This window comes from Cryptomeria japonica, chromosome 3 (genome assembly GCF_030272615.1).
Source record: "Cryptomeria japonica chromosome 3, Sugi_1.0, whole genome shotgun sequence".
NCBI lineage: Eukaryota > Viridiplantae > Streptophyta > Pinopsida > Cupressales > Cupressaceae > Cryptomeria > Cryptomeria japonica.
The window spans coordinates 31419898-31491986 of NC_081407.1; the positions used below are offsets into that span (position 1 = coordinate 31419898).

The 72089-nt window shown below is 37.1% G+C and overlaps 1 protein-coding gene across 6 annotated transcripts; it reads left to right on the forward strand.

Moving 5' to 3' along the window:
* The first annotated feature begins 7587 nt into the window (after window positions 1-7587).
* Window positions 7588-29766, forward strand: LOC131066001 (probable amidase At4g34880). Of its 6 annotated transcripts, none has more exons than XM_058000661.2 (5): window positions 7588-8211; window positions 8314-8528; window positions 9062-9298; window positions 9508-9697; window positions 9790-10889. In XM_058000661.2, the coding sequence occupies exons 1-5, from the start codon at window positions 7600-7602 to the stop codon at window positions 10186-10188; spliced, it is 1653 nt and encodes a 550-aa protein (XP_057856644.2). In that variant the 5' UTR covers window positions 7588-7599; the 3' UTR covers window positions 10189-10889. The 6 variants fall into 6 exon arrangements, with proteins under 6 accessions (XP_057856644.2, XP_057856650.2, XP_057856648.2 ...); XM_058000667.2 differs by lacking the exon at window positions 9790-10889 and adding an exon at window positions 29361-29766 and having other exon boundaries at window positions 7589-8211; XM_058000665.2 differs by lacking the exon at window positions 9790-10889 and adding an exon at window positions 29375-29766 and having other exon boundaries at window positions 7589-8211.
* Window positions 29767-72089: the final 42323 nt, after the last annotated feature.

The following is a 72089-nucleotide window of genomic DNA, read 5'->3' on the forward strand; positions in this document are numbered from 1 at the left end:
ACATGTTAGTAATTGGGTTCTTTGAAGGCCTTCGGGGCATTTTCAGCCCTTGAAACTTTGTTTGGTCATTTAGAGCATTGCCATAGGCAGCTCTTTCACAACGTCTTCTTCAACTCTTGGAGACATTTCTAACAATTTAAATGGCTCGCAATTTGAAGTCCTGAGTAGAAAGTTAGGTCTAGTCAAAGTTAGGACAAAATCTGATATAGTTTTTTTTTTTTTTTAAATCGTAGTTTTTTATTTTATTATGTAATAAACAAATATGGTTGTTGGGTTTCGATTCTCAAGGGGTTTTGGTGACCCTTGGAATCTCATGAATTTCTATATGTTGGATTTTCGAATAGAATGAATTACTTTTTGGCTTGCTTCAATTCTGTGTTTACCTTGTTTGTGTAAGCAAATCCACAATACTGCAGGTTCTCACTCAGGTGTTGTCATCCGAATCCATAATTTAGATCAGTGGTATCAGAGAAAGTTCGCTCCTATATGTCATATCATACACGATCAACATATCAAACATTGGGGTTGGAAACAAGAAATCCTTCAGTCTACCTTCCTTTGAGATGCACACAATCGCAGATGGCTAAGTTACAAACTGACAATGAAATTAAAGTGTTGGTTGCAGATGCATTAACAAAACAACGTGAAGAAATGATGGAGCAGTTCAAGCAAATGCTGGAAAGTTGTGGGTCACAAGAAAACCCACCATTCACAGGGTATATACCATTCAAGGTGCAAGTGAATTTTGATATACCCATGTTTCAAGGAAAGATTGATGGAGATGTTGTTGATGATTGGGTTTCAAAATTGGAAATGTATTTCTCTATCAACCAGTTCTCAGATGAAGAGAAAATTACCTTTTCTCTTCTCAAAGCTGAAAATCACATGAAAGATTCGTGGGAAGCAAAGTTAGCATCCAAGGCAGTAGAAACTAGCAGTACTTTTATTTTTTATCAAAAACCCACATGGGGAGAATTCATGGAGCACACAAAGGAAGAATATTTTCCTGTAGATACATATGAACATAAATATATGCAGTGGAAATTGCTTCGACAGAAAAAGGACCAAACTGTTCAGGAATATACTAATATGTTTCATGCTTTAGCAGCAAAGCTTGGCATCAAAGATTGTGAGAAGCACCGAGTTCTGAAATATCAAAGTGGGCTCCATAGGTATATCCAAACCAAAATGGAATTCTTGAACATAGAGACTTTACCTAGTGCATATAAATTTACTACAAAAATTGAGGAGAAATTCAAACAGAAAGGAAGGAGGGAAAACTTCGCAAACAACAAATGGAAGGGTGAAGGTGGCAAAACTGCATGGAAACAAACTTCCAAGGAATCTTCTACCAATTCACCTCCAAAAAAGGCATGGGGTATGAAGAAGGCACAAGAGAACGGTATGTGGTGTGAATTCCATAAAAGCCCCTCTCATAACACAAAATATTGCAGAACTATAAAAAGTTTAATGATGGAGATGCATGAGGACAAGGTAGAACCTAAGGTGGTAGAATCTTGCACAAAAGAAAGTCATGAACAGGTCATTGAGGCCTATCCATATGCAACAGTAGCTACTACAAAGATATTGCCTCAGGGGGATGAGGAAAGATTGTTCCATTCACAAATGTGGGTCGGAGGAAAAGCCCTGTACTTTATTGTTGATAGTGGAAGTCAAAAGTACCTAATATTAGTAGAGACTGTGAAGAGATTGAATTTGAAAACAACAGCACACCCACAACCCTACTCAATGGGATGGGTAAGTCAAGGGAGAGATATTCAAGTGGACCAGCAGTGTCGTCTTTCATACTCTATAAAGCCTTTCAAAGATGAGGTAATATGTGGTGTAGCTCCTCTAGATGTTTGTGATGTTATGTTGGAACAACCACATATGTACTTGCACCATGGTGTTTATGAGTCCAGACCTCGCAGCATGACAATCAGATTAGGTGAGCAGAAATACCGAATACCAAAGGTAAGCCCTGCATACTCTACATCTTTGATTAGTGCTAAGCATGTAGGAGGTTGGTTGCCAGAATGAGAACATTCATATTATTGATGATTCTTTCTGAAGAAGAAAAGAAAACAATATATAATTCCCATGCCATTGCAAACACCACAACACTGTAGAAAAGATCAATGGACCAGATTTTGATAAAATATGAGAATCTGTTTTAAGTTACCAACTGGGGTACCTTCACACTGCCAAGTGAGACACGCAATTGATTTGATACCGGGAAATCCATTGCCTAATGAACCAGTCTACCATAGATCGGTATTAGAAAATAATGAAATTAAGAGGTAAATACAAGAATTGATTGAGAAGGGACATATTCATCCAAGTGCATCACCCTGTGGCAGTCCCATTGTTTTGGCAAAGAAAAAGGATGGAACTTGGAGAGTTTATATTGACTATAGGGCTTTGAACAAAATTTCAGTCAAAAATAGGTATCCACTTCCCCGGATATATGACCTTTTGGACTAGCTTAGAGGAGCCTGATTCTTCACAAAAATTGATTTGAAATCGAGATACCATCAAGTACCAATTGACTTAGCTGATGTATGGAAGACAAATTTCAAATCTAAAGAGGGATTGTTTGAATGGCTAGTGATGCCTTTCGATCTAACAAATACCCCAACGAAATTCATGAGAATGATGAATGATGTACTCAAACCATTCACTGATTCCTTTGTGGTGGTATATCTGGATGACATACTCATCTTCAACAAAACTTGGGAGGAACATTTGCAACATGTGGAAAAAATTCTCTCAACTTTACAAGATCATGGGCTTTATGCAAACAATGAAAAGTGCTCCTTTGGTATGTAGAGTATTAGATACTTAGGGTATGTTATTGACAATGAGGGTGTCCATGTTGATCCTGAGAAGATACAAGTGATTAAGGACTAGCCATCTCCTAGAGATCTCACAGAGTTACGAAGTTTCCTCGGGTTGGCAAAATTTTATCATAGATTTGTGTTGGGGTTTTCCCATTTATCTTAGTCTTTAAATCAGTCATTGCAGGGGCAAACACAAGCAAAGTTCAAATGGATAGGTGCTCAACAAGAAGCATTCGAGGAGTTAAAATGATGGTTATGTTCTTCACCATTTTTATCTCTTCCTGACCTACAACAGTCATTTGAAATACAAACCGATGCTTCAGAATATGCCCTAGGAGCAGTCCTCATGCAACACGGTCACCCAACTGCATATCATAGTGAGACTTTTTCTGATATAGTGCACCGGTATGCCACTTACAACAAGGAATTGTATGCTATCGTTCAATCTTGTAAGCAATGGAAACATTATATTTTGGGTAAGGAGACTATCATCCATACAGACCACAAACCTCTTCAATTTTTGCAAACACAAGGGAAGTTGCAGAACGATCGACATCAACGATCGTTAGCCTATCTTCAACAATTATATCTCAATATTCACCACAAGAAGGGAAGCACTAACAAAGTAGCAAACTGTTTGAGCATACCTCCGATTGCAACTATAAGTATGGTATTGGACTCATGTGGTCATCAAACTAAAGCCTAGGCTCACTTGTATGAGAATGATGTTGAGTTTGCATATGTTTATAATAAATTGGTCAAGGGAAATCAAGTGAATGACTTCTTTTTGCAGGATGTAATGCTTTATCACCTTGGCCAAATCTGTGTGCCCAATGCAAAACACAAAAAGTTGATATGAGAAGCTCACTATAGTAAGGTTGTTGGTCATTTTGGCATAGGTAAAACTACTGATATACTTCAGAGGTATTTTTATCGGCCAAAGTTGAGAAATGATGTCATTTCATATATTCAAGGGTCAGTGCAAGAAGATGAGTCCACTTTTTGGCCAAAAAGTGGAAGTGTTTTCCCTAATTTTTAGGTTTTGTCTCATTTGAGCTTAAATTTTGAAACACTTGGAGATTGAATCTTGGAAAAAGTTAGTAATATAAAAGATAGCCCTCTGAGTCTACTTTCCAAATATGTAATTTATTTTAATACCCACATAATAAAAAATAACTTTTTGAATGGAGTTCTAAAAACTATGTTTTAAAAATGTTTGTTTCAGGACCATACCATGCATGTGTACGACCCACACTTTTTGACACAATTAAAATTATTTTCTCAAACCGTTTTGGGAAATGTTTTGTAACACACTGAAGATTGATGAGCATATTTTTCTGTATATTTTTTTTTAATTAATCTTTTAATGACTGTAATTATCTTTTTAAAAATTTGACGTGCACGACCCACATAATTTGATGTAAACTTAACATTTATTTATTTATTTATTTAAATAGAAAATAATTTTGTGTAGATTGATGACATAATTATTTTTTCAAAATTCATTAAAATTAAAAAGTTATTAAATTAACAAAATTAGTTAATATTTCAAGTTTATGGACCCGATTTAGTATAAATTAAATGAAAAATAGTTAAAATAATCATTTTTTTTAAAATTACATATTTAGAATCTAGACAGTATAATCTGAAATGGGTTTTAGTTTTGTATAAAAAATCTCTAATTAGAGGCACGTAAACTATTTCAGAAGTTCATATTTGTGCTTTCGTTCATGGAGATTTGAATTTGTAGGTCCATGTCTCAAGCGTGGCCATCCCAGGCCTATCTCGGACGTAATCTCGAGACAAGTGGTGGGTTGTGGAATCAACTTCCATAGAACGGGCCCCCGTTTACGAAATGGGGCCCGTTATATAAATAACTAGCCCCCATTTTGAAAATGAGGGTCCGTTCCTAAAATTACCATTACTATTCAAATCTGACAAAATGCGCCCGAAAAAATGGGTAAAATCGGATTTAAAAATGGGGGCCCATTTTTTAAAAATGGGACCTTGTTTCATTTTCAAGCGGGCCCTTGTTTGAGAACAAAACAGGGGCTTGTTTAGTTTCGCCTCAGGCCCCCATTACTTTTTGCCTCGGGGGCCCGAAGCAAAAACAGGCCCCCGTTTCTAAGAGCACATTTTCCAATGCGGGGACTTCTACCAATTTGTGACCCATTACCTTGCACTTACCCTCAAGCTTGTTGCTAAGCCTGCCAATCGTAAACTTGGACTATATTCACCATTTCCTATTCCTAAAAAACCTTGGCATTCAATTTCTATGGACTTTATGTTTGGTCTTCCTGCCACCAAAAGAGGCCACGATTGTGTGTATGTTGTGGTAGATAGGTTCTCAAAAATGGCAATAATATTGGCTTGTAAAAAGACAATTTCTGCAGAGGACACAACAAAGCTTTTCTTTGAACACATTTGGGTTCATTTTGGTCTACCGAATACCATTATTTCAAATAGGGACAATAGGTTTCTTAGTAAGTTATGGTCTACATTAAATGGGACATGATGGACACAAAATTAACAAAGTCTACTACTTTCTGTCCTCAAACATATGGCCAAATAGAGGTAGTGAATCAGATGATCATTCACATCCTACGCATGTATCACTCAAAACATCCCTGCACATGGGATGAAAGTCTTCCATATGTTCAGCATAGCTACAACAAGGCAATTCACAGTTCAACTAGTCACACCCATTTGAGGTTTGTCTTGGTTATCAACCACTTGCACCCATGGATGTTGCCATACCACTTATTCAACCTGATCCGGTTCCACGTGTTGATAAGGAGGAAGATAAGGCAACACAGTTCATTGATAGAATTCATCATCTACAACAACAGGTTCATGAAATCTTGGAGCATACCAATAAGAAATATAAGGAGAGACATGATGAGCATCATTCTCCCCATAATTTTCAAGTCGGGGACAAGGTGTGGTTGCATATACAGAAGGAACAGTTGCAGGGTGCCAATAGGAAGCTTCGTCCTTTGCGTTATGGGCCATACATAATCATCAAGCAAGTTGGTGATAATACTTTTGAGCTCAATTTACCCCCCTTTCTGGGTCTTCATCCAGTCTTCAATGTGGAAATCTTGAAGCCATATTTTCCCCCACTATTAGATGTTGCAGATGTGGCAGAAGCAATTTCCACTACCGAATTGAATCCAGATGCAACTTCTCCATTGCAATGTGATCGGATTGTGGACACCATGGTGAAAACTCTCAAACAAAAACATATCTATCTGTACAAAGTGGTTTGAGCAGGGCAGATTGCTCAACAAGGAAAGTGGTTTACCGGGGAGCAGCTCCAGCTCCGTTTTCCTCATCTCATCTAGAGTGTTGATGCAATGGGCCCCATTGCTTTTCAAGGGGGAAGTAATGATCAAAAACAATTTTGAAATATCGAAAAAATATTTTTATATTTTTTTCTAGTTTTTTCTACATGTTAGTAATTGGGCTTTTTGAAGGCCTTCGGGGCATTTTCAGCCCTTGAAACTTTGCTCGATCTTTTAGAGCGTTGCAGTAGGCAAGCTCTTTTATAATTTTGCCTTCAACTCTTGGAGACCTTTCCAACAAGTTAAACGACTCGCAATTTCAAGTCCTGAGTAAAAAGTTAGGTCTAGTCAAAGTTAGGACAAAATTTGATATAGTTTTTTTTAAAATTTCGTAGTTTTTGATTTTATTATGTAATAAACAAATATGACTGTTGGGTTTCGATTCTCAAGGGGTTTTGGTGACCCTTGGAATCTCATAAATTGTTATATGTTGGATTTTCGAATAGAATGAATTACTTTTTGGCTTGCTTCAATTATGTGTTTACCTTGTTTGTGTAAGCAAATTCACAATACCGCAGGTTCTCACTCAGTCGTTGTCATCTGAATCCATAATTCGGATCATATGTTTTCTTATATTTATCATATTCTTATCATTTATAATCTAATGGTGATATTATGTAATCACATATTTACTTCTTTTTGTATATATATATATATATATTCCTTTTACAATCTTACACATTCTTATATTATTTTTTAAGAGTATTTCTTATATTTATTCATTTGATTCTTTATTATTATGTATATACTCTTTCTTTTGTATTTGTATCTTTCTCTATCTTCTTTTTTCTCTATCTCCCTCTTCTTCTAATCATGTTCCTTGTTCTCCAATCTTCTTCTCTTTCTCTTGCTCTTGGTCTTGTGGTGAAGTTGAATGGTTCTAAATGAAATCAAGGCCTCACCATTATAAGGGGTAAGGTTAGGATTGTAGTTTGGGTGAATTTGGTAGAATAAATATTCCTCAATTTTGACTTAGATTAAATATTAACTGAATTCTCTATTTAAAAAAGATTCTTAATATTAAAATGATGAATAATTATTCCACAATGTCAAAATTATCATGTTAATGTCAATAAACCTTTTGTTTGTGAGGCAGCTGTGACACCTAAAATTCTTTCTCCTATATCAGATTAAAAATTATTGTATTAATACCCGATAGCTTGTGGATGAAAATCCCTCCCCCCAAAAAAATTGTGTTAACGACGGTTGGGAGATTAGGCTGTGCAGGACGACAAACTGATGGACGGCCAGGAACATTAGAGGGCCCCACAATGCCAAGGAAGCCGTCAAAGCTTAGATTCGGTGTACTTGATTGGAGTAGCCGAATATAAGTGGAGAAAAAAATGGAATAGTGTACTCTTCATGACATCATTAAATGATCATATATAATAGATTCTCCTCTCAAGAGAGGACACATGATATACAAGAAATTGGTTATATTAGCATTGCGGGTATCATTGGGTAGACCTCACAAAGCTGAGAACATGGGCAATTACAGACCGGGGATTCCCTTCTTAAAATACCTTTTTCTTATAGTGTTTTCTTCACAGGGCAGATGTCAAGATGTTCTTAGGGATCCATCTTTCCACATAGAAGAAGCCACAATTCAACAAATCCAATTAGCGTTCAAGACAGGCAGGCTTACGTCGACAAGCCTTGTGGAATTCTATCTCCACACCATTGAAAAACTCAATCCAGAACTCCATGCTGTGATCGAAGTGAATCCTGATGTTCTCCTGCTGGCTGAGAAAGCAGATGTAGAAAGGCACAAAGCAGGAGGATATATTGGTGGCCTCCATGGAATACCTGTGCTACTTAAAGACAATATTGCTTCCAAGGATAAGCTCAATACAACTGCAGGCTCATTTGCTCTTTTGGGTACAGAGGTTCCAAGAGATGCGGCAGTGGTATCCAAGCTGCGGAAGGCCGGTGCCATAATATTGGGCAAGGCCAGCTTAAGTGAATGGGCAGATTTCAGGACATTCCATATGCCTAGTGGATGGAGTGCTAGAGGTGGTCAATGTAAGGTCTGTGACTTCAATCTGTGTTTAAAATCAGTAATTCGTGACTCTCTACCGGTCGATTACTAGTCTATTCTAGTAGCTATTGATGGAATGTGATATTTGCAGAATCCTTATGTTTTGACAGCTGATCCCTGTGGATCAAGCACTGGATCAGCAGTAGGAGTGTCAGCAAACATGGTAGCAGTGTCATTAGGTACGGAAACGTATGGCTCAATTCTTTGCCCATCTAGCTCTAACAGTGTTGTGGGAATAAAACCTACAGTTGGGTTAACAAGCAGGGCAGGAGTCATTCCCATCTCACACAACCAAGACACTGTGGGGTAAATCTACAACTTTCTTAAATTATCATTGCCCTCTGCTAAATGAAGTTTTATTCAACTGGAATTGCATTTTGTTGCACATTTTGTTCTAAAGCTTCTGCATTATGGCGAGCTAACTTTTTTTGGCCTAGCTGCAAGCCCTAAGGGTATCTATACCACCAAGTCAACCCCATATACAACCTGCATCCTGCCTTATCAATTTTGTACTTGTCCACAACGTTTATGAAACCTGGTGGACAGCATAACATGGCACAAATCCCATCACTGAATTGTTTTATGTTCTCTAAGAAGATTCACACCGTAGCAAGTCTATAGCAAGTCAGAGGGTGCCTTCGTGAATAATAACAAGGAAAGTGCTTATTTTGCTTCGATATCTTGCTGAAGACACCATTTGTCGTTTTAGTTGAGAAGCCATATCCAAAAGAACAAAATTCCGAGCCCAAACTAAAACGTAATGTTGTTTACATGAAGCTAATGTTCTAGTAGAAATAAAACAAGTAATAAGATGCCTAAACTGAATTTATTGTTAACAGACCTATTTGCAGAACTGTATCAGATGCAGTTTACCTGCTGGATGAGATTGTTGGGTATGACATACATGATCACGAAGCCACAGAGAGTGCAGCTCAGTTAATTCCAAAAGGTGGGTATAAGCAGTTTCTCAAGATTGATGGGTTGCAGGGCAAGAGGTTGGGCATTGTTCGAAACCCAGACTTATCACCTGGGTCCACTAAAGCAGTATCCTTTGAGAAGCATTTGGAAACTATGAGGTAACCTTACAGTTTTTCGAATAAGTAAATATGTGCCCCTTGTTTGAGAACAGGGCTCCTCCAGTTACAATACCTTGTTGAAACGGCTGCATTAACACTAGGGAACCGCCCACAGATTTCAAATAGAAGTTGAATTAAATCTAAAACAATAATGTATTATGTTCTAGAGAAAATTATATGACTTAAGACTGTAAATATCTGATTTGCAGGAGGGAAGGTGCAATTTTGGAGGAAAATCATATATTCAGTGAACTCCTAAATATAAGAAATGATACGGAGGAAACAGTGGCAGAGTACGATTTTAAACATGACCTAAATATTTACCTTGCTGAGCTCCTGCAATCTCCTGTTCGTACATTGGCTGATGTCATCTCATTTAATATCCAGCATGCTATTGAGGTAAAACGTCTCTTGCACATGAATTGCTTTCTGTATGGATTATTGATATTGTCAAATGGTCCATAAATCTTAGTATGCTTATTTTCTATTAGGAAGAGCTTTCAAGGTTTGGACAGGATATTTTCCTCCGGGCTCAGAACACATCAGGCTTAGATACCCAGCAATATAGAGAGGCCCTTAACATAAATCACATGCTAACGAAAAATGGAATCCATAAAGTTCTAATAGCATATGAACTTGATGCCCTTGTGACACTTGATGATGGAATTTATACAGTTCTAGGCATTGCAGGGTATCCTGGTATAAGTGTGCCTGCAGGTTACAGTAAAGCTGGCGTACCCTTTGGCATATATTTTGGAGGGAGGAGGGGTTCAGAGCCTACCCTCATTGAGATTGCCTATGCTTTTGAACAAGTAACTAAGCTCAGGATGATTCCTTTATTTACGAGACAGAAAATTGTGACAAGTTTCTCTGAGGAAGTGTTGGTGTAATGCCTTCCATCCATACAGGTATCCAAGCTTCGTGGTTACTACTGAAGTCAAATAATTGTTATTATTGGTTCTGGTGCCTGAAAAGCTTTCGTATAAGGTGGTAATAGAAGACAGCTAATGATATCCGCATTAAAGTTGCAACGGATTGTGCCTGCATTGTAGTAATCGCTTAGGTTACTTTATGTTGGAATTGTACTTGTTGAAATCAAGAATGCTTTTGGCGACCACTGGACTGTGGAAACAACTATTGATATCCAAAAGCATTCTAGATTTCACTTGTGGACTGTGGAAACATTATGTATCTTATTGTAGCTGTTATCTAGATCAGTAGGCCAATACCAGTACTTAAAATGAATTATTAATTAGGTTTTAGGTCACCTAGACTAAAAGGAAGATGGGGTATAGATCAATTTCCAGAGATAATGGGCATCTCAGACCAAAGATTAGAAGCATTTTTTGGTCAATAAATGTATTTACATTATTCCTAGCATCTCCTTGATGAGATTAAATCTTTCCCAGATTTTAAGCTAAAATCTATTTGCCATGACTGCATCGACCAAATTACCTTGTCTGCATCTTCAAGGCCCTAAAAGGCATGGTCTACAATTGATGAAAAATGAGATACGATGATTTTTCAATTGAAAAATACTTCTATAAAATAACTCTCTAAAATATTATACCACATACTCAAGAGTGATTGCTACAACATGAACATCAATAAAATATTGCTTTGCATGCGAAGAAATTGCATCAACATCATATCTAGCAACAGTTACAGAGTAAATGAAAATATGAGGCAAATTGAAATTCATGACAATTTATTGCCATACAAACTAGCAGGAGGATGTGTTTCGATAAGACTGAACCCATTCTAATTTTACTTGCAGTTATGTCAATTCTGCTTGGCATGGCTGGAAAAGAAAATGTCTTTAGTACAACTATAAAGTATAAACCTGAATCTACTACACTTTTGCAAATTCTCTCTCTAATAAGGGAATTGCTTTGTTCTCTCTCCCCTACATACTCTATGGACTAGAAGCCTCTTTGTATCTTTAAGCTCAACTCACAAATGCCAAGGCCATTGCCTTCATGCACATTCCAAGTCGCTTTGCAAATGTACAAAATTTTAAAATATAGTTTACTATGCACCTGCAAATTGAATCAACCTGCTTTACAGCCAAGCAACTATTTCATGCCCTCAATGATGACCTGAGGAAAGGAAAAGATATTTTGGCTACTTGGCCATATATGCATCGAACGACAAACCAGATATAATGTTACATATTTATGTAATTAAGATTCATACCCACTAATGGAATAAAAGTTTTCTAAGGGAGACTAGTTCATCTGCATTTTTAAAGCAGACGTGTTTGTGCCTAGCACAGATACTCTTAAAAGAATTTTCAACTAACATTCCCTCTGTATATTTCTAGAATCGGATTAGAATTTATTACGGTTAAATCTATAAAAGTTTCTTTTACAGTCAACACAGTAACTTGCTGAAACAGTAAATCCATTCTAGACCACTGCTGCCATCCGCCATCTACTCTCCTGACAACAGCCATTCCATGCATGGCAGTATGGCACATTTTGACAGACCAATGCAGGTACAAACACAATTTTACTGGCAAGTGCTTTGGATTTTGAACTGCAATTCCTAGTCTCATCTAAAAGGTGAAGCAACATTTCCAGAATACATCTTTCGGTCCAGATAAGGTTTCCTTTGAATTGTTAGTTATATAGTCGTCTATTTAAAATTTTAAAAGAATAAACTACAGAACAAAGAAGACCTGCACACTAAAAATAAAGAGGATGCTTATGCGAATATAGAAAGGCTTATTAAAAATTCAACATGTCAAACGTTTTTTGTCAAGACACTTAGCCAGACATGCTTCACTGAATATCAGATACCTTTCATTTAGCTTATCTACAAATAAACAAAGTATATTGAATAAAACAGTTGTTAAAAGACCAAGTAAATAAGATCATTAAGAAGTCAGCAAACTATTCAAAAATATTTAATATTCAATGCCATAAATTTGTGAAGCATCCAGCAGTGCTGTCACACACCTAGAAATGGTCTGCAACACCCAGAAACGCTTCAAATTCCCCTGTCCTTCAATTACTGGCAACTTTTGAGATTGCTGAAGGGTTTGTATGAGTCTATTTAACATTTGTAAGCGCTCAAAGAGTCATAAATGAAAGAATTAGAAGTGAATCTCAAAAGGATTCATAGTTCCAAATAGTCTGTAATAGGCTAATCAAAGCTGGAAGAGAGTGTGTACAAGGTATTGGTACTTCAAATTGTACAGGTACAGCTCTAGATAACGCACCTTAGAATCTCAACCCAGGGAACAAGGTTGGTTCAAACGAACTAGGTGAGGCTCGTGATCAACAAGTGACTTGGGTCAATTGACAAGGGTGGGCAACTGTCGTACACTTCTGGCTCCCGTAGACCATGGAAGGTAATCATAAAGATATATAGGAAAATTAAAGAAAACTGAAAACAAATGGTCACATGCACCCCTTATTTTTTTCACAAACACCCCTTATATTGGCTTACTGATCTTGTGGACAAATGAGATCTTAATAACAAATTGCTATCAAGTTACAAATGCAAATATAAAGTGATTTATATTCTCTCTAAACCCTTTCCCTTTTGTCTTTTGTTTGAATTTGAGTTAGTGTAGGAGAAGTGCATCATTGAATTGTTACATCAGATGACCAAGTTCCAGCTAAGGTTCATAAGTGTAAGTTCATTTGGATTACCAGCAATCACATCAACAATTGAGTCTATCCACACATCAAGATCTGACAGTATAAACCTTGGAGTCGTTTCATTTGATCACTTAGTTTAGTATTTGAGAAGTCTTTGTTCAAGAGAGGGTAGAATAATTGGTATTTTATTTAGAATTTGAGGTGTCATAAAAAACATATTAACAGATTTCTTGTAAAATTGCATTGACAAAGAAGAAGCATGTTGCTAGTATGAACATATGAATGTTGTTGTAGGGCTCACTTTAACAATGTAAAATTTTGCTTGAATCCTATCTTATTTGTGTGTCCTCTTTGTGTAAACTTGCCTCTTATAACCAATCTGAGAAAGTATAAGTGGATTTTCCCATTTGTTAAATTTTCACCAAAATTTGTGTTAGGGCTTAGGCAGACCAAAGGCAAAATAGCAATTCACAACAACACAGTGGTTCACCTAATGTGAGCTACATCCACAAAGAAAAAATTGGCCTTCTATTATCCAATGAAGAAACAAAGTACAATCTCATGACTTTTTACATTTCACAACCACTTATTTATTATGCCTTTTTGGTAGTTTAAAAAAAGTGAATTTACATACCAAAATAACAACCAACTCCTTGATTAAATAATGGTCAAATTTTGCTTCAAAGGCATTGCTCTGAGTAGCCCCCAAACCTTTACTGTGGGCTTTGCCCTCAACCCTCCACCAAGGGGATAGTCCTCCTAGGCTCTGCCCCCTCTGCACTTTCTCGTTTGAGAAAAAACATGATTGTCAGAATCACCAAAATTTAAGCCTAACAGCATGATTAATCGCCACATACCAACAATTTATCTAATCAATCCTGAAAAAGACCTTAGACCAAATAATTTTTAAATCCCAAAGTCCAAGTTTTTCACGATCTTCTAGTCCTATTGTTTTTCACCCACTTCCTCTTAGGACCAAAGTTCCGTGAGGGACTTTCGAACACTCAAAAACCGTAAGGCACCAAAACAATGTTTCTACAACAACCACTCTTTGGCAACCATTACACTTCTAGGGTGTCCTCTCATTCATAAAACATTCTTTAATCATAGAAGACGTGATCCCAAGGAAGATTTGATCACAGTTTATAAATAACGCAACCGTATTTCATTCATAAATAACACAGCAGTGCAACATTTTTAGTGCACATTTGCATATGTTGCAAATGTGCACTTGCCAAGACATGCATAAAAGATTCAAGTAGTTGCAGGGAGTCGGGAGGGAAAAAAAAAAGGCAATGCATTTTCTCAGGGAGTTGGAGGTAGGTGATTTTTGGCTCCTATGGACTGTGATATTATGCCAAATGTTCAGCAATTTTCCCCAACTTTTGAATGGTCTATAAGCTACAAAATTGAAATCTAATGTTTTGAAAATAGTTCATTTCAGCTACTTCTAGATTGAATGCTTTGTTATCCAATAGACAATATTTTACTTGCTCTTCAAATGGTTAGTATAAGTGCTCTTTTATTTTATTTTTATCAAGTAAAATTTTCTGTTATATGAGGCAAATAGTAGGGTAGTGCTACAATTCAAAAATCCTATCATTACCAGCACAAAAATCTATTGTTAACCTCTTTTCCAGAAACGACTGCAATAGTAAAGAATGCCTACTAGTTCTTTCATGGATAAGCATCCTGTGCATAGCTGTTAGCCTGAATTTGCAGAAGGATTCCTACAGAATTTCTAATAAACTTTGGCCAAATTAAGATATAGTTATTTGTAATTGTATTTTTTAGATTTTTGTCATAAGAGGTAATGTAAAGCCTTAAGCAGCCATTTTGAAACTGGAGCAATAAAATAAAAAATACAATAAGCATTATATAGAATTAAAAACTTTTCTTTAAATCTTAGACCATATTCATTGAGATTTAAATTGTTGCCATCCCAATCTACTGATGTCTCAGAGATTTAATTTATTACTTGAAAATTATTTCATTGTTTGGTCTAGGTTTTCCACATTCCAAGTTGATCACATTTGACCAAGGAAGAACTATGTTGGCAAACATGTCTGCTTGAATGAATAAATCTGAAAGCTCTTGGTTGCTACTATTTTCACATTTGCAACCTAAAAGTTGAAAAGAAAAGAGACTCACAGTATTAGCTTGCACCCTTGTAAGAACAAGAATTTTTTTCCTGTGCCTAACAAATCAACTTTGTAATGCACATTGCACAGGTGGTCAATTCAGCGACAGATTTACATTGGTTTGTCTGTCAAATGATTGGCCAAGACTGTGTCTTTAGACACAAGCTATCTGTCTAAGGCAACACTTGCGAGTATCCATGTTATACTAGGTGTTAAAATAAGGTTCATTGTGTATTATACTTTGAAAAGAAACTATAGTTAGTCTCTCACTGCATGCCTTTCAACTCTTATCTATATCTTCCTTGTTATCAATGTTTATGTGTATCTAATATGATTATCAATATGCTCTCAAATAGTTACAATTGAACTAAATAGGTTGTCTCTTGTCATGTGGAAAATGAATTTTGCAATTTTTTTCCAAACAATTATTCATGTGTTCAATCTTTTGGCCTTTGATGTCAAACTAGACTATAAAAACATTTGGATGAGGTAGCTAGTATTATGAAAGCTTGAATTAAAATTCTTGAGGGTATTTGATCATAATTCCATGTTAGAAAGACTTTCTATGGACACAAATTGCACATCGGTCTTGGGTACAACTCAAGTTAAATGCAATTAGTATGAGGTTAATATCAATGGTGACATTTATTGCTTCAAATAGCATTTGGCTAAGGAAGCAGGACATGACACCGCTACTTGCATAAATACCCAGATGTCAAATATAAGACAAAACAAACTCTTCAATCAATTTTTGAGGGTAAGGAAAAAGATACAAAAACTAGGACAAAAGTAGTTTCTAACTCTACAAATGTTAGGAGCAATCCTTTGGATGAGGTACCTGGTACGCAAGAGCCTTTCAAGGAATCTAGGTCAACACTTTTTTTTTATAGCAGGTGCCCCAAACACAAGTGAAGGAAGCATTAATTATTTCTTTACACCTCGTACTAAACCAGGATCACAAACTATTTTGCAAAGTACAAGATGGAGGAAGAATGTTCATGAATAAGCAAAGAAAACAATTGCAAATTTTGGTACAACCCTAGCTTGCCATTCCATGTTGACAAGCCTCTATGCAAGATAGGTATGGTGGATTCTATTGTAGCTATAGGTCTTGGGTTCAAAGCCCCATCTTACAAGACATTGAGGATTGGTATATTCAATGATTTGGTACAGGATGTTGTTAATGAACATCACTAGAGTGGGAAAATATTTGTTGCACCATAATGTTAGTTTGATGGATAAATAGAAAGAACCAAACCCTCATCAAATTCCTCATCTCTTGTGATATTGACACAATGTTCCATGGAGTTTCCTGATGAGAGGATGGGTTTTAGGGACAAGGGGTCCAAGGGCCTAATTTTAGGGATAGCAAGGGGATGCCAATGGGGAGATGGCGCTAATGTACATATATTACTTGAAAAAATAGTTACCAAAATATGTATAAAAATTACATTTTAATTGAAACTTTGGCAAGTTAGTAAAATAGAAAAATTGCAAATGCTAAACACTAAAATTTTAAATATTTGAATACTAAATAAAATTTGACAATGAAAATATCAAATTGGAGATTTCTATTATATCAAAAATATCATAAAGATGATTATAATGAGTAGCATGCTATTAAAATAAGTCCACAATTTCAAAATGTAGTGAAGGGAGGCCTGTAATCATCCCTAAACTCCTCGTCATTGGAAATATTGGACTCCTCATAGTCAAGCTCCACCAAACTAACACCAACCTGCCTTACATCTAAATTCATAGCATCCTCATCAATCTATGCTAGCTCTACATCCCATCCTATTGTTGAACTCTCTTTGTATACAAGTTTCTTGCAAACAATGAGACACAAAGCACTATGTACAACCACAAGCTTCTATGCTCTCCTAGTGGTAAGTTTGTTTCTCTTAAGAGAGTGTATGAAGCTATAGGTAGATCAGTTCCTCTCAACAACTAAAGAACGAGAAACCTAAGATAGCAATCGAATGGCTAGAGTGGTAGTCAAAGATTTGGATCTATGGTAAGTCCACCACTCCGCATGTGCCATAGTTGTCATATCCATCTTGGTTGCCTTGGAATAGCCCCTAGGAGTGGAAAACTTTGTCCACTAAGTGTGAATCATGCTAGCATCTAGAGGATCATACATCTTCTCAATGGCCCTAAAGAACTTGACCTTCACCTCAACATCCTATATCAATGTAACTCTGTCAGACCTAGTCTTGTACCACTTAGGATTCAATGCATAGGGAACCATGTACAAGGGAGTGCTGAGCCTCTCCCATCTCTGATGAATGATTGGTTGAATGTGGTCATTGTCAAAAGATAATGTGGGCCCCTTCTTTCACATGGAAGCCCTCATTTGGTCAAACATAGAATCAATGCACTCATACACCTCTCCAAGGTTAGGTGCATCTATATTCCCATATCTGATGACCTAGAAAACTAGAGAAATGATGGAGACGATAGATTATGCATTACTCTTCATTGTATTCTTCATCCTCCTTCCCCACTCTATCTTGGACTTGGTCCACCGATTGCAATCCATTGTCATAACCATGAGTTGCAGTGACACTACAACTCAAACATTCTCTCTAAGATAATGAAATAGGATGCATATCTAGTCTCAACAAGTTTCAAGAAATCCTTAAAGAAGCTCCTAAAGAGTGTATGTGAAGTGTGGTGGTTGCAAATAAACATCTGCACATCTCTATTATCATTGACCATCTCCCTAATCCACTCAATCTTCTTCGTTTCCTTGAGTGCATTGTTCATAGCACACACAAAACATGGAGTTCACCAAATATATCTAAAGTTGCCTTAACAAGTTTCTCAGAAACTTTGCACACAAGTGTTGCATCTATTACTACTTGAACCACATTTTGTGGCCCAACCTTCTCAATAGCTTCCTTGAGGACCTAAAATTAAAAATCAATACCTTTGTGATTCCCTACACAATCAATTGCCTTAAGAAAGTATGGGCCCTTTGTACATGCAACCATGATATTGGAGAGTGGACAATGGCTGATGTTCATTCCCCATCCATGAATATACTACATCTAGTCTTCACCTAACATCCCTTCATCTTGTCTATCAACACACTGATCTTGAAATTGTTTTTATCCAAGATCGTGGTCCTAAATTTGGTCTCATCTAGTGGCACATATGATGGTCCTCCCCTTGCTACCATCAACATCATCTACCTATAATAAGGAGATCGAGCTACATGAAATGGGATGCTATCGCCAAAGAAGAATTTGCAAATGGCATCATATATATATATATATATATATATATATATATATATATATATATATATATATATATATATATATATATATATATATATATATATATATATGTATATCATTCTTCAACTGCACATTGAACAAATCATCTATGGGGTTACTTTGCAACTTATGTTTCCCTTACCATGTCTTGCATGGGTAATGGCATTGGAAGAAGAACTTGGCATCACTCCTACTCTTTTCCACAAATTATGACTAGATCTCTATGGTTGGCTTTGATGAACAGGTGTCCTATGAGACAAAGTAGTAGGCATAAGTGTAGTTGCTTTTCCCCTTTCTGAGTTTTCCACGGTAAAAATATTGGTGTTGTGTGTACTGTGATTTCATGTTCTATCTTTCATTGTGTTGGTTTCTTTGTGCTCTAGTTAAAAGGGTTTTGAGATGCATTAGTTATGATTTCTATTAGTAAACTAATTCACCCCCCCCCCCCCCCCCCCCTCTCAGTTTACTTCTGGTATCAGAGTTGTTTAACATCAACATCAACAATGAATTGACAACATCTCAGTGCTTTGACCTACTACAAATGTTGCAAGATCACACTTTTGCATGTGCATGGGATTATCATGACATGGAGGGCATTGATCCTAACTTGTGCATGCATAGAATATACATCAATGAATGTTTTAGACTAGTGAGATAGACACAAAGAAGAATGAACCCAACACTAAGAGACAATGAGTGGGTGTCCCCACTAATTATTGTGCCCAAAAAGGGAGGTAAATGGAGTGTGTGTAGACTATAGAAAGCTAAATACAGTAACTAGGAAGGATCAATTTCCCTTGCCCTTTATTGATCAAGTTTTAGATTCCTTGGCTAGCAAGAGATACTTTTCCTTCTTAGATGGGTTCAGTGGCTATAATCAAATTATGATAGCCCCTAAGGATCATAAAAAAATCACTTTCACATGCTCTTGGGGTGTATATTCCTACTCAGTATTTCCTTTTGGATTATACAATGCCCCAACCACATTCCAACGAGTTGTCTAAGCGTCTTTTTAGATTTTGTCCATGATTCAATGAAAATATACATGGATGATTTTACTACTTATAAGAACTCCTTTGGGAGGCATTAGCAAATATAGAAAAGGTTCTTCAAAGGTGTCAAGATAATAACCTCTCCCTCAGTCATGAGAAATTTTTTATGATGATGGAGGTAGGTGTTGTCCTTGGTCATGTTGTGTCACATGAAGGAACTCAAGTGGCCTTAGCTAAGATTGACATCATTTCAAGACTTCCAATACCTGAAAAACAAAATAGATGTAAGAAGTTTTCTTGAACATGTAGGCTACTACAGATTCTTTATCAAATATTTTGGTGAGATTGTTACCCCTCTCTTTGCATTGCTAACAAAGGAAGTGGAATTTGAATGGACTACATCATGTCAACAATGTTTTGAAGCATTGAAGACATCACTAACACATGCCCTTGTACTAAGTGGACCCAATTGGAATCTTCCTTTCCACATTCACATCAATGCTTCTGATTTTTAAATTGGAGTGATTTTGGGACAAAGAAAAGGTAACTTGGAATATGCAATTTATTACATAAGTGAGAACTTGCAAGGGAATGAGCTTGATTTTATAGTTACAAAAAAAAAATGTTAGTTGTCATATATGCAATAAACAAGTTTAGATTCTATATCACTGGTTACACTTTCGTTGTTCACACTGACTATGCAGCAATACATTATCTTAAGAATAAACTAGTGGTAAGTATCATGCTTGTAATATGGTTGCTCTTATTACAAGAGCCTAACATCATTGTCGTTGAAAAACCTATAAAGGCCAATGTAATGGTTGACTTTCTCTCAAGGCTGACAAATTCATCAAGTGTCCAGTGGTATATGATTCATTTCCATATGAACATCTATTTGCATTATCAGTTCACATTCCATGGTGTGCAAATATAGCTAACTACTAAGTTGTAGGAAAAACACATCCACACTTGTCACTAAAAGATAACAAATAGATGATTCAACACAACTTTTCATACTCATGGATATTTGGATATCTATTCTATACATGACCTAACAATGTAATGTGTAAGTTTATTAGGGAGGATGAGGCATTTGACATACTCAAGACTTTCCATAATGAGACTTGTGGTGGACACTTTGTAGCCAAGAGGACAATAGCGAAGATACTCAATACAAGGTACTATGGGCCCACTATACACAGAGATGTCTCCCAGAATACAAGGAGATGTGATAGATGTCAGTGAATAGGAAAGTTTATAAAGAGTGATGAGATGACTTTACAACTGGATACTTAGTAATAACACTATTTGACAAATGCGGCATTGAATTTATACATAGAGACCCCATTCAACAACAAGCCCCATATAGTGATTTGTATTGATTATCTTATTAAATGGGTGTAAGTGAAAGCTTTGTAAACTACTAGAGATACAAAAGTTGCTCAATTTTTGTATGAGCAGATATTCACAAGATATGGTGTTCCAAAGAAAATAGCCATATACCAAGGTCGATAGTTCACTTCATATTTAATTGCTCAATTGGTAAAAGAACATGAGTTCAGATATAAGAATTCTACACCCTATGATCCACAATCTAATGGATAGGATGAGGTCAAAAATAGGTGTTGGCATTTTTGATGATTATGTTGTGATTGTCATTGATGGACACACACTTGCTATGAGATCACTTTTTGAATGTATGAATTATACTCAACTGGTATTTGTTCCAAACCGGTACTACGTATTATAGTCTTTAGGCTATCGATGTTTAGCAGAGTGTTTACTGATCTCAAGTGGCATGAAGACCTCAAGTGGTTCGAGGATCTCAAGCGGAACGGAGCAAAGGATCTAAAAGCGGCAGTTATCCTTTTCCCAGTCTTCATTTTTGTCAACTTGTAATCTGTTTAATAATTGAACCGGTATTACTTTGAGTTACCAACCGGTAAATGGTAAAGTTGTATAAACCGGTAATACTCTGTGATGAGTTACCAACCGGTATATTTTTTGTGATGAGTTACCATCCACCGACACTTTGACGGTGATTTTGTGTCGTGTTACCAAATGTGTCTAGATACATTGAACTTAGGAACTTTCAATGTAATCCTATTGGACCGACATGAAATCAAATTCCTTTTAAGGACATCATGTCTAGGGTTTTAGAAAGTGTTAGGGTTTTTTAGGTGGTTGATGAGGTTTTTGTATGTGCGATCACAGAAGTAGATTAGGTCTGTGTGAAGAAACAGAGTGTGGAAATATTGAAGACTGAAGTAATGTTGAAATGCATTAACAATGAGCTGTCAAGGATCTAACCAAGCATATTGTGCTAGTTATTAGATCACTCACTTGTTGATTACTCACATCTTCAACAAGTCTGAAACCTTTAACTGGGTAGGCTTGGCAAAGCCTTTGTAAATCCTCTAACAAGGTGGTTCACAACTGTGGATCTGAAATCCTCTCACAAGGTAGTCTTTAATCAGACTTATCTCCCAACAGAGATTGAGATTCCTAATAGGATTTGTTCTGGTGAAGAACATTGTATGACCTTAACTGGTCTCGTTACTATTCTGCAGATAGTTACTTGTGAGTTTCATCTCACCGTGGTTTTTTCCCATTTGGTTTTCCACGTCAAAATCTCTTGTGTTATGGTGATTGTGCTTCTGTGGGTGAATGCCTTATTTGCTATTTGGTTTGCAGGTGTGTTAATCGGTGTGTTTGCAAAACTGTTTTACCGATTTACTGCCAGATTGTTAAAGTGTTTGAGATCAGTATTTTTTGGTATACTAATTTACCCCCCTCTTAGTATTCATCAATTGGTATCAGAGCCAACCTTTCTATAAGTATAACCACTTGGAAAGAGATGTGGGGGAATAAACTATGAGGGAACTTACTCATCGGCTCACTCAGATTGAGCAAGCCTATGATGAACTTAAACTCAAATATAAGGCCTCTCAGGCAAAAAGAAGAGAGCATGCTGAAAAACTGATGGAGCTAACTGAAAACAGTTCTTTTGATGAAGCAGACATGGAAACCCTATTTCAAGAAGTTGAAAAACTGAATGAATCCAATGCCAACCTAAGAAGGGAACTTGAAGGACTAACTATCAGAATGTGTCAAGAGCTTGAGAACCAGAGGAAAGCTGAAGATCTGGTAAAAGACAAAGATCATGAGATCTCCAAGCTGAAGCAAGAGATCAGTGCACTTATTGCTCATCTTCATGAAAGTAAAGTGGAAAAGGAAGAAATGCAAGGTGAACTACACATGGCTATTTCTGAGAATGCAACCTTAAAGGAATCCAATGCTGCTATTTCCAAAGAACTCACTGAGTCAAAGGAAATACTTGCCAAATTCAATAAGAGCTCTGTTAAGCTAGAGCAAAAGCTTGAATCAGCTAAATCGGTAAAGAATACTAATGGACTTGATTTCTCTGAATATAAGGAAGGTGAGACCTCTAGAACAAAAGATGGAGCATCAAAGAAGAAACCAGCATCAAAGGATAAAGGTAAGCAAAAGTTCAAACCTGTTTGCTTTAATTGTCTCGAGGAAGGACACACTACTAATGTATGTAGAAGTAAGGCTTACAATAATTTTCCTTATTTTCTAAACGATAAGCCTAGACCCAATAGATTCAATGGTAATTGTTATGCATGCAACAAGTTTGGGCATAGAGCATTTGAATGCAGGTCTATCATGCACAACACTGAAAGGTATCCTCAAAGGAGTCAAGGAGTTTTTCCTAAACCCTCTAGGAACCAGAACCCAAACCGGTTTAATACCTATAATCATCAGTCAAGTAACAGTGGCTATCAAGTGGCAACCAGATGGAGAGCAACCTGTTTTATTTGTCATGGTAGTGGTCACACTGCTGCAACATGTAGAAGGAAGAATGGAAACATGAATAATGGACCTTGGAGAGCACCTGGAATGATTTGCTATCATTGCAACAAACCAGGTCATACAACAAGATTATGCAGAACAAGAAAGAATATATCGGATGATATACTGGTCACTACAGAAGGAAAGATTGATATTGAAATTGTTCAAGCAGATATGAAGAAAGCATGGAAAAGGAAGCCATAAGAAGTGATTCAAGAAGAACCAGTTTCTGCACCTAGTGTAGAAGTCACTGAACCGTCAAACTAAGCATCAGAAAAGCTTAGGGGGAGCAAATGGAAAAATGTTTCAAACCCTCAATTTACACCGATAAAAGACCTTAACCGGTATGTGAAACCTGTCATTTGGCAAAAGACTGGAAACGGTAAAAGGCAAATTAGGGTTTATGCTCTAATAGTGGAGCATTTATTGTGGTAGGTGAAGAACTTGTTTAAAAGGAATTTTCAAGTCATTTCTCACTTATCATTTTCCGAGCGAAGAAGTTTTCAAGAGTAGAGCGACGAAAGGCAATTTGCATTACGATTCAAAGAATTTTCAAAACCTTGAAGAAGAATCAGAAGCTAATATCAGTCGGTCAAGTTTAGAACGCAAAGCGGTATTTCAGCAACCAAAGGAGTGTCTAGCGAAGTGGAATTTGCGAGCCCTAAATTTTGATTTACGGAGGTATTTTTCAAATTTCTCTACTTATCATGGCTTCCGCATCACACTCCAGTTCTAGTACACCCGTTGATTCAGTCAATTTCATCCAACAGAAGGCAAAATATAATGCCCTATCTCAAATACTCATTGGTGTTATAGTGGAAGAAGGCATTTCTGATTACATTGACTGTAAAATTGAAGACCTAGGATCTCTATTGATCCATTCTCAGTTGAGTTTGTTCTGCAGGAAGGACAAGAAGATTAAACCGGAATTCAGCATCCTGGAAAAGAAGAAGCTTCACAATGCGGTCTATTTCCTTGAAGAGTTTTTCAGATGATCACATTTGCATCATTCTGAGCAGAGTGCACAGTGACAAAATGTACTTAGAGCAGACACATGATATCACACCAAAATCTATTCATGTCGTCACCGGTTTCTGTAACATCGGTGAAGTGCTAGCCCTAAGGAAGATCGGCAAGAGCGAAATGACCAAACTCACCAGTTCTGTGAGTGACCAACAGGGAATGACCATCAATCCCATCAAGCATGATTTGATCAAATATGCCTGCATGGTAATAGGTTACCGAACATTTTATGCTGCCAGGATCAACTCTATCTCTGTTACAGTGGTAAATGCTGCCTACAGGATGATCATGGAAGATGCATCATTTGATTTATGCACCTGTATGCAAAGGCAACTTCTGGTGAACCTGAAGTCGATTAAACAAGACAATACCTTGAGAATTAAGTTTGGACAACTATTGGTTGGGTTGTTCTTCTACTTCCAAGGTTACTTCCCAGGAGTTGGAGATATCCAGTGGTCTGCCAACCAACTGGTCATAAAGAAAATCAAGGAAAGCCTTCAAGTGGTTGGAACCGGTTATCCAGAAGTTTTGAACAAATACTTTGATGAGTTCAGATGCAAAATGAGCCAAAGGGTGAGAATATCGGGTGATATTGTCAAGAAATATGAAGATGACATATGCTTCACCATCAAAGTTGATGAGTGCATAATGGAGGTGGTTGAGCCTAGAGAGGAAGAAGTGGAACCCATGGGATATGAGGTAACATATGACATGCTATATGGGTATGCCTCTACCCTACTCACCTCGCCCCTTGACCCTAAGGCAAAGAGAGCCGGCACCTATTTGGAAAGGGTTACACCAGTTGAAGAACCTTCAGTAAAGAAGGGAAAGGCAGTGCCTTCAATATCGGCACCGGTTACTGCAGCAAGTCCCAAAGTGACCAAGCGGTCACCAGCAAAGAAGAAACCAGAAGCTGCACCCGCCAAAGTATTTGAGAGAAGGCGGAAGACAAAAGGCAACACACCAGACTTAGAAGACATTGTATCTAAAGAACCGCCTAAGAAGACTAGGCAAACGAGGAAAAAGACAAAGGCAACCAGTAGTGAACTGGTAACATCTGCACCGGTAAATATTGATATTTCCTCCTACAAACCTTTGACACATTGTCAAAGAACTATTAAGAATATTAGAAGAAAAGTGCTTGGTGATTTGAAAGAGTGCTTTGATGATTTTAATGATGATGAAAAGGAAGAAGTTGAACAGGAAGTCATTAAATATTTATGTATTAATGACTGGTGGCCATCAGAAATTAAATCTGAGACACCTAATTCTTTATATAATTCTTTAGATAACAATTGGTGCATTGCCATAGAGAAGGAACAGGAAATAAGAGAGGAAGTATTTGCACAATACTTTCCTGATGTGCCTAAATCAAAACTTTATGAAGTGATGGAAAGATATAAGGGTCTCTTCTTCATGAGACGAAGGAGACTCCTATTGCTAGAAGGAAAAGTCCCGGAAGTGGTAAAAGACACCCACTCCCTTGCTCAATCCACTCTAAAGTTGCACCAAGTGGCTAAAACCAACAGGAAAGCTGAGCAAGAACCGGAAATCAATAAATTGGATGAGGCATATGACAGTGAAAGAATACCAGTCACTAGTCAAATGGAACTCATTGATGTTGATGCCTTGAACGGTGAAGATGTTACTCTAGGTACACCAACAAAAGCAGCAGGACGGGAAAGGCAGGCAGGAGAAGAGAAGAAGCAACATGAAGAAGAAAAGAAGAAATAGGCAGATGAAGAGGAAAAGAGAAAAGAAGAAGAAAAGAGGAAACAGGAAGAGGACAAGAGAAAAGAAGAGGAGAATAAGAGACAAGACGAAGAGAAGAAGAAGAAGGAAGTGGAAAAGAAAGAAGAAGAGAAAGGAAAGGAAGAAGAAAAGAAACAAGAAGAGGAGAAGAGAAAGGAAGAGGAGAAGAGGAAGTAGGAGGAGGAGAAGAAGAAGAAGGATGAAGAAAAAGAGAAGTGGAAAGAAGAGGAGAACAAGGAAGAAGAGAAAAGGAAGACAGAGGAAGAGGAGAAAAAGAAGGCAGAAGAGGACAAGCTAAGGGCTAAAGAGAAGGAGGGAGCGGCACAGAGCACTCAAGTGGAGACCCCAAAGGCAACCGGTAGTCAAGCCAAACTGGCTGACATTACCAGTCCCGTTGACCTCCAATCTGCAAATGAATCGGAGCCGCTGCAAAGCATTAACCTCGCTCAAGAATGCCTGGAGGTGATAAGGAGGAAGAAGGAGCAAGACGTGATCCAAGCTACGGTGGACACTCTTACCAGTTTGATACCCGGTACCAACCTCCCTAGTACCGATTCCTCTCTGGCCCAACTGAAACTCTTATGCATAGTTGTGGAGGACCGGGTACAAAGCCTGGAAGAGGTTGTTGAAGCCCACGCCAAAAAGAAGCATCAAAAGGCTTTGAACACTGCCTTGGTGAAAAAGTTACATGAGCTTCGGTCCGATCTGTAGAAGTCACAGAAGGACATTAAAGATGTTCCGGATGAGGAGAATCTACTACTCAACAAGATATGTCAACCCCATCTATTCTGTGATGATGTGCTTGCTCAGAAAGACAAACTGCAAACTGATTTGCAGACATTCATAAGAACCTTCAAGACGCCATATGATTCCTTTACCGCTTATGGGCAAACCGTTCACCAGTTTCAACTTCAGGCTGCAAGAATTGATTTGGAGATCAGCAACCGGACTAGGGATTTGCAGGAACTACAACTGGTTTTATTACCAAGACTGCAAATACTTCAGAAATGCTATCTCAATCTGGATGCCTTGACGGTTACTCAAGAGATGAGTACCTTGGATGCCATGGAAGAACAGGTATCCCAGATGCAAATAGAGAATGAGGTTGCTACCTCATTGCTTGAGTCATGGTCCTTATCCATGACCCAATTTATGTAGGACTTTAAATCTATTTTTGACAAGTTTCATACCTTATTGTCATAAACACTTATTCAGCTAATAGAAACAAGGGTTATTCAATTGTATTTTGTCATTGTTGGCAAAGGGGGAGAAGTATTCTGGTATTTAAAATTTTGATGCATGCTATGTATACTTTCATGTTTATCTCAGTAAGGGAGTAGTATACATTGTATTTTCTGCAAAGGGATAGTGTATATGCTTAGGGGGAGTAATTTTGATCATGGCATTTTTTTTGTAAAACACTTAGATGTCAAATTTTTTTTCCTAAGAGTTGCCATCAATGCCAAAGGGGGAGATTGTTGGCATTTTTGATGATTATGTTGTGATTGTCATTGATGGACACACACTTGCTATGAGATCACTTTTTGAATGTATGAATTATGCTCAACCGGTATTTATTCCAAACCGGTACTACGTATTATAGTCTTTAGGCTATCGGTATTTTGCAGAGTGTTTACCAATCTCAAGCGGCATGAAGACCTCAAGTGGTTCGAGGATCTCAAGCGGGACAAGGCAAAGGAACTAAAAGCGACAATTATCATTTTCCCAGTCTTCATTTTTGTCAACCGGTAATCTGTTTAATAATTGAACCGGTATTACTTTGAGTTACCAACTGGTAAATGGTAAAGTTGTATAAACCGGTAATACTCTCTGATGAGTTACCATCCACCGACACTTTGACGATGATTCTGTATCGTGTTACCAAATGTGTCTAGATACACTGAACCTAGGAACTTGCAATGTAATCCTATTGGACCGACATGAAATCAGATTCCTTTTAAGGACATCATGTCTAGGGCTTTAGAAAGTGTTAGGGTTTTTTAGGTGGTTGATGAGGTTTTTGTATGTGCGATCACAGAAGTAGATTAGGTCTGTGTGAAGAAACAGAGTGTGGAAATATTGAAGACTGAAGTAATGCTGAAATGCATTAACAATGAGCTATCAAGGATCTAACCAAGCATACTGTGCTAGTATTTAGATCACTCACTTGTTGATTACTCACATCTTCGACAAGTCTGAAACCTTTAACCGGGTAGGCTTGGCAAAGCCTTTGTAAATCCTATAACAAAGTGGTTCACAACTGTGGATCTGAAATCCTATCATAAGGTAGTCTTTAATCGGACTTATCTCCTAATAGAGATTGAGATTCCTAACAGGATCTGTTCTGGTGAAGAACATTGTATGACCTTAACCGGTCTAGTTACTATTCTGCAGATAGTTACTTGTGAGTTTCATCTCACTGTGGTTTTTTCCCATTTGGGTTTCCACGTCAAAATCTCTTGTGTTATGGTGATTGTGGTTCTGTGGGTGAATGCCTTATTTGTTGTTTGGTTTGCATGTGTGTTAACCAGTATGTTTGCAAAACTATTTTACCGGTTTACTGCCAGATTGTTAAAGTGTTTGAGATCAGTATTTTTTGGTATACTAATTCACCCCCCCTCTTAGTATTCATCAACAGGGAGCTTGAAGCAATATTGAGAAAGACTATTCAGATACACCGAAAGGATTGGCCTACCAGATTTCCTAAAGTGATTTAGGCATACAGAAAAACATGGAAAACAACAATAGGGTTCACACCCTATGAGCTAGTTTATAGAAAAAAAGTATCCCTACCAATAGAATCTGAATACAAGAAACTTTGTATAGTAGTGGAATTAGAGATGGACCTTAGTTGAGAACAACAAGATCACTTACACCAATTTAATGCACTAGATGAAATGAGGATGGAAGCACTTTACCATACTGAAATTATACAAAACAAAGAAGTAAGTAGCATGACTAGTTTATCAAGACCAAAGAATTTAAGAAAGGTGATTGGGCACAGTTATTTGATCTAGGTATAAAGACCACAAAGAGAAACTTCAAACAAGGTGATTAGGGCCCTATGAAATTTAGTAGGTATTTCCAAATGGTGTTGTTGAGCTCACCATTGATGAGCTGAAATAATAGCTCTTTTATGTCTATGACTGATAAGTTTTTCTTATGTTTTAAGTTGCATAATGGGACAATGTGAAGGTCGTAGGATATGTTAGAGTTTTGATTGTGTGCATATTGAATGTTAACTGAACCTGTTGAAGCTTGTATTATTTTGGTTAAGTATTCCTGTAGCTATGCGAATTACTATGGTAATTTCATGTATGGATGTATAAATGTTGTGGTTGATGGGAAATGGATATATATGTGCTTTCATGTTCTAACCTTTGATGCAGGAGTAAATAAGTAGTTGCAGAAGCAGTCAAGCTAAGCCAGTTGGAGGATCGCACCATGCAAACAGTTAGAGATATTTCGAGGCGGTTGAGAGCATTAAAGACAATAAGGGAGATGGTGTTCGAATGGAGCGGCTGAAAAATAGCGAGGCAATACCAAATCTATTTATGATTGTCTTTAGCAAGTGACAATCTAGTAGAAACCATCATGCTATATTTCTGGTCGTGTAATGACGAAGTCCCATTATCTTTGTGGTTGACTTCTTCCTTATTGTAATAAAAGTTTCCACCTCGTTTCATGGGCGTGGTCTAGGTAGTTGAGAGTTTGTTATAACTTTCTTATAAATAAAGTTTTGCACCTCTTCGCAGAGGTTAGACAGAGTTTTCAGAGTCTAGAAGTATTTTCCCTATTTTATGTATTGTAACAGCTTTTGGAGATAATGAATAAAATTACATTGTTCTAAGCATATAGAATCATTTGAAATCTAGATACGCTCATCCAAGGGGGCCCACTTGGTGAGTAATCATGTGCAACTATTAAATTAAGTTTTCTTTTGTTGTAGTAGTTGTTCTGGCAATTGATTGTTCCTACAACCACTAGAACTAGATCCTGTGACTATTCCTGCAGACATAGTAATTCTTGTTTGTTATCTTTGAACCCAGATAATAGTTGTTCATTTAAAATCATTTGTTAGTGTTAAGATTTCCTTTAGCCATTTAGTTATATTTTTGTATGTTTATTTTTGTAACTTCATTTGTTGCAGTAGGATAGAATATCTTTTATCGGAACTTAGTGCATAAACAGTGCTAGCCCATTTCAAGTAATACGTCTCTGGGTTGACAAGTAAATGAACCTTAGTCATGGGAATGATAGCTATTCAAAATGGATGATCAATCCCTGAGTTAAGGCTTTAAGTCTAGTTATTGTTCTAATTGGCAAGGCAGTCAACCATAATGGACCCAATCCATTTCTCCTTAATGGTGAATGAGCATAGGCTCAAGTTATACAATAAACCCCATAATAAACATGCTTTTTTTCTTCACCTACAACAACAATCCATCTCACCACCAGAATCACTCATCTTATCCAGCCCATATGATGGCATCATTCCATCACCACCACCATCAACCTCACCTTCATCCCATACACTGCCTACAAATGAACCATTCGGTTCACCCACAACCAATCCATCACAACAAATATTTATTTCCAAGTTATCACATGCACACACTACACAGATATTGTCACTTTCATTTTTCAATAATTTTGAGGAGTATGCAACATCACAATAGTTGGGACCTATGATCAGATCTTTCTTTTTCTGATATGGTAAATGGTAATTGGTTGGTAATAAACCACCTAGAGGCCAATCTAGTAGAGCTTCCCATTAAAGTTGGCTTTCTTAGACAAAATATATGCATAGTAAAACAATACCTTCCAATTTGAAACCCAAATAACTCGTAAATCAAGTTTAACTAAACATGACAACTGAGGTTATCTAAGACCAACTAAGATCAATTATATGTAAATTATGTTACATCTCCTCATATATGATCTTAAAAAAAAATATTAAAATATAAATTTCTTAATCTCTTTAATAAAAAATTTCAATTTAATTTATTTTTGCCAAACCTCTTTCTTACAACATTAAATAAGCAACACAATTAGATATTCTCATCTTAATTATGCCCAAGGTGTTCCCATTATGAGAGGAAGTGACTTGAATTATTTATAACCGATAAGATGTTGTCCATGCCAACACAAACAATTGAACATGTATCATTTGTTCATGCATTTTCATTTTCATTAATCCACATTGAATAATTATCATAATGATCAAACAATAGAATGGTCATGGATGTACAAAAACCCATAGCCTAAAATGTGTTCAAAAGCATGTCACCGATAATGGAGGAATGGTTGTCATCGTCCACCGTTGATTTCATTAACCACTTCTCTAAGTGTTTTTGAAGGATAATGAACATTAAGTATGTAATTAGTTATTTGTTTATTGATATGAATTTCAGTTATATCCGTAAATCTATCTATATATAAGAAAGTAAGGTGAATGAATGAAATGGAATTATTTTGAAGGTTGATATATTATCTTATTGTGTATAACATAGTTTTTAGTTATATATTCCTTTATTTGGTATATGGGCATAAAGATTCTCAATAAATAGAGTTTGTAGAAGATCTAGGGCAGCATGAGAGATTGTTTGGAGAATTTTTGAGAAGATCAGATGAGAGGAAATAGAAAGTTGAAGCCCAAAGACACCAGTCATTGAAACAAAGAATGGTGCAAAGGGGATCGTTGTAGGAAAATCTAAAAGGACGAAAGAAGCCGCCATCCAAAGATATTGCAAATGAGTTTGCACTCATCAAAAGAAGAAGATGAGGGTTTCATTAGACCATTGATCAAGTTATCAAAACAATCTAATGTTTATTAGAATAGAAAAGGAGTACTAGACAGTTTCCATTAGAGAGCTATATCTTTCATTGGTGATCACAGTTGTGGGAATGGAAAGTAGCGGCTAGTGTAAAAGTGAAAAGAGGTAAACAAGAGTCTAATAATTATTGTTAAAGACTATATATTTAAAGGTTGTCGAATAAATCTGAAACACGAGTTTTATGATAAAAGGTTTTGTTTACTTTTTGAAAAAATTTAAGACTACAAATAAGGGAAAAATGGTGTTATTAAAGAAGTTGATTTGCAGTTTATATTTTATTTAATCACATATTTACAATGAGACATTGTTGAAAAAAAGACAGAAGGTGATACTTGTATGTAAGGAAGCAAATTGCAGAGGAGGCCACTATTTTAGGGGAAACCCACAGACATATGGAGACCACTAAAGTTTGAAGACTGCAGATTTTAAAACGATAAAAAGGAAGTTCCAAGAGAGTGAGCGCATGTGAAGTTGTCGGAAGAAAGAAGATAAAATCGAGTACAAACAAGGTGAGTTGAAATCGTTTATTTCAATGAGGATCAAGATAGGAAAAAAGGTCGAGAAAGAAAATGGAAATTTAATTTGTCCAGTGGATGTTTTCAAAGAGGAATTAATGGAAGTGAAGAAATGCAATTCAAAAATGATAATAGTTATTAAATAGAGATCAAAAGAAGAATAAAAAATTAACTGAAATTATTAATCTTGAGAGATAAAAGGAAGGTGTTGATAAGCTTGAATTTTTTCATCCTATTGTTCTTTGTAATGTGGAGTATAAAATTATCACTAAGTTGATTGTCGAGAGGCTCAAATCTTGCCTCCCCATTGTGATATCAAAAGAATGGGGTGACCTTGTTGCTGGCAAACAAATTTTGGATGGGGTAGTGGTGGCTTCTTAGGTTATTCGCTCTATGGCAACTTCAAAGGAGAGATCATGTTCATCAAATTGGATATGGCCAAGGCTTATGATCAGGCTAAATAGAGTTTTCTTCATAAAATTCTCTTAGCCTTTGGTTTTAGTGTAGAGTGGGTGAGTTGGACTATGAGTTGTGTTACTTCTTCCTCTTTCTCGGTTATTGTAAATGGCAACCCTTCCGAGCCTTTTGGTGCTTCCTGGGGCCTTTGCCAAGGGGACCCTCTCTCTCCTTACTTGTTTATTATTATGCAAGAGGGCCTAGGTCGTTTCCTCAAATTTAGGGTTTCTCCGGGCTTGATTCATGGTTGGCATTGGGGTCTTGGTTTTCCATAGCTCTCGCATCTCCAATTTGTGGATGGCACTGCTCTTATGGGATTGGCTCGTCTTTGGGAAGCTGATTTTTTTCAACGAGCCCTGGATGTTTACCTTGTTGCTTCCAGTTAGAAAGTTAATGAGCATAAATCTTCTATTTTCTTCTTTAATACTCCTCAAGCCATTCAGTGGCGTATTGTTGATATTCTGTGATTTGAGATTGGGTCTCTTCCCTTTGTTTATTTGGGCATTCCTTTTACTGTTAGTAGATACCCCAGGTCCTCTTGGCAAATTTTGCTTGATAAGTTGCATCAAAAGGTTAGTCATTGGACTCACCACTGGTTATCTACTGCTACTCGATTGACCCTTTTAATTCTATTATCCAAGCTTTACCTATCTACAGGTGTTTTGTTCAAGTTGCTCCCATGTATTTTCTTCGAGAATTTGATTCACTTTTTCATCAATTTCTTTGGAGTGGTAATTTGTCAAATGTTCGATAAAGCCTAGTTAAGTGGGAAATTGTGTGCAGACCTAAGAATGAGGGTGGCCTTGGCTTACGATCTGCTATTTTGAATGGCAAGTTTTTGCAGCTAAATTTTATTGGTGTTGGTGAACTAGCCAAAATTATCTTTGGGCACGTATCCTAACCCATAAGTATTTTAACAATGCTAATGGGTTTGATGTTCCCTGCTTTCCTCCGGTGGGACAAGGTTCTATGATCTGGAATACTTTGAAATTGGAAGCTCAGTTGATTAAGAATGGTCTCTCGTCACACAGGTTCTCAAACTTTGTTTTGGCTAGATTCTTCATATGGTCATCCTTCTATTATCTCTACTCATCCTCACCATCAACACCTTTGTGATTCTCTTACCGATGTTGGCTGGGATATGGTTATCATTATAGGGTTGCTTATAACTACGGGTTGGTGGTTCCTTTCCACTGTAAATATCATTTTGAATGGTCGCTAGGAGGTTCTATGGATGATAGAGCAGAGTTGGCTCAGATTATGGAGTCTCGTGAGTGCACTACCTTGGCAAGTAGAGATTTGTCTAGTGGGTTTTTTGTTTCTATTGGGTATGCTTAGTTCACGTGGCAGACGTTCAATGATACTCAGGCTCCTTGGTGGAAGCAAGCTTGGTACAATTTTTCATGGCCCAAGTGCAATTTTTTCATGTGGTTGGTTGTCCACAATCGATGTCTTACTTGGGATCATTTATGCAAGCATTGTTCTCATAGCCCCTCGAGGTGTGTTTTGTGTTGTGATAGTGAAGAGATTTTTTCTCATCTCTTTTTCCAGTGCTCCTTCACTAGGCATATTTGGCATTTATGGTGGGATGTGTGGAACCAAGCTTGCTGGCATGTTTCTTCTTTGGCTGAGTTTTTTGTTAGATGGAGAAAGGCCCCTGTTAAAAAACCTCTTTTCTTCAAGTTGCTTGGACTCTTGGACCCTCTTTTATTATTTGGAATATCTAGTTGGAAAGGAAGGGTTGGATCTTTCAAGATATTCAGTTGGGGGCCCAACACTTGTGGTGGAAAATTCTCCACTCTCTGGGAGAAACTATTTCTACGCAATGTGACTTGTTGGAAACTATGGACCAGGTGATCTTAGTTGCTATAATCATCTTCACCTTCCTCCCCCATAGCATCAGATCATGAGAAATAGATGCAAGCACCCTCTTTGGAAAATAAATAGGGCGGGGAGGTGGATTCTACCTCTGCAGGGTGTTCTTAAAATCAACATGGATGGGTCCTCATGGGGAAACCCTACCTATTGGTATTGGTGGTGTTAGTAGAGATGGTTTGGGGAATGTTCAGTTTATTTTTTTTGTCTATAAAGAGTGTCATACTAATAATTTGATGGAGTCTCTTTCTCTTTTATCTCTTGTGGAGCGAACTTGCGCTCTTGGTTGGCGGAGGCTCATTTACGAATCTGATTCGCAGGTGGTGGTGAATTTGTTGACTCGGCCGCATTTTGAAGATTTTAGTTGGCAGTTAATTTTGTTTGTTAACTAGATTCTTCATTTGAGTGCTTCTTTGGATTCTGTTACTTTTCGCATATTCCTAGGGATTGGAATGGTGTTGCAGACTATCTAGCCAAATGGGCTTTTGATCATATGCACAACTGGAATGTTGTAGATAAGGGTCAGTTACCCTTGGATTTGTCTCTTCAATTAGATCACTTAGTGGATCTTGACAGGGCAATTTGATGCCCTTGCTTTGTTTTTCTTTTATTTTGAATAAATTTTTACCCCTCTTTATTTAAAAAAATTGTTTGATTAGTTCAAGGAAAAGAACATTGATTTGCAAGAGACGTTAAAGAGATTAGAAGAAGAAAACAATTTATAGATGAAATAAATTTTTAAATTAAAAGAAGAAAATGAAGATTTGATAGCATACAATGAATGTGTAAGGTCAAAACCCTTAGTTTGTGATTTTTCTTGTGGCACAAAAGATGTGAATTCTACATTTCCTAAAGTTTTTTCTGAGAAAGATGATAATATGTTTGAGTAGGCAAATCTTTTAAGATGTGATTATGCAAATATTGCCAATTGTTTTGATGATAATATTGGTTTAAAAATTGTGAAAGGGGTGGGTTATAAAGGATTGGGATTAAGAAATAACGAACAGGGAATGAGAGAACCAATTAACCAACAATGAGGCCAAGGTATGAAGGCCTAGCGTATGAAAAATTTAAAGATAATAATATTGCAGATGCCAAATTAATTCAATGCTCTCATTGTAACAAGAAAGGGCATATAGAGGACAAGTGTTGGGATTTACATGCATGTATCATGTGTGGATTAACAAACCATTGTGAAAAGACATGTTGGACCAAATAATTGAAGAATAAATCTATGTAAAGATGCATGGAAATGAAACGTGGATGAAGTAGTGGATTGATTTGGAACTTAAGATAACAAGTATGATCAAAAATTTGTTTAAGAATATTTACATTCCTACATAAAAATGAAATCATAATTATCTTGCTAGATGTCTATAGAAAGTGAAGTTGGAGGAAGTAGTTTCGACGATTTGTTTTGATAATGTTGATTTGTATGTGTATACAAGATTCAAGTGGAAACTTCACAAAGCTGAATGGTGTATGTTTCAAATGTATGTCGTATTAGATGTTTTGTAGATTTTTGGGATGAATATTTTGCAATTGCAAGTCTTAGAGTTTTTGAAATTAGAGATAGATGGTAATGAATGGTCATGATCGGATTGAACACTAGTAGAGTGACTCACGATGGTCAATTGCAATTTTATCATCTTTGACTGCAAATTGAATACATTGATGATTGCATAATGTTGATAGTGTTGCAGCACATATTTTGGAGTTTTTTTCAAAATGCTCATTATGGGGTAAATAGGATAGAATAATGACCATTTTTTCCCTAATGTTCATTATGGAGAAGATTGAAGGATAATAAACATTAAATATGTAATTGGTTATTTGTTTATTGGTAGTTGAAGATTACGAAAATGTATTTTAAGAAAGTAATGAGAATGAATGGAATGGAATTGTTTTAAAGTTTGATATATTCTCTTATTGAGTATTATTTAATTTTTAGTTTTATTGTTAGTTATATATAATGGTATGATGAAAGAATAAGTATCTGGTAGATTATTGAGAGGGGGGGGGGGGGGTGAATCAGTAAACTGAAAAACTGATACAAACTTCCCAATCTCAAACTCAATCACACAAAGTAAACTTTCACTGTCAAGATCAATACTCATAAGAATACTCAACATCAACTGATTAATTGTTATAACAACTTAATAGTAAACAACTTCAATCTTGTAAACATAAAAATGCTTAATCATATATCAACATATTCCATCTCTCAATGCTTCCAATTATCATGTCTTATCAGAATAGTTAAGTAGTCAATCAAATCAACAAATAAGATCGTAACCATAAAAACATTCACCACATGACACAAATGTTTATACATGGAAAACCCAAATAGGTAAAAACCACGGTGAGATGAGACTCACAAGATAGCTATCTGAACTCTTCTGAAGTTTGCCCTGATAGGAGCCAAGCCTATTAAAGCTTTTACAATAAGTCTTGTTAAGAACTGATCCTATTAGGAATCACCTGGTTACGGGATTTACAAAATGGCTTGATAAAAAGAAAATACCCTATTAGGAGTAGCCTCGGTAAAGGAATTGATAATCCAAGCTAATGGACCACCTTGTTAGAGGATTTAAGAAGTAACCCAACTTGTTAGAGCTTACCCAATTAGGAGATTTCAGTTTTGTTGTAATTGTTAGAAAACAACAGGTTTTCTTGATCTGTCTGAATAGCACTACATTTGTTTGATTAGATCCTTTTAAGCTTCAATCTGTCTTTACATAAACTGCAGATCCATTCTCTGGTTAGGCAACCACACACTCAATTGATTTCTGCCAACACTTTGCCAACAACTTTACAAACAACTTCATCGACCTTAACTACAAATCAACTAGGTCGATAACACAACAAAAACCTAATTCTCTCATAGAGATTACAAACAAATCGATTCAAGTGTGACCATTGGATTTACATAGCAACCTATACACATTCTTCAAGAAAATTCCAACCACTCCATGATCATTGCTTCATCGGACTTTGTAACTCATCATGAGCTATGTATTAGATGCAATCCACTTTGCTCATTCCCTAGACAATCAAACAAACACGCCTAGACAATCTGAATTTATCCTCATACAATGATCACACGTGTCATCATCATTACCGCTCATCATTAGATCTTAAACCAATAAACTTGATCGATTAGGGTTTAACAAAAACAACTAGTAGGGTTTACCAGTTACATTGCATAAAAAGGGTTTAGCCTTATACACCGGTTTACTGGTTCAACTCACAAACTTACATACCGGTTTACAACATCTTCCTCAAAGCTCTTCCTACCAGTTACAAGACAATATCAATAACAACAACAATATCAGCAATATCATAAATACCAATACCGGTTCAATTGACATCAATGACAACATAACATATCATTAATGCAATCTTCATGCAAATGCCCACAATCTCCCCCTTTGGCATTGATGGAAATACAAATATCAATGCCTCTGATTGCTATTGTGATTGGTGAATAGGAATCCTAGTTTACATTACCAAGTATTCAACATGCTTTGTCTCTCTTCAGCTTGTCATTGGTTTCCCTTTACCAATCACATAATTCTTCTCCCCCTTTGACAACAATGCCAAATTGAAAGTAAAACATGTAATTGCAAATTTTCACTGTGCATCAACAACATACTGCAACTTGATGCTCCCCCTGTGGAATACATCCACGTAAAATTTTGCAAGTGATTCAGGGACTGATGCAATCAACATCTTGTGCAACTAACTTCATGAAGAGGGACAACCCCCAACTGACTTCTAAGATACTCAAAAGTGCTCTTAAGCAAAGGTTTAGTAAAGTTATCTACAAGCTGCTCCTTGGTAGAAACATGCTCTAAGATAATATTTTTACTTTGAACTTTTTCCCTCAAAAAGTGATACTTCAATTCAATGTGCTTGGTGTGAGTGTGCAAAACGAGATTCTTAGAAATTTTTATGGAACTTGTATTATCACATAAAATATTTATAGGTTCTGAGATTTTCATCTTAAAACCTTCCAAAATGTGCCTCATCCAAATAGCCTGTGTGCAATTCATATAAGCTGCAACATACTTAGCTTCAACAGTAGATTGTGAAGTACAACTCTACTTCTTACTACTCCATGAAACAAGCCTTCCTCCTAGAAAGAATGCTCCACCAGTAGTGCTTTTTCAGTCATCAACATTTCCTGCCCAATCAGCATCTATGTATGCCTTCGAATCAAAATTTCCACCATAGGGATTCCATAATCCATAGTCAACTGTACCTTTCAAATACCTAAAAAATCTCTTGGTTGTTATCAGGTGTGCTTCCTTTGGATTCTTCTGAAATCTAGCAAATATACCAACCGCATGGGCAATATCTGGTCTGCTATGAACAACATAGTGTAATTTGCCAATCATTGACTTGTATTCCACTTCATCAACAAACTTAGATTCATCTTCCTTGGATAACTTACAACCTGTAACCATTGGTGTTCCAACTGGTTTACAGTCACTCATGTCAGAAGTCTTCAAAACCTCTTTCACATACTTAGATTATGTAATGAAAATACCATTCTTCATTTGTTGTATCTGCAAGCCTATGAAATTTTTTATTTCCCCTACTAAAGATATTTTGAACTCATTTTTCATTTCATCTGCAAAATTGTTGCTCATGACATCACTACCTCCAAAAATAATATCATCAACAAATACTTCACTGACCAGTATTTCATCTCCTTCATACTTGAGATAAATATTACTATCATCACTAGTTCTTGCAAAGCCTATCTTCATCAGATGTGTATGAAGTCGTTCATACCATGCTCTGGGTGCCTGCTTTAATCCATACAAATATTTATGCAATCTGCATACCATGTCTTTCTCATCTTTCAAAGCATAACCATCTGGTTGCTCTATGTATACCTCTTCTTCCAATATCCCATTCAAAAATGCAGACTTAACATCCATCTGGTATACCTTGAACTTCTTATGGGTTGCAAATGCAAGTAAAGTTCTGACACATTCCAGTCTTGCTATTGGTGCAAAAGGTTCACCATAATCTTCTCCTTCTTCTTGAGCATAACCCTTGTAAACTAATCATGCCTTGTTGTGAACTACAACACCATCTTCATTTACCTTGTTTCTGAATACCCATTTAGTACCTATAACATTCTTGTTTACCGATCGAGGTACTAGGGTCCAAGTGTTGTTCCTCTCAATTTGATCCAATTCCTCCTCCATAGCTTGAACCCAATAATCATCACCAAATGCCTCCTTAACACTTATTGGTTCAATGGTGGACATCATTCAAGAGTTCTCTCTTATTCTCCTTCTAGTTAGTACTCTAGCATCCTTATCCCCAATAATTTGCTCAGGACTGTGGTTCAATCTCACATACCTAGGAATAACATGATCATTCTCTTCAGGTTCATCTTCTCCATTATCATCTTCTTCTAAATTTATTTGTTCTGGTTGAACAAGTACATCAGAATTTTCTTTACCAGATTCTGATTTAACAGTTTCAGGTTCTAAAAGCAAAATGCAAGGATCTTCACCCTTTTTCTCTGAACTGGTTCCTTTTGAGACTTTAGGACATTCATCTACACGAACCTCAACACTCTCAACAATTCTCTGTGTCCGGTTGCTGAAGCATTTGTAGGCCTTACTCTTGGTGGAATAGCCAAGAAATATGCCTTCATCACTCTTAGCTTCAAACTTGCAAGTGTAATCACCTCTTTTAATAAAACATTTGCTACCAAATATCTTAAAATAAATAACATCAGGTGATCTCCCATACCAATATTCATAAGGGGTCTTTTCCTTACCTTTTTTCACCAGAACTCAGTTCATTGTGTAGACAGTTGTACTTACAGCTTCTTTTCAAAAAAAAATCGCTACATCTCCTTGTCCTAGAAACTTCAACCAATGACTGGTTATTCCTCTCTACTATAGCATTTTGTTGTGGTGTCCTTGGTGCAGAAAGTTGTCGCTTGATACCGTTCTCATCACAATACTTAGTGAATTCATCATAAGTAAATTCACCGCCTTGATCTCTTCTTAGACATTTTATCCTTTTGCCACTCTTTGTCATACCTAAGGCCCTGAATGCCTTGAACTTACCAAAATCTTATTTCTTATCCTTCAAGAATGTGACCCACGTCATCCTTGAACAATCATCAGTGAAGATTGTGAAATATCTATCACCTTGAATTCTTCTTGTTCTTATTGGTCCACATAGATCTGTATGAACCAAATCTAATAAGTGCACTACTAGGAAGGACTTGCTCTTGAAAGTTGAAGAAGTCATCTTTCCTAACTGACACTCTTTACAAAGAGCATTGACTGGTTTTTTCTAGCTGAGGTAGACCTCTTACTGTCTTGGACTTGCTCACTTTAACAATGTTATCAAAATTTATAAAACAAAATCTCCTATGCAAAAGCCATCTATCATCTATCTTTGCAATCAAACAATTGCTAACTTTAGGATTAAGATAAAAAAGATTACCTCTTATTTGTTTCTTGGTTGCAATCAATTCGCCTTTGTTGTCAAAGATTTTGCACATACCATTTCTAAACTCCAGTGGGTATCCTCTGTCATTAAGTTGTACCACACTCAGAAGATTGTGCTTTAGGCCTTCAACCCAATAGACATTGTTAGCACTGATCTTCCCATTAAGAGAAATAACTCCCTTACCTTTAACCATACAGGGTGAGTCATTGCCAAATCTAACACCGTCGCCATCAAAGTCCTTCAAGGAAAGAAATTTTCTCTGATCATCGGTCATATGATGTGAACAACCACTATCAATGATCCAATCATTAGAGTTATCCATCCTAGACACTAGTGCCTTCTGATCTGATATCTCTTCCTTAATAGCTACAAACACAATATCTTCACTAGCATCATCATCAGATTCTTCATCAGTAATAACACTGTCAACTACTATAAGACAATTTATCTTGCCTTTTCCCTTATACTTCTTGAATTTGTCTCTCTTGTATTCATTTTCACAATTAGGACAGTTAGCTACTATATGACCAATATTGTTGCATGCAAAACATTTTAAAGGTAGTTTACCTCTGTATTTCCCAGTGCCTCTAGGCAGTCGTTTTGCCAACAATGCTTCAAGTTCCACTAGGTTGTCTTCATCATCAGCATATATGTTGGATCTAGATTCATAACCATGACAAGTATCTCTACTTTTTCTCACAGATGGGTTAGAGACAGAAGCTCTAAATGTAGATTCTGATTTCTGTACACTACCATCATAACCATTTAATTCAAAAGCAGTAAGTTTGCCAATGATAGAGTCGAGAGTTACCTTAGTTTTGTCAATGGACTTTAGCTCTTGAATAGCTGCAACTCGGATAGCATAGACCAGTAGCAAGGTTCTCAGTACCTTACTGATCACTGTGGCATCTTCCACTTTCTCTCCTGCACTCTTTATTTCACCAACTATCTCTTTTATCCTTTGACCACGTCGTTGGATATTCTCACCTTCAAACATTCTTATTTCATCAAACTTTTCTCTTAGGCTCTCCTCTTTAGAAATCTTAACATGTTCATCACCGCTATAAATCTCTTCAATTTATTTCCATACTTCATATGCAGTTTCAAGACCATGAACATCTACATATTCAGCATCAGAAAGGAAAGTGATAATACCCTCCAATGCTTGATGATTTTCTTGTTGTCCTTTCTTCTTATCATCAGTCAAAGTTCCAATAGGTGTAACATACTGAATTTCTACATGATCCCAATACTGACTTCCCAAACTCTTAATGTAAATATTCATTCTATCGCTCCATATCCTATAGTTATCTTTGTTGAACTTTGGACCTTCTTTCTTCATCATCATCTACAAGATTTTTTCCTCAAGTTGTTAGGCTTTTTAGATTTAAGAGGACCTGAGATGCTCTTATACCAATTGATGGTATGATGAAAGAATAAGTATCTGGTAGATTACTGAGAGGGGGAGGGTGAATTAGTAAACTGAAAAACTAATACAAACTATATACACCTAAAAATGGTCTGAAGATAATTAATTAAATAAGGAATTATTTAATTAATCTCTCCTCCCCAATTTAATTAAAGTCACTAAGCAATTTGATTAAATCGCTCATTCATCTACTTATCAATAAATCTAAGGATTTATTAAATAGGTTAATTTCACCCCTTTAATTAATTAATTCCCTCATCCAAATTCATTTCTTCTAAATCCCGTAATTAATTAGAACAAATCAAATCATGAGTTGTTGAGATTAATTAGCCATTTTCCTAATATTTGAATTTCTAAATTCAAATTCTCCTAACTTCTACCACTCCTAAACCTGACCATTCCTAAACTTAACCCATTCTACCTACCACCATGTCCCCTTTCATCCAACATCTTCTAGAACCTTTGTGACACTTGTCACTAAGTGTTCCCTTTAATCCAACCCACTTTGCCAACCTCCTCCAATTTAACCATTGATATCTTCAAATCAATCTCAACCGTTGATTCATGCCAACTCACCCCTAACCTTGGAAAATCCTATAAATAGACCTCATTTTGGAGCAATATTGGTCCCAATTTCATGTCCAAAATTCATATCATTTTGATGGATCCCATCTCATTCATAGCTTAAGCATTGTTACTATAGGCATCTAGCTTCTAGTTTATCATTTCTTAGCAATGTTATCATGCTCATTTTAGCTTAATTGCATCTTCATTCTAGTTCATTTTCTAGATCAATCATGAACTCATATAGCTTAATCATGTTATTCTTGCTAGATCATGCATTTTCAGCATTCAAATCCTCCATCTAAGTGTAGTCAAGTCACTAGAATTTACATATTAAGATCTGAGAGCAAAACTCATACTCACATTTACTGGGAGGCAATAAGTCGATTAGCTATGGTTTTACTTTTCATTGTTTCAATTTACTAACCATTGCTTGTAATGATTTATTGAGTGCATTGTGGTTGCAGGTACAGGTACACCACACAAATACACGACATTTTGGCGCCCACCGTGGGGCCGAAATCATCATTTTCAGCCTCCCAAGCTTCCTCAAACTTCATCTCTGCTAGATCAGAATCAGAATGTCATACGAGTTGCCTATCTGGCTCGTACGAACTTCCTTTTAGTCTCGTACGATACCTCATCCTGACTCATACTAGGTATAATCCTGACTCGTATGAGATTTTAAACTACAAATTCTTGTCTCGTACTATGCTAATCCTCTATCGTGCGAGTTTATTTTCACTGTCATACAATAGCTAATCCTTTTCGTACGAGTTTCTGCTTTGAAAATTGTTTACTCATACTAGGCTTATTCTGTCTCGTACGAGTCTGTTTTGCTCTCTATGTGAAGTTTAATCCTATGTTGTACTACTTGCAAATTTGTGTCATACGAGTCTCTAGTTCTATGAAATTTTTTGAAAAAACTTCAAATTAGAAATTTCAAATTTGTCTATACGTCAGTAATCTGCATTTTTTAAGGCTTTCTGGTCATTTTTAGCCTGGTCATTTTTAGCCCTTGAGAGTGCCCAAAGAGCCTAGCTAAAAGCCATGCCCTTTGAAAATTGCATCTAGAACTCTTGGAGACCTTTCCAATGAGGTAAACGGCTTGTAATTTCGAGTCCCGAGTAGAAAGTTATGCCTATCTGAAGTTAGGATAAAATTTCATATGAGTTTTTTGAAAATTTCGTAATTCGGATGACTAATGCTAACTTTGATCTATTTATGAGATTTTGGTAGCCTAACTCTTTCTTGCAGATACGCTTGTCAAAGATACGCTTGTCAAAGACAAAATTCAAAACAATGACTACTAATGAGTTTTTGCAGGTTGCCTAAGGATTCAGCTAAAAAAACTTGGTGTATTCTTTAAGATTTTTAGGCACACTTCAATTCGAGCTTAAAGAAATGAACTATCATGTCTTATGTGCTTGTGATGATAGGCAAGTATTCTCTCACCTTTCTTAGGTGATCAGAAAGCTAGACTCATCTTTTTTATTACATTAGTGCATCTCTTTAGCAAGCATGCCCTCCCAAGGAGTTATTAACTCTTAGCCATTAAGGTTGGTGAGAGGGGAACGACCTAAGTGGGAACAGCTAACGCCAAGTAATCCAACCCACTATAAAATAAATGTGTTTTTGATGAAAATCAAAGCAATGGTAGTGCTCGGGAATAGCTCTCCTCTGTACCTTCAAGTATATCAAACCTTGGTTTTCAAGGCTGGGAGACCTCTTAATTGAGTTTATACCTGGACGTGCCGAACGGATCCCTTACTAGTGCCGGTTAAAGTAGAAGCTACCCGATTCACCTCTGAAAGGGTGATAATCTTTGTGCAATAGAGATAGTAACTCTCCCAAGACACTTGCCATATCGTGCCCCCATTAGCGTTTGGAGTCGGATAATACGACATTGAGAATCCATTGCATGAGACTCAATGGCCATATTCTGATTAGCTATTGGGTGTGTACCTAAGTCAGCAAGCAAAGGTTCTCATTCTTAGCCAACTTCCTTAGGGTTTAGCTTGATTGAGAGTCATGTATCACATCATGTGTTTGTTGTGTATTCATCCCTAAAATTGAAAAATCAAACACTTAAAACTGGAAAACCAAAATAAAACATCAAAATTCAGTGATCAAAACTCAAACAAACAAATAGTTTTTACACTTGTTAAAATACCTATCGCACGAGTCATAATCTCTGTCGTACGAGTCAACTTGCATAAAATCATTTGTCATACTATTTGTTATCCTGTGTCGTACGAGTCATCTGTTTTGGCGTATGGTCTATAATCCCATATCATACAAGTTGTTGTTGTTTATATGAAAAAATTTGTCCTGTCGTATGGCCATGTATCTTGTGTCATCCTAAGTTGAATCTTATGTCATACGAAACTTTGCATCTGTCAGTCCAGAACTATGTCTTGCATGCCTGTTTCAGATTTATCATTTCTGCCTGATCAATTTGCAGTAAGCATAAACACCTGTTATCTGTCAATCCGTGCTTAGATTGTCTGCTTGGTTTGCTTGGTCAAGTTATCTTCCATCGAAATCAGACTCTAGAAGATAAACACCCTAAGATTTTCAAGTGCTCACCCCCAACAAGTTCAAAATCTAAACATCTCAAAGTGCATTATCACCCTCTTTGATAAACTGATCACTCAAACATAGTTTCTCATCAGGATCAATCATCCTTTATCACAAAACTAAAACGTTTGGTCAAGATAACCTTGTCCCACATCGTAGGATAGATCGTTCCTACTAGACCTAGTTCTTATCAAATCATCACCATTGCACTCCTAAACCAAAGATCGAAAAACTTGCAAACTTTTAAACACTTGAATTCTCTTTTAGTTCCATATCACTCTATGGCCTTGAAATTGACTATTGATCACTTACCAAAACAACCTTTAAACAATTAAATTTTAGCACAATATCAAACACAATGCCCATTTTAACAAGAGAGCGCAAACATAAGATCACAAAAACATTTGAAATAGCTAAAAATCATATCAACATGACATACCAAAGCAAAACACAAGAAGAAAACATAACAAGCCAACATATGTTAAAACCTCACAAGGATTCAAATACATCTCAAAATAAAGGTGGCTCTTTTATGCACCTCTTAAAAAGATCCCTAAAGGATTTGGCTAAAGAAGATCAAAATCGTGCATCCATGTCTAACAATGATCCATCCATCCATAAGCAAATTGACTCTCCAAAGGCATCTATTCCAACACCTCTTGAAATCTTGCAAGAACCTTCCATAGCATCCTTGCCAAACAATACATCCAAAGCTGAAGTTTCCCAAGGGATATCCATGATTGCCATCAAGCCTATTTCAGAGAATCCTATTCAAAGCTCATCTCCTTCATATCCAAGAATTGATTCCTTGCAAAATCCCCATAGCGCTTCCTTGCAAATCGAAGTCCTCATTCATAGAATGCTTGTTAAACGTGTCCTAATAGATGGGGGAGCTAGCTTGAACATTTGTTCTTTGAGTCTTGTCCATGCTCTAGGCTATTCAAAAGATGCAGTTGATCCCCTAGAAAAGATCAAAATCAAAACATCTAGTAAAGAAGAACATTACTCTAAAGGAATGGTGATATTACCCATCATAGTGGGACCCTTACAAAAAGATACAACATGTCAAGTTTTAGACTTGGACCTACCATACAATATACTCTTGGGAGGACCATGGATACATGATATACAAGCTATTACATCAAAAGGTCATCAGTGCTTGAAATTTCCCTACGAGGGACAGAAAATCACAATATCAGCAGACTCAAACCTAGTGCAGTGTTGTAATAATCTGAAATCAGCTCAAGAGGTCATTGTTTCACATAACATAGGGGTAGCATCTTCAAGCACACAATTCAAGGAACAATCATTTGAATCAATTTTGTCAAACATGGAAGAACAAATGCAGCTAAAAGATCAAGGGAACAGAGAATATTTTCTATCATGGAAAAACAAACAAGAGCAACTTCAAATTAAGAGGGATGAAGAAGCAGATATAGTAGTCGATATAGTTCACACGTATGCAAAACAAACATTGGGAACTAGCCTACTTGAATCAGAATCACATTCGACTGACATGGACTTAACCGAGGACAATCAGGATTTTCTTATACGAGGTCATTCTGATGAGAGTATCATTCTAGACATCAACATACATACTGAAAGCCTTGACATCTCTATCATGACCCCTAATATCTTTGAAACTATTCAACCTAAAGATCCTTTACCGTTAAGCTATCCTAAACCTATGGACTGGGAAAATGAAGGACATACTGCTATTGATCCCTTTCCAAATGACCATGCCATATCCTTATATCTTGATGAAATCAAACCCGCAACAACTTTCACCAAGGATTCTTCTAACGTATCTTTGAGTCAAATAGATATCAAATCTCCTAGTCGCAAAAGTGAAAATCAAGAAAACAATATCAGGTTTAATGTTGGAAACCATTTATTGGCAACATTAGACTAGGAAAAAGTAAAAATAAAGGATGCATCTAACGGTGAAAACCTCCTCGAGGCACTGGAAGATGGGAGATTTGACACCTTACCTGAATGTTATCAAGAGTTACCTATCATAATAGCACCAACAAAGACAACTATCATTAGCACAACTGATCTACATCCAACAATCTCTCTATCATAACTAGCAAGGCAGAAATACTTGAAACCATTCAAAAGATGGCAAATCAACTTTACCTATTCATATACAGATGTTCCAAGGTTCGATCCATATCTTACAATACATCACCCAAATATCAGTCCAGGAGCAAGCATCAATAATGGAACACATCATGGATCAAGAGCAAGCATTAATACAGGAACACAACATAAATCAGAAGTAGGCATTCTATTCATCAAAATGGTTGTAGAGTGGAACATAACACAACTTCAAGTCTTTGGAGACTCTCAGCTTGTCATTAATCAAATCAATGATAACTATCAAACAAAAGATGACAAACTCATGCCTTACAAAAATATGGTGGATGATATCAAGAAATACTTTGTAGAAATAACTTTTGAATAGATTCCAAGGAATGATAACAAAGCAGCAGATGCCATGGCTACACTTGCTTCTCTATTGCAGACACAGGAAAATCAAGAGTGTTATGAATTCCTGGTTGAAGAGTTGTTTCATCCCGCCTATAATTGTCCTAATTCCCAAAGCATTTGTCAACTTATTGGACATGATTCCTCCCACTATGGCCAAACTTACACATACCTAAAAGATAATATCTTACCTCCTGACTTATCAAAAAACCAAAAGAGAAACTTTATTCACCAATCCTCCCATTATACTCTCGTCGCAGATACCCTGTATAAACGAGGTCTAGACAATACTCTCTTAAGATGTCTCGAACAAGAAGAATCTAAGAAGGCTTTACATGAAGTCCATAACAGCATTTGTGGCACTCATTCAAGTGGTCTTACCCTTTCGAAAAAACTCATACGCTTGGGCTACTATTGGCCGACTATGGAATGAGATTCTTTTAAGATAGCAAGAACATGCAAACAATGTCAAATCCATGGGAATTTGATTCATGCACCAACACAAGAACTACATGCTTTAGCAGCATCTTAGCCTTTTTATCAATGGGGACTTGATCTAGTAGGAAAGATAAATCCTTCTTCATCTAATGGACACAAATTCATCCTGTTAGCTACTGAATATTTCACAAAATGGATTGAAGCAGTACCTCTCATCAACATCACAGGAAAACAAATTGCTACATTTATCTTGAATTATATCATCTGTCGCTATGGAATACCAATGACTATTATCACTGATAATGGGCGACCATTCTAGAATCGGGATGTACAAGAGGTATGCGAGAAGTTCAAAATCCAGCACAGATTCTCCACACCATATTATCCACAGGGAAATGGGCAAGCAGAAGCATCTAACAAAACTATTTTGAAAATTCTTAAAAAGATAGTGAATGATGTTGGGAAAGATTGGCATATCCAACTAAACCCTGCTCTATGGGCTTACTGCACCAGTATTCGCACACCAACAGGTGCCACACCTTTCTCTCTTGTATATGGATCAGAAGCCATATTGCCAATCGAAGTAGAGATAACCTCTCTATGTGTGTCACTAAAAGGACTCATCCCAAATGAAGAACAAAGAGTATCTAGACTACAAGAGTTAGAACTGATCCATGAATGAAGACAAAATGCCTTTGATCATCTAAAGGTATATCCGCAAAGAATGTGCTCGAGCTATAATCATAAGGTCAAACCCCAAATCTTTCAAGTGGGAGAACTAGTGCTAAAAGAAAATCCACGCAACTAGGCAGATCGAGAAAAGAAAGGCAAATTTGAACCAAACTGGTTGGGTCCATTTGTGGTCACAACAGTATTTGGATCAGGAGCATATTTGTTATCAACACAAGACGGTGATCAACTCGAGGAACTTATCAATAGCATGCACCTGAAGAAGTTCTATGTCTGAAAAAATCAAAAAAATAAAAAACAGTGAAAAATCACAAAAAAAAAATCAAATATCAGAAAATGTGTAATAAAAGCAAATGGTGAAAACCTGGCAAATAGGCGCTATCTGTCAGCTGGCTCTTCCATCTATTAGTTCATGCATTTTTTTCTGCTTGCATTCATTTTCCATCAGCGTTGATCATCATGAAGCCTTTATACATATGCAAGCATCCCAGGTGGCTTCTTACCATGGTTTGGATCACTGGATATATCGTAACGACTTTGTTTCTAGGCTTGGGGCAAAATCCTAAACCTAGCTGGGGGCAAAACTTGAGATCAATTTTGAGCTTAATCAAACAAGTAGACCAAACAGTAAGACAACTCTTATCAAGTGAAAACTGAAACACATCCAACGTTGAACACAAGATCAAACTATCAACTATCAAGCTATCACGAAGTCAATCTAAGCACATCACACACTTTTCAGTGGATAACATCTTTTTTGAATAATGATTGTAACATGATTGTTCAACTTTTCTATATATCTTTTCGCTATCATGATTTCTGAGTGACTCTGGGATGTCATTGACTAGAGGAACAAGGAAGAAACATGATATTTTTCTTGTCTATTGTTTGAAAATTAATCATTAATATGTGCAAATTTGTCTCGGGACATGATCATCATAATATCATTGAAGACATTTCCGATTTGCGTATTGAAATGATTAATACTGTCTGTTTTACACAAGCAACACTCAGGTCATCTCGGTTGAATTATACCTCAATGCTTGTGTTAACTTGCTATATCAAAATCCAGGAAAGTAATGCTCACGTCATCATGGTTTAATTATACCATCGATGTTTGCACTGACTTCCCACATTCAAAAGCTCAATGATGACAAAAATGCAAAATAATCCAGTGACTGGTCCGGTCATAGCTTTGCATTCCATTGCATTTTAGCTTGCATTTCATTCTTGCATGGGATCCTGAAAGCTCCTTTTATCCAAGGTTAAATCAATCACAGGAATCATCAAAGTATCATCACAAGTGTATACACAATCAGAATGATGACTCATCTCTCTCATGATATTACCAAATCTTATGCTATCTCTCTCAACAGAATCAACAATCAGCATATCCAAAATATTTCTACAACTTGATATCAACAAAATGTCAGTTCTTTATCTATCAACCTTATCAAATCAAATCAATCAATCAAACCTAATCAATTCTATCACGTCTTATACAGGATGAATCCTTCCTGAAACTAGACGATCTGATTCTGATTCATGTCTTATACAGGATGTATCCTTCCTGAAACTAGATATTTTGATCATGTCTTATACAGGATGAATCCTTCCTAAAACTAGACTGAATCTAATCAATCAAGATTTTTCAATCTTACCAACCTAAGCAATCAAGCTAATTGAAGCCCTCGCATTTTCATCAAACCACAGCTGCACAAATCAAATCAAATCTATCGGGATATCAATCTCGCAAAAACTCCAAAGATCAATTCTCTCAATTGATCTCCAGAGGGGGCATCATCATACCGGAATTTAGCAATCAAGAGATGGGGCATCCTATCAAATCAATATCATCATCAAAATGAGATTATTCTTTGAATCAACGCGTCATCACACCTTGCTTCAAAGAGGAGCAAAATGTATACACCTAAAAATGGTCTGAAGATAATTAATTAAATAAGCAATTATTTAATTAATCTCTCCTCCCCAATTTAATTAAATTTACTAAGAAATTTGATTAAATCTCTCATTCATCTACTTATTAATAAATCTAAGGATTTATTAAATAGGTTCATTTCACCCCTTTAATTAATTAATTACAAATTAATTAATTCCCTCATCCAAAATCATTTCTTCTAAATCCCCTAATTAATTAAAACAAATCAAATCATGAGTTGTTGAGATTAATTAGCCATTTTCCTAATATTTGAATTTCTAAATTCAAATTCTCCTAACTTCTACCACTCCTAAACCTAACCATTCCTAAACTTAACCCATTCTACCTACCACCATGTCCCCTTTCATCCAACATCTTCTAGAACCTTTGTGACACTTGTCACTAAGTGTTCCCTTTAATCCAACCCCCTTTGCCAACCTTCTCCAATTTAACCATTGATATCTTCAAATCAATCTCAACTGTTGATTCATGCCAACTCACCCCTAACCTTGGAAAATCCTATAAATAGACCTCATTTTGGAGCAATATTGGTCCCAATTTCATGTCCAAAATTCATATCATTTTGATGGATCCCATCTCATTCATAGCTTAAGCATTGTTACTATAGGCATCTAGCTTCTAGTTTATCATTTCTTAGCAATGCTATCATGCTCATTTTAGCTTAATTGCATCTTCATTCTAGTTCATTTTCTAGATAAATCATGAACTTATATAGCTTAATCATGCTATTCTTGCTAGATCATGCATTTTCAACATTCAAATCCTCCATCTAAGTGTAGTCAAGTCACTAGAATTTGCATATTAAGATCTGAAAGAAAAATTCATACTCGCATTTACTAGGAGGCAATAAGTCGATTAGCTATGGTTTTACTTTTCATTGTTTCAATTTACTAACCATTGCTTGTAATAACTTATTGAGTGCATTGTGGTTGCAGGTATAGGTACACTTCACAGAGCACGATGCAAACTTCCCAATCTCAAACTCAATCACACAAAGTAAACTTTCATTGCCAAGATCAATACTCATAAGAATACTCAACATCAACCGGTTAACTGTTATAACAACTTAACAGTAAACAACTTCAATCTTGTAAACATAAAAAATTCTTAATCATATATCAACATATTCCATCTCTCAATGCTTCCAGTTATCATGTCTTACCAGAATAGTTAAGTAGTCAATCAAATCAACAAATAAGATCATAACCACAAAAACATTCACCACATGACACAAATGTTTATACATGGAAAACCCAAGTAGGTAAAAACCATGGTGAGATGAGACTCACAAGATAGCTATCTGAACTCTTCTAAAGTTTTCCATGTTAGAAGCCAAGCCTATTAAAACTTTTGCAATAAGTCCTATTAAGAACTAATCATGTTAGGAATCACTCGGTTAAGGGATTTACAAAATGCCTTGATGAAAAGAAAATACCCTGTTAGGAATAACCTCGGTAGAGGATTTGAGAATCCAAGCTAATGGACCACCTTGTTAGAGGATTTAAGAAGTAACCCAACTTGTTAGAGCTTACCCGATTAGGGGATTTCAGTTCTGCTGCAATTTTTAGAAAACAACAAGTTTTCTTGATCTGTCTGAATAGCACTAGATTTGCTTGATCAAATCCTTTTAAGCTTCCATCTGCCTTTACACAAACTGCAGAACCATTCTTTGGTTAGGCAACCACACACCCAACTGATTTCTGCCAACACTTTGCCAACAACTTTACAAACAACTTCATCGACCTTAAATTCAAATCAATTAGGTCGGTTACACAACAAAAACCTAATTCTCTCATAGAGATTACAAACAAATCGGTTCAAGTGTGACCGTTGGATTTACATAGCAATCTATACACATTCTTCAAGAAAAATTCAACTGGTCCATGATCACCGCTTCATCGAACTTTGTAACTCATCACGCATTATGCATTAGATGCAATCCACTTTGCTCATTCCCTAGATAATCAAACAAACCCACCAAAAAAATCTGAACTTATCCTCATACAATGATCACATGTGTCGCCATCATTATCACTCATCATTAGATCTTAAACCAACAAACTTGATCGATTAGGGTTTAACAAAAACAACTGGTAAGGTTTACCGGTTACATTGCATAGAAAGGGTTTAACCTTATCACTGGTTTACCAGTTCAACTCACAAACTTACATACCGGTTTACAACATCTTCCTCAAATCTCTTCCTACTAATTACAACACAATATCAATAACAACAACAATATCAGCAATATCATAAATACCATTACCGGTTTAATTGACATCAATGACAACATAGCATATCATTAATGCAATATTCATACAAATGCCAACAATATATTCCTTTAGTTTTGATTTCCCTTTTAGAATTTACCAAAAGAGGCTGATATTTCCTTATAAGAGCTTTTATAAGGTTTCATATATCTAATATAGTATTATTCTAAAATCATTATTGGATAGATATCTCAATCGGGGGGCAAATCCTAGTTTGGGGGATGACCTACCTTTTTTGGTTCGATGGCTAACATGAGAATCCCAGATATAACCTAAATTAGCAAATATAGCATCGTAAATGTCACCAGTCCAATTTACACCTCATGTTTGTCCCCTTACTTTAGTGTGTCCTATCCTCATCCCCTTTCTAGGTTTGTTTGTGCCTATTCTCTAGCTTTGAGGCCATGAACAACCTTTTGTGGATCGTACCATGGGATACCCACCCTCTTTCAACATTGTTTTGGTCCTAATTATGGTGAGACCAGGGCGTACACCATGGTCTCGCTCAATTTGACCCCAATTTGAAATAGGGTCGAGGCTATATCTCATCGATAAGATTTGATCCTTGTGGCTCCGCATGACCATTGGAGGTCGGTCTAATCGGTAATTTAACTAGAACCCCCTATGTAAAGGCATTTTATCAACCTATTTTCATCTAAGCAATCTAAGTCTCCATTCCTATCATTCATGCATTCATGAAGCATTCATTATGAAGCATTTTCAGAGATCTTCAAGGTTGTGTATTCATCATCAACCATTGTGGAGAAAAATTACTATAACCTTATGCAAGCATGTGCATGTGATTAGGGTTCTATGTTTGTCATGCAATTTCATACAATTTGTGATTACATAAAAAGAGCTTCAAGCATCATCATCAACAAGTGCATATCTGAGGTATATTTGTTCAACATTTATTTCAGTATTTGCATTATTTCATTCAAGGTTAATTCCTAAACTGGGGTTTGACTCAGGGAAACCCCTATTCCCAACCATTTATCTCTTCTTTTTGTGTGCAGGAAATAAGTACAGAGTTGCATTTGGGAAGATCAATAGAGTTCGTAGAGACAAATTGGTTCAACTTTTGACTGCAAGAAAATCAAAGGACCATGGAAAATTGATGTGCCCTGGTCCCGACAAACCGGGTCGAACTTCTGGGAATAGATCTAACACATCTTATTTTGTCCAGATCTAGGTCAATGGCTTTGTACGACATCTGTAGTTCATTATTTTTGCCAATTTATATTAAAAATTCCTTGTTTTACCATAATTTTAACATTTCAAAAATACATCCTTCAATATAGAAAGAGGGGCAAACAAACCAGGTGAACCTAATCAGAATTCTGGACTTTTTCCCATTGGGATTAAGCCTAGATCTATTAGGTCCATCCCTCTTTCAATGTGATGGTCTCTCAAGTAAAATTATTGGTTTTGTTACCTTAATTGGTGAAACCCTAATTTTCACCATTACAACAAATACTTAGTTATTTTAGCTATTTTTTAGTCAAAATGGTGCAAAAATTTGGGAAAGTAGTTTGCATTACTTTTGGCAGTATGTTTTCTAAGAAATTTTTAATTGACGATGAGTTGAATAACAATATTATATACTCGGTAGTATTTTTCATCCATGTAAATGTCACTAGGTTATTGAAATATGACAAATGGAGTTATAAAGGTTGTCAATCTCATGGAGGGATTTTTATAAGATTTCAGTGGGTTCTATTAAGATTTTTTAGGATTTTTAAAGTGGGTCTTGTTGATCTCCAATAAATTTTTCACCTTAAGAATAGGGTAGTCGAGAAGTTTCATAAGTGTGGGATAAGATGCAACCTATGGAACAACCTCTAGGATTTTAGAAGTTGGCTCTTCAAATTTTAGGTGGGGGGAAGGGAAGGAAGAAATCACAACTTGAATCAAAGGTTTCTGGGAAAGGAAGCTTCAATGGACATAAAGCTCTTAAAACACTTCAAACATCCCATGAAATGGCGTTAGAGAGTCTACTTTTGTTATCAATAAGACACGATATGTTATTTATGCATCATATTAGAAAGAGAACGGGACACACGAAGCAACAGAGGCATAAGGTGCCATATTTAGATCCTATTTATAAGGGTAGCATAAAGGGCAAGTAAAATCATTAATATGATTAAATTTATTGTGAATATGGTATAATCTATATCCTTTCTTTATGAAATATGGAAGAGTAAATGCTTAACATGATCCAAATTTCATGAAGGGAAACTAAAGAAACATAGACAAGACAATAACCATACATTTTACATAGGCACAATGCATTATCTATGATAACATAAAAGAAACAAGGGTATAGGTTGTCATTCATAAAATAGCACAAAGGCTCCAAATGCATATCACAATGTATTTAGAGAACTAGAAATGAACAACCATTTCAAAGATAACTTGAAATGTTTTAAGACTCTGAATTCTTGGAAGCTTAAACTTCTAAAAGAACATATCTCATAAAAGTGACCAAATCTATGAGATCAAAAAAGGACCCCTCATACAAATTACTCTCCAACTTTTATAACCATTTTCAAAAAAGATATCATTGCTCGGTGACAAAACTAGGAGAGGTGAGGCAAAAGATGTTGCTAACAATTTTTGCACTGAAAAGCTTTGAATCATTGATCCTCCCTTAATCTCTGGCATGGAAATCATCTGTTCTTTTGATTATAATTAAGAGAATAACTACTTCCAGTATCCTCATAATTTATTATTTTTAAGTGTGTCAAAAGTTTCCTTGATTCATGCATGTGCACTTCTTCTTTTTTAAATAATGACTGGTAAACTTTTTAACGTGACCAGCGACGCTAGCATGGCATGCCCTTCGGCTCCACGTGAAACGCTTTTGACCCGTAGCTATGAACCGGTGAGGCCACAATCAAGGGAGCTCATCCCCACACGTCACTTGTTCAAACCCACGAGCACAACGAAGTAGCGAAGACACAAGGCATGTGAGCACAATGGCCCAGTAGGTGCTTGAACCTTGGTGGTTGCTTCACCAACGAAGTGTTTTAACCACAACACTACATGTCCGAAGACATGCATGTGCGCTTTTCTTCCAGCTTGTCTTCTTCATTTAGCTAGCATGGCGGTCGTAACCTAACGACCAAGAATTATCTTTTCTTGTGGAAGAGATGTCATTGGGACACATGTCTTGCAATTGAGGCCTAGGGTGGTCTTTTTGGTCCTTGGAGGAGCCTTTTCATGAGGAACACACATGGAGAGCTAGTGGAGCTTCTTGAAAATAATTTCGCAAGGCGATTTTATAATCTCGTAGCAATGACACGTGGTGGGTGGCTGATCCTTTCAAAGATATGAATTGTCTTTGTGGGCAAGTGGGTCCCACCATCTACCGCTAACTCCTTGCTTCGAAAGTTTGGGAAACTCATTGTTGTATAAAAGTCTATAGTTCTCTTTCTAAATCCGTAGTATATTTTAAATTTAAACGTTTAATTAATATAATCGTATACAATCATCATTGATATATCTATTGGATACTAAGATACAATTTGTTGGTAAATAATATTAAAAAAAAAAGATCTCAAAATTAATGTTGATGCTCTACAAAATGGACAAGGTTAGACTAAAATTTGTGGTCGTATAACACACAAAAACACAAGAAACAAAGACAAACGTTAGTGTTAATCAACCAAAAACTAATCTAAGTAGGCATACCAAGAGAGACACTAAAAACAAAGTAAAGTATTTAACTATGAATATAAATGCAACAAGACATCTCCAAATGTCTTCTACCATGTTCATAGCTCCTCCTCCCTTGTTCCTCTCCTCTCCAAGTTCCAAATTAGTGTAGCTCTCAACAGCTTTTTGCACTATGGATGCTTATGGAGGTTCAAGACTGTAGATGATTATGAAAAGTATGCATATACAAGCTTAATAACCAAATAAGGATGAGTTATCTAAATGCTATTTGTTAATTTTAACCTAAAGAGTGAATATGAGTAAGATATGCTAAATGCTCTTTAAAATTCTCTATAACTTAGAAGAATACAAGTTTTCAGGATCTGGATTATGAAGAAATGAGCTCTATTTATAGGAAAAATGGAGCAATGCATGGTTGAGATTGAGTAATCTCAACAAGGGTCAGGATTGAATGATATTCAATCCATGTGAGGGCTTTCAACCCAATTCTGGGATGACAAGTGTCAATATGAGATAGGTTGAGAGGAGAGGGAATAAGCATTAAATGCTTGACATGAGAGTTAACTTAGGAGTTAAGGTCAAGGTTGGGTTGAGTGAATAAATTCTTTATTCAAAGAATAAAGCTTTTATCCAATGGATAAACTCATGTGCAAAGGTAAAAGGGATAACCATGGTCAAAGCAATAAATGCTTGAGGAGACACATGAGTCACATGAGGGTTGAGTTAGGGGTTAACCATAAATGGTCATGTAAGAGCCATAAGTGGTTTGGAAGACTTTAGAGGTTATTTTGTTGAACACACAAAGTATTTAATGCTTTTCAAAGACTTTTAAGTCTTTGAGAAGTGACTCCAAGTTTCTTTAGGAATGTGACAATAATAAGGGGATGAATTAGGCTAATTGATTAGGATTAGTTAGGTTCTAGAAGAATACATGAAGGGGATTTAGGAAGCAAGTGGGAGATGTAGGAAAATGCAAGTGGGTGGGGAAAATAGAATTTTAATTAAAATAAAATTAATTACGTCGAAGGCGTTCCCTATTTGAGAGGAACGATCTCCAGCTTCAAATCAATGGTTGATAAACTATTGAAGGTACTGCAAGACCATTCCATCACTCATTGCCATTCATTTTTCAATGTGTTGAAATGTTTCTCGCTGGATTGCAGTTATTGAATGTGCCACTGTCATCTATGTCATCACCTATGTCATCTCCAGGTGAGGTACTGTTGACTCATCTCTCAAATCAATTCACACATTCAATGTGAATTTCTGCCTATAGCTATCAACTGCCAACTTAACTTTCAAAGTTTCTCCTTGCTACGGGACATGCCTCTAATGGCTAAATGATTAAGTGCATTGGATCTGTGGATCAGACCAATAGCAAGATTGATTTGTAACAGTATCAATGAATTTTTGAGGCATAATGGACACGAGCATGAGTAGCGTCCCTTGTAAGTAGCAGTAGCAAGATTTTCCACTATAACATCTTTTGTTGTAGTGATTAGGGGATTAAGCTCCAACGATGTATAATCTTCACCCATGGATCTAGCCGTCAAAATCCCGTCATGCCTTCCCAGACATGAAAACGCGGCATATATGAAATAAGCAATTTGTGCAGAATCCCCGATGATTGCTTCCTCGGCGCCTGTGTACTGATATTAGCACTAGCATGTTCGATTTTGCAATAAAATCCATTGGAATGGTCCTCCAAGAATGTAAGGAACCCATGTTTTCAACTCTATTTGAGCCAGGACATGTTTGATCATGCTCAGGATACCCTGAAAAGGCTATGAGAAAATATAGAGGAGACTTTCATTGGCAACCATAGCCCCCACTGGAGGATCTGTTTGCCATGGTGAGAAGGAGAGTCGATAGCAAATAACAATCTATTGTCATTGAAGTTGAGCAAATGAGTGCATAAAAATGAATTGACATACACTATGGATAGGTAAATGTTCAAGAGAAATCGAATGGTCACTAATTTTCATTGTCGAAGGCATGAGCCCCACTCCTTGGCTGGCCAAGAAAATGAGCCATCTTAATACATTTTGAGTACCTAGATAATTTCTTGGCCAATCCCTATGTAATTAACAGAGTCCCTTAAGATAATCTTAGAACATTGTACCGATACTTTCCATTCTTTCTTGTTATTAGAATTATGGCCTAACAAGAAAGGCATTGCAAAAATCAATCTATTTGAGTAACTCTATGGTAATCCCCTATCCTAAATCATTTAGATTATTTTTCAAGGTTTCATTAAAATTTGTTTCTAGAAAAACTGGAGGGAGCTTTTTTCTAATAGACAATAGCTCTTACCCAATTTTTATCTACTATCCCATGAATAAGGTAGAGAGGTTGAATCTACAAAGCAGACATCACAACAACCTTGAAATTAGAGGGAGTAAAAGATAATTTGATCTAGAGGAGGTACAAAAGCCCATATCAAAGATTTGATGCATGATTAAATTCTCTCCTAAGGTTTACTAAAGTCATGAAAAATCTTATATTTGCATTCTAGCCAAATGCCCCAAAATAGTGTAAGCAAAATTAGTTTTCTAAAAGAATGAGAGATGCTTAAAACTACATTGCCACTTAAAAGTGTGTAACAAAAGTCTTAGGCAATATTTCTATCATACTTAACTTCATAAGGAGGTACTGCCAAATATGTGAAGAGTATTCACAATAAAAAGGGAGGTGATTGCAATTTTCCTCCCCTATGTTGTAGGCAAAGAACCACCTAGTTGTTTTTGGACAAACACATAAGTATATTCAATAGGAAGTATTTGAATTGTGGGTGTTGACCAGACCTATATATCTATCTTCATCTCCTCCTTTCTCTATCTATCTCCCACTTGCTCCTCTCCATGTCCCTTTCTAACCTGATCTACTTCTATCTCTCTACTTCTTTATATACTACCTTATTGTACAATGCGTATGCCAAAGAAGTGTGAAATCTCAACTAGGAAAAATTTTGGTCTATTTTTTTTATCCCTATATCTCTCCATCTCTCTATATCACTCTCTCTGTATATCTCTTTATATCCACATATTTATCTGCCTCTATCTCCTTATCAATCTATCTCTCCCTCTCTCTATCTCTTTCCCTAATCTTTTGCATCTCTCTCTCTCTCTCTCTCTCTCTCTCTCTCTCTCTCTCTCTAGATTGAACTACCTCTTGCTCCCTCCCACTTCTCTCTCTCTCCTTCCATACCTTTATCTCTACTTCTCTCCCACCTCATATCCCTCCCTCCTCTACCTATCTCTCTCTCCCTTACTTCCCCTTTCTCTCTATCTTGCCATCTCTCTTTCCTCCTCCTTCACACCCTCCCTATTCCTCTTTCTATCTCTATCTATTCATCTATTTGACTCCCTCACCCTCCCTCTTTCTCTTTGTATCTTCATATACCTCTATATCTATCTCTTTGCATATTTGTTATTTCTATATATTCATATTCCCTCTTCCATATTTCTCCATATTTGTCTCATTATCTCTACATCTCTCTCCACCTCTATATATCTCCCCCTCTATAACCCTCTCTATATATCACTTCATATCTCTTCCTCTCTCTACATTTCTCTCATGTCTTTAGACCCTCTCTTTAATTTTCCCTCTCCTCTCCATGTCCCTCTCTTTGTCCATCTCCATCTCTATCTCCAACTTTATCTCTGTCTTTATCTCAATCTGCTTACCCCTCTGTCTCATTCTCTCCTCCTTTAACTCTCTCGTTCTTCCCTCTTTCCCTATTCCAAGCCTAATTATCTTCTTGATTCAAAGGTTCTATTTTTGTTATCATTTCTCCATTGAGACACCTATTGCACAAACAACATCACTTAGATAGATGACCTACTAATTCACATTATGTACAACACAAATGTATACAAAATATAGACCAAAGAAAAATCCAATTAAACTTCCACACTTATTCGGCGTACCCATTGCACACCAAGGTGCAATTGCTAGTTTATTTCAATTTGTGGTTGCAACTTGCATTTGTAGGAAAATCCAAGTGGTGGGGGGGGGAATAAATGATTTTAAATAAATGTTTTATTTAATTTATTTATAAGAGGAAAGAGGATTAAATTGAATAAATAGAATTTATTCATTTAATTAATTGTGAATTTGATTTAATGAATTAATTAATATAAATTTAATAATTTATTTAATTAATAGGAGAATGTTTGAAGATGAATTAATTAAATATTAATTTAATTAACTGATGGCTAGTGGATTTTTAATTAAATAAATAGCAAATATTCATTTAATTAAAATGGACAGATTTATGTGACTACATTTGCCCCTCTTTGAGACGGTGTGGTTTATCGCATTGTAAAATAGGTGTGAAGAAATGCCACATAAAATATTAATTTAATGGGTGGTATGCCCCCTAGAGAAATGGGCTAGAAATTTCAAAAAATCGGGCGATCTCTCGAAAAAGAATGAAAATTGGCAGGGTGGTAGAAAAGAAGATTTTAGCAATACTCGTGAAAAAAAAAAAAAATCGGAGATAAAATGGAGAAATGGGAGGCTCGGGAAGTTCACGGGGACCATGGCGGTCAGCAAGGGAAAATTAGGGTTACAATGAAGGGTATATATGGGGAGGAAGGGGTGAAAATAGGCTCATTTGCATTTGTGTCCATAATGAAATTTTAGCTCTGATAGTGACCTTTTGGAAGAGCAAGTAGCAATCAGGATGTCGGTTCCTATAATAGAGCACCGATTAGAGAGAGTCTGACGATTCCAGCGGCTAGAGGACTATGGACCAGCGGTATGTGAATTTGAATTTTTTATTTTTATGCATTTTTTATATGTTTTTTGCTTAGTCCAAGTTGAGTCAACACAATAGCGCTAAAATTGTGTTTTGGTGCTATTGTCAACTAAATTAGTGCTATTGTGTCGCTATAGCGCTATTGCATAATGGTTTTAGCGTTGTTGGCAAAAGTTATGCTATGGTATAGTTGTTTTAGCGCTTTTATTTTTGTAGCGCTATTGTTGTGAAGTAGCGCTATGGTATAGTCAATGTAGCGCTATTGCATAGTTGATTTAGCGCTTTTGTGATAGTATTAGCGTTGTTGTATTTAAAATAGCACTGATGTGTAGGAAGATAGATGCCCCAGTGTGTTTGAAAAAGGATCTCCTGATGCCAATGATGGATGGATGGAGATATGAGGTGAGAGTTGTTTTGAACCATAGCAGCCCTGATGAAGCTTAGGTCATTAGGATAAATGTCTAGTGAAGTCTATGTGTGCCATGATTGCTTACCTGTTGAGACCCGAAGATACTTGATCAAAGTATTTGTTGATAGTCTAGCTTTAAACTTAAGAAAGTTTGAAACAAAACAACTGATGATGATGGTTGATGCACGTGTGTAGGAGGATCTACGCGTCTTATAGATGTGCGAGAGGCATCCCGCCCCATAGGTGTTGCGCGATCATTTGACAGAGGCCGAGGTGGATTGTATTGCAGTGAGAAGCCTGTACGATGTCATGTATATGCCCGCGATTCAGATGAATCGTGGGTTGATCACAGCATTGGCAGAGCGATGGCATAGTGAGACATGTACATTTCACTTAGCACAGGGGGAGATGACACTGACACTGTAGGATGTATGGCGCATCCTGCACATTCCTATTCGAGGAGAGCTGGTGAGCTATGACCGAGCGTGGGGGACATTAGCGGTGCAGAGATTTTTTGAGAAGGATGTCTTCATTGATGATGGGTCGATAGCCTGGGAGGACATAGCAGCCTTATATGAGCCATTACTAGCAGTGCTATCAGGGATTGTTGGGTGACTGCTTTGTCCAGATCGACGATCGCATGGACTTGTCATTGGTTGGGGTCAGGTGATCGAGCATATGATTACAGAGGGGACCTGGTTTGCATGGGGACCGCGCATGCTATCGCACTTATATCGGGACCTACATGAGGTAGCATATCGAGGGAGGGGCTCATTGGGAGGAGATATCACATTGTTGCATATCTGAGCATGGGAGCACTTACTAGTTACCCGACCAGTCAGTTTGAGATTCCGAGCAGTGGATTAGTCATATGTATATTTGTATGGTGGTATGATGAGTCAGCCCCACCTGGGGAAGTTAGAGTGGTGGCGACAGGCACTGGATGACTTGGATACAGTTATTTGGAGGCCGTATATTAAGTGTGAGTCATGGGAGGATGATGCAAAAGCATTTCCATATGTGTTCATTACACGGTACCTCATTGGTAGGGCAACCTACAATGTGGAGAGACAATTCCCTGGCAGGGTGTTGAGACAGTTTGGGCGAATGCAGGGATTACCTAGTGGTTCGGAAGAGTATGCACGGGTAGTCCGAGAGAGGTACCTATGGGGGCCAGTGCTACCATATGATCAGGCATTGGCAGAGTTCTGCACATTACAGGCGAGACCATGGCAGATGAGACCAGGGGTAGTAGATGGTGGGGTGTCAGAGGAGTATACGCAGTATATTGCGGCACATCTAATTCCTTGGATATCAGATCTGGCAGAGACGATTCCAGATTTTGAGGAGGATAGGGGACGGAGACAGAGGAGGAGAGGAGGTCGCGGAGGTGGAGGTGGGGGTGGTGGACAATTACAGTGGAGAGGGAGAGGTGGGCAGCCATTGCGGCTATCTCAGGGACCTTTGATGCAGGGAGGCATGAGATTAGGTGGTAGGGATGCAGGTGAGGGTCAGGCACCTATGGATATAGGGGAGGGAGCAACTGGAGAGGGAGCCACTGGAGAGGCACCTATGGATATGGGGGAGGGAGCTACAGGTGGAGATCTGCGGGATCATATGATACTATTTTTGTAGACTTGGGTAGAGGATATGGAGGTAGAGGTAGTAGCGAGAGATGTGCAGTTGTTTGCACGAGAGTCAGAGCTGACTGTAGTGTTGCGGTAGAGGGATGATGCAGTGGAGAGATTAGCAGAGCTGCAGGAGAGAGTCTGGGTTGGAGTAGGAGCACAGGGTCCTACGAGGGAGGTGATGAGGGAGATTCGACGAGCACAAGCAGAGATAGAGTATTGGCGGGGGTTGCAGAGCAGTGGTGGTGTGATGGGTCCTCCACGGAGAGATAGATCAGGTGGTGCGGGGGCTAATGGGGCAGTAGGTGGTGATGGTGGTGCAACATTCAATCAGAGTAGCATCTAAGAGAGCATTTTGTATGCATGGTTTTTACATTGTCATTTTGGACTGTGTCTTGGATGGCTCTTAGTAGCCGATATTTTGGACTTCATTATACTCTGATACATGTATATTTGTGGCGATATGATATGATATATGAGGAGATCCCATATTTTGTGTTGGTATGCATTTTGATGACATGTATGGATGCTTATGCAGGATGATGATTTTATGATTTATGCTTAGATGGATACTTGTGTACTTGCTATATGTATGTTTATGAGATGATTCCTATATGCATGTTTTATGATGATTTGGGATGCTAACATGTGGTTGCAGGTGGATATATGTGTTCATGATGTGGATGATGTAATGTCTTATGTATGTAATGCCATGATGGTTATGTATGCATAATGAAATGATGATGATGGTACTTTTGGATGTTTATGTTTTGATGAGATAATGAGATAATGATATGCAATGGTGTTTATGATACAATGCACTTAAAATGAATGATTTTATATATGTAAATGCATCTAGATGTCTATTAGATGAATGTAATATGGATAAACAAATGTAAAATACAAATGTTTAAATGATGATTTCTAAATGAATGCATATGTATAATGTATGAACCAATGTGGAAACAAATAGTTTTATTATGATTCTAAATGGCAAAAAAAATATGATGTAGTGAAATGATAATGTAATGATAATGCAACTTATGGGTAACGAATAACTGCACCTTAATGCATTGTAATGAATCCTTAAATGAAATGCAATTAATGAGTATAAGAATATACTAAATGAATGCAATTAACTAATGGACAGATAAATAAATGTATGTGACTATGGAAATTTAAACAAATGCATGGTATACATGTTTAAATGATGATAAATGATGATTGGTAATTGACACGAAATGAATGCATACTAATGGCTAATAATGATAGTTAATGCAATCAAAGACAATTTTATCATACGAATGAATCTAAATGTCATGGTTATGCAATGATGAAATGATATAATGAGACTAATAAATGATAATGAACTATATGCAGTTTTATGTGACTAAATGATATAAAATGCACTTGATGCAAATGCAACTAAATGTAATGATGAAGTGATTATGATAGATGAATGCAAGGTTGTTTAGACTTTGCATGATGCACTGATGATGTATCAAAGTACTCTGTCGTGATTGTATCTAAGACCAACTCAATTTTCACATAACTGCTCATATTAACTTTGTTCACCCTTACATACAAAACCATGCATATGAATAATGAATGAGTAAATGAATGGGCGATATGCAATGAAATGCAATATAAACAGATGAGATGAAATGACGATCCATAGTGCTTTATTTTCATCATTGAGCTTTAAAATGTTGTAAGAAAATACAAGCAACTTGACATAATGATTCAAGATGACCTGAGTATTCCATACATGAATTTTGATATAGCAAGTTAATACAAGCAACTTGATATAATGGATCAAGTTGACCTGAGTATTGCTTGCGGAACAGACAAGGATTATCTCCTTTCATGCATGACTTGGAACGTCCCACTTTATCTTTTGTCGATCATATCTCAAGACAAGTTCATACCGTAGTAAGAGATAAACCATTATCAAGTTTGGATGAGGCAGTAGGAACCAAAGATGGAGCATTGTACGTGTAAGCAAACATCATATATAAAGAATAAAGAATATGGACCCTCGATAATGGTTCATGCTCATATGGTCGAGGTATACGTTGTAGTCAGCAAGCTGTAGTGATCTATGACTGTATTTTGCATAAGATCATGTAGCTTAGTGAACTTCCCACGTAGACATCATTAGTACATGCCCCAGAACATCATCAGAATAAATCGCAGAAGACATACAAACAACACTTAGGAACCATCCCAGCCACTCTAATCACATGTGGATATCCTGGAGTAGCGTAGGAACCTGATATAAATGAATAAATAACCCACAAATCAACCAAGTAATTGATAGCTTAAACATATTTTTCTTGTCAAAGAAAAATGTCATCTTGTCTTTGTTTTTGGTAAGGAAGGATGCATCCTTGTTAAGACAGTTTGTGTGTGTTGATGTTGATTGTTTGGTTGATCGGATAAGTGGTCATTTGTTTGAATTTTTCACAATGTTTGCTTGGTATTGACTTGAATTTGTATATACAAAGCATTGCCATATTTTTGTTTGTTTGATGTTTTCTGATGTTTTTGGATTTTGTGAGATAGTTTTTCAATGTTTTTGGTATTTGGATGATTGTTTTGAATGTTTTTGGAGTTTTTGTGAGACAATTTTCTAGATGTTTTTGGTATTTTGATGAGATAGTTTTGAATGAAGAACTCAATGAATCACAAAATAATGTAGAATCCACTTCCATCAACTATATTAAGGGCATTGCCCCTAGTTTTAGGCATGACTATGAAAAAGCGAGATGCGAGACGCATAAAGTACTATCCTGGATTGCAGATCAATAACAAGCCATGGTTTGGATGGATGGATGAGTGGATGAAATGAATGTGATCACAACAAGTTTGAAAGATAATGGAGCCATAGCATTTACAAGTGGCGCCTGTTTGCCAGGTTTTCACCAGCGTACTTACCCAAGGTGCCACCGGAGTGGTTGTTCACCGTTTGGATGCATGATTTTTCTTTACTATTTTGATTCTTTTTGTATTTTCTGCAAGACATTTTTCAAATGTTTTTGGTGTTTTTTCCGATATGCATGGGAGCCTGATTCTCTGTGCAGCTCATGTATAAAACTTTTTAAGGTGCATGTTGTTGATCGGATATGCTAGCGGTTCTCCTTCTGAAGTAGCCAACTGATATGCCCGGGAGCCAAATACAACAGTGATAACATATGGACCTAGCCAGATTGATTCAAACTTTCCTTGATGTTCTCGGTTTGGTTCATTGTGAGGATTTCCCTAAGAACAAGATCACCTACCTCAAATGTACGAGGTCTAACTCGGTGATTATAGCTCCTACTCATGGGCTGTTGATAGGGTTTGAGGTGATTGTATGCAGCTTGTCGTTTCTCATCAAGTAGCTCTGAGTCTTGGAGACGGGACACTCTGTATGCTTCATCATCAATGAGATTATGCAAGGAAACCGGTAGAGATGGTATCTCAACCTAATAGGAAGGATAGCTTTTGCACCATAGACCAATGAGTAGGGGGTTGCACCTGTAGGGGTTCGAATGCCAGTTCGATACGCCCATAGTGTTGGATTCAATTGAATGTGCCAATCACAACCGGCATCATTGACTATCTTCTTGAGGATTCTTAATATGTTCTTGTTTGATGCTTCAGCCTGACCATTGCCTTGTGGGTAATAAGGAGTGGAAAAGCGGTGTTCAATGTGAAACTTCTCACAGAGCTCACAAACATCCTGATTCTTGAAAGGAAGCCCGTTATCTGTGATGATGGACATGGGTACACCATACCAGCAAATGATGTAATTAAGGATGAATGAAGCGATCTTCTTGTCAGTGACTTGGGTAAGTGGAACAACTTCGATCCACTTTGTGAAGTATTCGGTGGCGATAATAATGAATTTGTGGCCGTTGGATGAAGATGGATGGATTTTACCCACAAGGTCAAGGCCCCATTGACAAAAAGGCCATGGTGTTGTGATTGGTTGCAATTCCTATGCTATTGCATGTATCAAATCTCCATGAACTTGGCATTTCTTGCATTTTCTGACAAAATAGTAGGAGTCTTTTTCCATGGATGGCCAATAGTATCCAGTGTGCAGGAGTTTCTTGGCTATTGACGGACCGCTTGCATGAGCTCCACAAATTCCTTCATGTACCTCTTCCAAGGCCTTTGTTATCTCATCCTATTCCAGACATCGAAGGAGAGTACCATCAAGACTGCATCGGTATAGGGTTTCAGCAATAATGGCATATCAAGCGGTTTGGCGAATGAAGGTTTTACGTTGGTTATTCGATTGGTCAGGAGGAAGTGTGTGATCACAGAGATAGGTGTAGTACTCATCCTACCATGGGGATTCGGAACCGATAAGGCGACATATCATCTTAGATTCGGGGATATCATAAGCGGGAGTCCAAAGTTGTTCGACCAAGAACTCGTAGCGTGTTGAATTCTGTGGAAGATCTAGGAGAGATGCAATGGTAGCCATAGAGTCAGTAGCTCGATTCTGATCTCTGGGTATCTGCTCAAAGGTGATAGTAGTGAATGATGTTTTTAATTTGTCCACCATTTGTTTGTATGGCATGAGTTTGTCATCCTTTGTCTAATATTCATCTGTTGCTTGTTGAATGACCAGTTGGGAGTAGCCATATATCTGTAGCTCTTGTAAATTCCATTGTATGGCTAGCCTGAGTCATGTGATCAAGGCATAATATTCAGCTATGTTGTTTGTGCATGGAAATGTGAGCCTGTAAGACTTTGGGATGTTGTCACCTTGAGGTGTGATAAACAGAATGTCTGCCCCCGAGCCATGCCTAGTGTATGAACCATCAAAGTATAGTTTCCATGGTTGTGCTACTGTGATCATGAATATCTCTTCATCTGGAAAATTGGAAATGAGAGGATGATCGCCTATGAGGGGAGCATCGGCCAACTAATCTGCAATAACTTGACCTTTGATAGCCTTACGGTCCACATATTCGATGTCAAATTCACTTAGAATCATCACTCATTTGGCCAAGCGGCCTATCAATGTTGCTTTGTTGAGTAAGTACTTTAGTGGATCGATCTTTGCAATGAGTTGTACTTTATGTGTTAACAAATAGTGCCTCAGTTTAGTAGCTGCCAAGATTACTACTAGGCAAGCTCGCTCAATAGGTGTGTAATTGAGTTCATAGCCTACCAGTGTGCGAGAGATGTAGTAAACAACACACTCTTTCCCTTATGCATTGTGTTGTGCCAATAGTACACCCAATGTTGTATTTGTTGCTGAAAAATAGAGCAATAGAGGCCTACTCGGTCTAGTGGAATCAACAATGGTGTATTCATGAGATAGTCTTTAAACATCTGGAATGCTTGCTACCATCTAGTATCCCATTGAAAGCGGATGTTTTTGTGTAACAGGTGTGTAAAGGGGTGACACTTATCTGCCAGTTGTGCAATGAATCTTCAGATGGATTGAAGTCATCCTTGCAATGTCCTTAGCTGACTGATATTCTTGGGAGGTGGCATGTCCATGATTGCTTTGACCTTTGCAGGATCGACCTCAATGCCTTTGCTTGAGACAATGTATCCTAGAAGCTTCCCTGAGGTTACTCCAAAGACACATTTCTTTGGGTTGAGTCAAACATGATATTGTTCCAGTCTATCAAAGATTTTCTCTAATATGTCCAAATGATCTTCTCTTGTGAGTGATTTTTCCAGTAAGTCATCAACATAATCTTCCATTATAGTATTCATCATGTCATGGAAGATGGTGGTCATTGCTCATTGATAGGTTGCTCCTACATTCTTTAGACCAAAAGGTATTACATTCTAGCAGTATGTTCCCCATGGACATGTGAAGGTCGTCTTATGTTGATCCTCTGGTGTGATCTTTATCTGATTGTACCCTAAAAAGCCATCCATGAGGGAAAGAATGGCATGCCCTGCCATTAGGTGCACTATTATGTCGATGTTTGGTAGGGGGAAGTCATCTTTAGGACATGCTTTGTTCAGATCTTTGAAGTTAGTACAGATATGAATGCCCCCATTTGGTTTTCCGACAGGCGCAATATTGGATATCCAATCTACATAATCAATTGGTCTAATAAAACCAACATCTAGGAGTTTCTTGAGTTCTGCTTTGACTAGTACTGCAATCTGAGGATGCATCTTGCGAAGCTTCTGCTTGACAAGTTTGGATCCTTCTGCGACAATGAGGTGATGCATGACTAAATCAGGATCAAGCCCAGGCATGTCTACATATGACCATGCGAAGTTGATCTGGTGCTTCTAGAAGAACTCTACAAACTTAGGTTGTTCCTCTGGAGTTAAAAGAGATGTCAGATGTATGTGGTGAGGAGTTTCAAGAGTCCCCACGTTGTATTCTTTGGTTTCCTCAATGAGAATTGTCGATCGTTCATGTTGTGTACTAGAAGGGAGAATGTCAAACCTTTCATCCTCAGGCACCTCAGTTTATTTTTACTTTTGCAGGATCAAACACTGCCACCGTGTGGTTTTCACTGGAAGATCCATGTTTTATTGTTAGATTTTTGCAGCTGAAAGGTTTGGCATCCGCCCCAAAGTATGTTGCATTGTTAAGTTCTATGGTGAATCCAACTTTGTGATCCCCGCTTGGTATGTTATCTCGTAGTTCCAAAAAGTCAATGATCGCCTCATCGTTTTGGAATTGGTCAAGACATGGCAGATTAGGTTGGTTCCATTCGATGAGTTTAGGATGGATAATGGGCATTACCTTATCGATTAGGTTAAGTTTGTTAGATGTGTCAGTGAGGGTTAAGACGTTGTGGTGAAGGTCATTGATGGTACTCTCCCTATCAGAATCAGGTGTAGGATGTGATGTAGGGTCTGTGGAAGAAGTTTCCAGTTCAGGAACCCAAGAGGTCTTTATCTGTGCTTCTCCGTAAACATGGATGTCTTTGTGGGGTAGAGGTGGTGATGTGTCTTCCTCATCTGAAGTATTAAGCTATATGGAATCAAATTCTCACTCATGTGAGTCAGTCTATGAGTCACTTTCCAATAGCCGATTATTGTACCATACGGGGATATCCTTTGAGTTAAACACTGCAGGTGTGATCGGTTGATGTACCTTTGGAGGTGAAATGATTGGTGTTGTAGGAAGGATTATGGGGATCAATGAATCTGATACGGGGAGTATTGGTAGTGTTGACTCTGTTGCTTCTACTAGAACTGCTGGTGTCGTAGATACTATTGTGGGTTCTGATATAGTTGTTGTTGCTAATGGTGCTATTGATGTTATTGCTGTTGTTGATGGGGTTACTGGTTTGATTGGTGGGATGATGGGTGTTATAGATGGTTTTGCTGGGATTTTTAGCCTCAATGGGGCAGTTGGTGTGGTGTGCAGTGTTGCTGATATAACCAAAGGTGACCTCTTTGTAATAGGCTGATATAGTTGTTTGTTGGGTTTCCCTTTGAATCTAAGTTTAGGAAAGATCTCCTTTTGAAAGCCTAGTCTTGTATTATCTTTGGGCTTTAATTCTGGTTGTAGGAGTTCATGTCGTCCTTAATTGCAAGGTCCCAAAGAACTCTGACCATCATAATCCATTCTTTGCATAATGAGAAGGCATTTACCATACTGATCTATGGGAAGCTCAGCTTGCGGAATATCGGTGGTGATGGGATCTTTATAGATCCATTCTGCTAATTCCTCATCTCTAGTCTCTTCTTCTTGACTCTTTCCAAGGACAAATGGCATCAAAGTACATGTTGGCTTGATCAGTGGTGTTTGAAGTAACTGTTGAGGTTTACCATGAGTTCGAGGAGAAGTACGCATTTTTCCAACACAAAAGAGTTGGTTTAAATTGTACTCCCCAGGACCTTCCTCTGTTATTTTCATCTTGAGCTTCTCTTGCTTGGGTATATTGGTGTTTGAACTGGAAAGAGAGGCTGGACTTATGTATGATGTAGATGAGATGGCTTCTCTGTTGTTGGGAAAGGTAATCTTTGGCTGATGACTGATATTGTGACAATATGCAAAGGGGTTTGCATCACCCAAGATTGTGATTTCTACACCATTATGCGGGAACTTGATACAC

What these genes read in the sequence shown, in the direction of transcription:
- LOC131066001 (XM_058000661.2), top strand. Translation starts at nt 7,600, where the DNA reads ATGATATACAAGAAATTGGTTATATTAGCATTGCGGGTATCATTGGGT. An exon ending in CACAACCAAGACACTGTGGG is followed by an intron (nt 8,529 to 9,061) that starts GTAAATCTACAA and finishes TATTGTTAACAG; the next exon opens with ACCTATTTGCAGAACTGTAT. An exon ending in AAGCATTTGGAAACTATGAG is followed by an intron (nt 9,299 to 9,507) that starts GTAACCTTACAG and finishes TCTGATTTGCAG; the next exon opens with GAGGGAAGGTGCAATTTTGG.